The following is a 60,948-nucleotide window of genomic DNA, read 5'->3' on the forward strand; positions in this document are numbered from 1 at the left end:
TTTTAAATTTTTTAATTTAAATTAATCACAACCCAATAAATTTTAAAAATGCATTTCCTTAATCACATTAGTCGCCTTTCAAGTTCTCAATACCCACATGAGGCCAGGGACTACTATATTGGATGGCGCAGATATAAAACATCTCTGTCATCACAGAAAGTTCTATTGGACACTGCTGCTCTTATTCATACTCAGATTAGTTTTTTTCAAAGCTTCTTCACAGGCAATGGTATGGTAGTTCTACCAAGAAGCACATAACATCTTATCTGTTTTTCATCATGTTAGCAGCCATTGGTGATCACTGCCTAGACTCAGAAATTCAGGGTGACGAAATTCCAGCTCCATCACTCTTTTTACTTATTGCCCGGAATAACTCTATAAAAAGAAGCTGCTTCCCCTCTTTTACTCTTTAATTGTCCTAAACTAGTTTGCATAGGAAAGGCAAGGTAACTATCTAATCCTTTCCCCCGTTCTCAAAACAACTTGGCTCCCTAAATCTTTTTTTAAGAGAATTTCCTTTTTTATTTTTCAAAATTTTTATTTATGTATTTATTGGCCATATCAGGTCTTAGTTTCAGCATTCGGGATCTTCCGTTGCAGCACACGGGCTTCTCTCTAATCGTGTAATCTGTAATCTGCAGCGTAGACTCTAGTTGAGACAAACTGGCTTAGCTGCCCCACGACATGTGGAATCTTAGTTCCCCAACCAGGGATCAAACCAGTGTCCCCAGCATTGGAAGGTAAACTCTTAGCCATGGGACGACCAGGGAAGTCCCTTCCTAAATCCTCTAAAAGTGACCAATGAGGCATTTTATTCTGAGAATCATTATGAACCTGTGGGTCTAAACGTATTTGGTATGTTTGAATCAATTGATGTTCTTGGCTACAATTATTGGCCTTATATAAATAAGTTTTCATATTTTTGCCATCATATTTTTGGAATTAAATATTAGAAGTAAGACTTCTGAGTCAAAAAATAAATGTTCACGTAATCTGTCCACCATCTCATGCCTGACATGTGGCTACTCCGTTATTTGCTGACCTTTTATCTACAGTAAATGCAACTATAAGTTTAAAATAAGTAACAAACTGTTATGCCACTAGCTTCTTCAATCTCACATTGAGAACCACACAATTTTTGAAATGACTGAGCTGGCTGGATTCTGATATAAGAGTGGCTTAAACACTCATTAGTAATTGGGGTGATTAGTCATTGGAGTCTGGAGGGGTGTCCCATCATCATATTCAAGTTTTCCATAACCAGAAAGAAAAAAAAAAAACATTCAATGAGATGTAGAAGCTATCCCACCCAAATCTCTCACATCTCACCTGGAGAAACTAAGGCTCAGCAACAATCTGATTTTCCCAAGTTGTCCCAACAACTGCTATCTCAGTTGGGACTTCCATTCCCTGAAAATGAGAGGCACTTCTGATTTCTTTTTTTTTTTAATTGGAGGCTAATTACTTCACAATATTGTAGTGGTTTTTGCCATACAGATCAACTTCTGCACAGGATTCAACCTTTCCTTAAGGAGTAGCTGTTTCTTCCTGGTCAGGGGAAGTGGCCCACGGCCAGGACAGGAGGAATGACTAGTCCTGCCAGAGTCCTCTCTCTTCTCCTTTCCAGCCAAACATGCCAGTCTCCACTTCATCACTGCCAGCCCTGGATCCCTGTGAACCAGCTTCCAGATGCCTCTCGGCCTAGGAGAAGAACCAATCCCGGCTGTCACCACTCCCACCTTCCCCAGGGAAAGAGGAAGCCATCCCTGCTCCTGGAAAGACAGACATGATGACAGCTAGAAAGGATTTGCCTACCGAAGCTTGGAGCGCCTTCTCACAGATTGTGGAAGGAATGGATGCTCCTACTTCGCAGTCCAATCAGGGCTCAGCGAATCTAGCCAGTGACGAAATGAAAGACGTAGGGGAGTGCTGGCAGTTACCCACAAGATCCCTTATTCCATGCACAGTTCTCTGCCTGGGAACAAGCACCCCAAAGGGCTGGACCCTCTCACTGGTATCTGCTGGCTGGGATCAACACATGGAGATAAAAGCTTTCTCTCCAGGGGCTTCCCTGGTGGTCCAGTGGTTAAGAGTCCGCCTTGCAAAGCAGGGGACACTGGTTCAATCCCTGGTCCAGGAAGATTCCACACACCACAAAACAGCTAAGCCCGGGTGCCACAACTTTGAGTCTGTGCTCTAGAGCTCGGGTACCGCAACTGCTAAGGCCCATGCGCCTCAGAGCCCGTGCTCCGCAACAAGAGAAGCCACCACAATGAGAAGCCCGAGCACCACAAGGAAGAGTAGCCCCGCTTGCTGCAACTAGGGAAAGCCTGCTTGCAGCAATGAAAACCCTGCACAGCCAAAAACAACTAAGTAAGTAAAATTAAATAAAAGTTTTCTCTCCAAAAATATACCAAAGGTCCCTAGAGAGTAAAGTCACACAACCTGAAACCTTACATTCTGGAATTGTCAGGTGCATGAACCCTGAATCAAAACTCCCAACAGCCCCCTGAGATCAGCCCACTCTCTTCCTACTTACTGAGGTTCACGCCTAAGCTGCACCGTCCACCTATAGCTGCCTGAATGCCTTCCTGCTGAATTATCTCCAGAGAACACAGGTCACTCTTTCGTGTATCAGAGACCAGTGATTTACCCTGGGACTCCCAGACCCCTCAGGGATATTTACAAAGTTTTCAAAACGTGATAGTTTATATTTCTATTCATAGCTAACTCTGGGGGAAAAAAAATCAAGGTTGTGTGTAGGGAAAGAGGAGTTGAATACCTAAAAAACTGGCCATGGGAGAATGCATGAGGGTTCTCTCATGTTCCTGCAAGGCAGAGATTCAGAGCGCTTCCTTCTGCACATGGAATCATGCCATTTGCAGCAATATGGACAGACCTCGAGATTGTCATACTGATTGAAGTAAAACAGACAGAGAAAAAGAAATGTCCTATGATATAGAGTGTGGATTCTAAAAAGAAATGATCGCCAGTCCAGGTTTGATGCATAATACAGGATACTCGGGGCCGGAGCACTGGGATGACCCAGATGGGATGGGATAGGGGAGAGGTTCAGGATGATGAACACATGTACACCCGTGGCGGAGTCATCTCAATGTATGGCAAAACCAATACAATATTGTAAAGTAATTAGCCTCCAATTAAAATATATAAATTTTTATTTTAAAAAAAGCTAAAAAAAAATAAAAAGAAATGATACAAATGAACCTATTTACAAGACAGAAACAGACTCACAGACTTCGAGAATGAACTTATGGTTGCCAGGAGGAAGGATGGGGGAAGGGATAGTTAGGGAGTTTGGGATGGACATGTATACACTCTTATATTTAAAATGGAAAACCAACAAGGACCTACTGTGCGGTATAGGGAACTCTGCTCAATATTATGTAACAACCTAAATGGGAGAAGAATTTGAAAAAGCATAGATACACGTATATGTATAACTTAACTGACTCGCTTTGCTGTACATCTGAAACCGTCACAACATTGTTAATCAACTAGATGTCAATGTAAAAGTTAAAAAACATTTCACAAGACTTCCTTGGTGGTCCAGTGGCGAAGACTCCATGCTCCCAATGCAGGAGGGCCTGGTTCAATCCCTGGTCAGGGAACTAGGTCCCGTATGTCGCAGCTAGACTCCGCATGCCGCAATTACAGATCAGGCAAACCACAACTAAGACCCGATGCAGGCAGATAAATGAATTTATGTTTTTAATTTCATGAGGAGGATCAAGAGGGTGGCAGATAGGGGGAATATGTGTCAAAGGAAAAATCTCTCTGGAAGGTAAAAGTGAAAAAAGAGGGGGGTTGTGGGGGAAGAAGCACCTGATGCAAGACAAGCGCCTGAGACGAGAGCATCTGAGAAGAAAAGAAAACGACTGAGTGAAAAGCAATCCTCTACCTATGGGTCAGCAGCAACGCTAGGGGCGGGGGAAGTGGTGAAAATAGGCCAGCGGTCAGTGCTACCTGCTGGGAACCTACAATGATTTTTGGTGCAGAGCAGTTTTTGTTGCCACTATTGTTTTTATTGAGTTTGTTTGAGGGTTTTTTTTTGTTTTTTTTTTTTTTAAGAAAAAAGAGAAGGAGTCAATATATATTGAACACTTCTGTGCTAGGAACTGGGCCTGGCATATGATGTGTATTACTCCAACAGAATCACAAAAAGCAGATTTCAGTTCAACCAATGAGGGAAATGAAGTTGTTTAAAGATAAATAAAACACTTAACTGCAACACCTCCCCCCCCCCACCCCCATTCTTTCTAGAGTGTTCATCCTTGCAAACTGGTCCGGACAGTGCCTGTTAATGCCTGACATCCTGGGGTCACGATTAAAGAGCACCCCCTTATCACTCTGGTGTCTGGGTTTGGATATAAATTAAATAACCGCCCTAGGTTGCAGCTACATGGTTGCTCTGTCCAATCCTCCAGGGATTTCCACAGTGAGGGGCCAAAAACAGAGCCATCCTCAATGGCCTCTTGCCTGAGCATCCTCAAGACAAAGGAATTCCTGAGAAGAGAAGGAACCATGAGAAGAAAGTAGCAGAGAGACATGAGAAGAGTCTTACATTGAGAAATCGAAACACGCCTGACTTCTGGAACTTCCCTGAACATCACCGTGATTCACACATGAGCCTTTGGGAGCTCTGAGAAATGCAAAACCGCAGGTGTAATCCCGGCAGAAGCGGAGGTCACAGTGGCGGCTTTCAAGGGATGGCACACCTGGCAGGCTTAGGACACCCTTGAGGAGGAGGACGGGGGGACTTGAAGGAGCCCCATCGTCATGCAGCCATGCCCTGCCCCACCGTCCCTGCAGCCTGTGGCTGGACACCTTCAGGGTTTGGAGTCCTGGCTTTGGACAGCAGTGTTTAGACGGTTCATAAAAGCCCTGCCCCCACCTCCCACCCAGGCATGGTCTGCAGACCCTCACAGTGTCCAGGAAATTGACATCTGTGGGTTCAAGCAGGATATCAAGGCTGCTGGAGACATTCTATTTGTGCCTGCATCTGAATAATTTAACACTCCCTCCAAAATAGACTATCATTAGAATTTGTCAATTCCTGTGCAGACAGCCTCAAAAAAGAGAGAGAAGGGAAGAGAAAGTTCCCACATATGTTGCCTTAGAGTAGTGGAACAGGAGGCTGGGTTCTGCGTTGTTCTTTTTCCTAGAGTCACAGCCCGCTGCTCACTGGTGCGTCTGGCCCCCCGGGAGCTGCTTCCCTTATGTGTGTCCTTACCCCTAAACCCACGTCTACTGCTGCATCCACCAGATAGAGATGAAAGCCCAAGTTCTTACAGATTCACTGGTCTGTTCCCCCCAACCACCACTTCCTGTGTGTGTGTGTGTGTGTGTGTGTGTGTGTGTGTGTGTGCTCAGTCGTGTCTGTCTCTTCGTGACCCCATGGACTATAGCCCACCAGGCTCCTCTGTCCATGGGACTCTCCAGGGAAGAATACTGGAGTGGGTTGCCATTTCCTTCTTCAGGGGATTTTCCGAACCCAGGGATCAAACCCAGATCTCTTGTGTCTCCTGAAATGGCAGGCAGATTCTTTACCACTGTGCCATCTGGAAAGCCTGCCACTTATCTTATGTGGGGCATATTCAGGTCACTTCTATGACCCTCAGTTTCTTCATCTGAAAAACATGGCCTCCAGGACTTCCCTGGTGGTCCAGTGGCTAAGACTCCAAGCTCCAAATGCAGGGGGCCTGGGTTCGATCCCTGGTCAGGGAACTAGATCCCATATACTGCGACTAAGATACAGCCAAACAAATAAATAATTATTTTTTAAAATAACATGGCCTCCCTCATAGGGTTTTCACAGTATTAAATGAGCTAATTCCTCAAGGTCCGGGACACAACACAAGCCTGTCTTTAGTCTGCTGTTCCTTATCAGGCACTGACCTTAAATGAAACAATGCTAGTTTGCATGAGGTACCACAGACAGGCACAATTTCCAGCCCTGCATAATTCCACTTTCTTCCCATTGCTTAGCTTGACCATGCTCATGGGAAAACAAAAACAATCAAAATAAGACATTTGTGTATATACACACAATATATATATGTACCTATATACACATGGATTACATATGTAATACACACATATGTACACACGCATGCACACACATTCAGGCTCATCAGCTCAGCCTCCAGTCTGGATGCTCAAAGCAACTGAGCCCCAGTTCTGCTTGTTAGTTTGTTGAGCCCCTGGTTAGTGCCTAGTTATCCCCCATGAGGGCTGTTCCAAACCTTTTCCATAAACCCCACCCACTTCCAAAACCTTCCCTCTTACTTCACCCCATTCACTGAGTCCCACAGCCTTGTCTCCAAACGTTTCCACCCTCCTCCCATCCAGGCTCTCTGCACACCATCACGGCCTGAAGACCAGCCTCCCACTGTGCGCAGCCCCACCTGCCCCGTGGGGCCCCAGACTTGGCTCCATCCACCACCTCCTCCCCTGCATCTTCAAGGTCTTATTCTCACTTAGTTTTTATTCTGTAAAAATGCTCAAGCCCCGCACATCCTAAAAACACTTCTCCCTATGCTCTTTCTCACTAAGTCAATCTACATCGTCTCCTTCCTTCTTCCACCATCCTGAGAAATGTCTGGGTTCACTGGCCTGTATCCCCGCCTGCGTACTGGTTTCTTCAGCCCTGGAGCTGCACTTCTTGTTCTCAGGACTGTGCTGGCAGAGTCTCCTCCAGACTCACTGATTCTGTCCTAATTAAGGTTCAGAGGTCTCTCGTGGGTCCCCATCCTCCTGGATCCCCCCTTGGGCAGACCTCTCCTACTCTGGGATCCATGACACCAGCCCTCTCCTGGCTCTATCTCCTTCCTCCCTGAATGCCCTCTCTCTCATCACCCCTGCCATCTCTGTCTCATTCCATGTTCATTATCCTCCATCTCCTTTTTATTTTTCATATTCATTAATTTGGCTGCACTGGGACTTAGCCGCAGCACACAGGATCTTCTAGCTGTGGCATGCAGGATGTAGTTCCCTGACCAGGAATCGAACCGGGTCCCCTGCCTTGGGAGTGTGGAATCTTAGCTGCTGGACCACACCTCCTTTTTATATGGGAATATTCCCTAAGGCTCTCTCATGGCACTTTTCCCTTCTGTCTCTACTCTGTCTCCATGGAAGACTATACAACCTCTTCCCCCACATCACATTTCAGCCCTACCAAGCATATAACTCAGCCCTGACCTTGCCCCCTAAATTTGCCATCAGCTCATGAGTCTGCCCACTAAGATATCCACCAGCCTCTGAAATGCTCAAATGGAATTCAGGATTCCTCCAGCAGTACCCCATCTTCTTCCCAGTTGCCCTAATCCTGGAACTCCAGCAGCTGACTGCTCCCTCCGTCCTCAGCCCCACTCCCCACACCTCCTAGCCCTGCAGTCTGAGTATCATGTCATCACAGTCCCTCTTTCCCCCTCCCCACCACCACCCAGGTTCAGGCACTGGCCTCTCCCACCTGCCAACACAGCAACCACCGCGTGGCCTCAGGCCTGCAGCCCCTCATCTCCTGAGTACCATCCCCGCCCGCCCTGCTCCGCACTGTGGAGCCTTCCTTGAATGGCTATTGACATGCACTCCCCTGTGCTGAGCCGTCCAAGTGCCAGTCACTGAGCTAAGCATTCTCCCCACGTCATCCCATTCCACTCTCCTAAGACCCCTATGTGGGCACCATTTCTGCTTCCACTCTACAGCTGATGAAGTAGAGCCCAAGGGAAATCATGCTCGTGGCCACATAATTAGAGAAGAGTCTAACCAGCAAACGAGCCTAAAACCACTTACTGCCTCCAATGGCAGACCAGATCAGACCAAAACAATTCCCTCCAAAGAAACCTTGGTAGAACCAAGTATATAACACAGGGAATTCTACCCAGTGCTCTGGGGTGACCTGGTAAACAGGAAGGAAATCTAAAAAAGAGAAGATATTCGTATGTGCATGGCTGATTCACATTACTGAACAGGGGAAACTAACAACTTTATAAAGCAACTATTAGTGTGAGTCACTCAGCTGTGTCTGACTGTGTCTGACTCTTCATGACCCATGGACTGTAGGCTGCCCAGGCTCCTCTGTCCATGGGATTTTTCAGGCACGAACACTGGAGTGGGTTGCCATGCCCTCCTTCAGGGGATCTTCCTGACCAAAGGTTCGAACCTGAGTCTCCTGCATTGCAGGCAGATCCTTTACCATTGCCACCAGGGAAGCCCTATGCCATTGCCTTCTCCAATACTCTAATTTTAAAAAATAATAAATAAATGTTCCATGTCTAGGGAAAAAAAAAGAAGTCTTGGGTGGCTCCCTGCTGCCTACCAATTTCCCCAGCACCAGAGCCCCCAGGGCTCCCCAGCAGCCACGTAGCCATCACACTGGATGCTCCGTGTGTTGCTCCCTTTGGGTTCTGACCACCTCGTGGCCACATCTGTGCCCTCAGATCATGTTCCAGTTCTGGGCTTTTCCCAGACTTTGCTGGCTTCACCATCTCACTTGGTTGCTCCCTCCTGTCCCCGTGCCAGCTCCTGCAGACAAGGATTCCTCCTTCATTGGCACACCTGGCACTTTATACCTTGGCCACAGCCTTCATTTCCTCTGATCTTACGTGATGGTCATGTACACATTCATTTTCCCATTGCCCCTCGAGGGCAGATACCCTCAATGTACTTATTTCTGTATGTGGCACATACCTGACCCATTGCTGTTGTTTAGTCGCTAAGTGATGTCTGACTCTTTTGTGACCCCATGGACTGTAGCCCTCCAGGCTCCTCTGTCTATGGGATTTTCCAGGCAAGAGTACTGGAGTGGGATGCCACGTTCTCTTCCAGGGCATCTTCCCAACCCAGAGATCCAAGCCGAGTTTCCTGCCTTGGTGGACAGAGTTCTTCACCACTGGCCCAGGGCACATTAAATATTTGTTGAAATGACTTGATCCCAAGGATCTCCCATAGAAACTGTCACCATGATTATTTCACCCCTGTTTGTAAAGCAGTATGATGAGACTTGCATAAGGCAACGTCGGGATCTCGTACTCAACTAAGTGGAAGATGGGGGTGGGTTCCAGACCCTGGCCCACTAGCTGGTCCGCTCACTTGTTCTGGCTCCATGCATAAAGCTCACTGCTTACAAGCTGCCAAGTTAATTTTCAAGGAAAGAACAGAACAGCTTTCACATTCTGACACCTCCTCCTGCTCTGCCATCCCACCTTCTTGAGAACTGGCCTCTGAGGATGACTCATCGGTGGGAGAGGGTGAAAACAGCTCCCAGGAGGGGGCTGACAATCTCTGCTAGACGGAGAGCGGGGCTGGTGACAGCATGCGTCCCTGCCGGGTGGAGAGGCATTTTCTCCGCCATCTCAGGTTTGATTTGAGCCCTGGGGATAAGGCTAAGAAAGATAAGAGCATTCAGAAGTGCACTCACCTTCTTTTATCTCTGGAATATGCTCGAATACCTGGGGGATGCTTCTCTGTGCAAATAGCACCAAATGTCATTCTTCCCTCCCTCCACTCAAGTCTCCTTACAGTCCACAAAATGCAAGTCACTTTAATGCCTCTAATGAGAAAAAGACAAGAAAAGCTCAAAGAACTACTCCTGAATCTGCTTGGCTTGGCAGAGTTAACACAGAAATCCGGACTATATCTCACAAGGGAATTATATTCAATATCCTGGGATAAATCAGGATGGAAAAGAAGATTAAAAAAAGAAGAAGGTATGTATGTACATACATGAGTCATTTCGCAGTACAGCAAAAATTAACACAGCATTGTTCATCAAACATACCTCAATCAATCAGTAAAAAGAAATCCTGGTCACCACCGGGACTATTTTTGCACTCCAGTATTCAGGGATTAAAACCTGAACTCCGCCTACAAAGGCATCACACAGAGCCTGGCACAACTCTTATACCAAATGTCTCTCTCCTCCTTCCCCTCAACCCACCCCACCTCCCCACTGGCATCTCAGCTCCAGACACACAAACACCCTTCTGGGCTGTCCCTGGGTCTATTCTATTCATCTGTTATGCCTCTAGAGTATTTCTTCTCTTTCTGATTCAAAGGTTATTTGTTCCACAGAAAGAGCTTTTCTTTTCCAAAATCAGAACAGCGTGGACAGTCTGCTTTCTAAACACCTACTGAGCCTTTCTGCTGGAAGACGATGCTGGACGCTGCTGCCAGCATGCGGGTTTGGAGCACAGAACCCCTCTCTGGCAGCCTCAAACAGAGGGCGAGGCCGGACGAGTTTGCTCTGCATCAGGCACGCAAAAGGCGCAGCTGATCTCTTTTCAGCCTGGCCTCTGCCCATTATTAGAACATCCCAGAAATGCTTAAATTTACCTCCCACTCTCCCCACCCCATCTCATGCACACTCTTCTCTTTTCTGTAAAGATAAGGCTAAGCAGCCAGGGGAAAGAAGGATTGAGAACATCTCATGAGCATCTGCCATGCACTCAGCTCAGTGCATTTGGTCCTTACAAGGACCCTCCAAGGTAGGTATGGTTATTATCCCATTGTATGGAAGGAGGAACTGAGGCAGGCTCAGAGAGGTTAAGCTACTTGCCAAATATCACTCAGCTGGTGAGTGATGGAACTTAGCAGTTGAGCCCATCTTTCAGCTTTAAGACTGGTCTACAAGATTACCTCTGTGGTCTACAGAACAAATGACCAGACCGAACTGCTTGAGAACAATATTCACACTTTCAACATCTCTATATTCCTCACAACACCCACCAAAGAAAAGCCACTCTGTGTGTAATGAAAGAATCCACGTATGTGTGAACAATTTAACAAAATAAGAGATCTGCCCACTTCCTTCTTAAGGTGGTCTGTACCCTGATTTTTGATTAAGTTTTACAATAAAGCCAAGTGCAGAGAGACCCCAGAAAGCAAGGATTGTTAGCTTTTGAAACAGACATGGCAATCCCTGGCACATCACACGAAGAAATAGACTTGTGTTCCCTGGTGGCTGGGATGGTAAAGAACCCACCTGCCAATGCAGGAGACTAGGGTTTGATCTCTGGGTTGGGCCAATCCCCTGGAAAAGGGAATGGCAACCCCCCTCCAGTATTCTTGCCTGGGAAATCCCATGCAGAGAGGAGCCTGACGAGCCACAGTCCACAGGGTTGCAAAGAGTCAGACAGGACCGAGCAACTAGACAACAACATGCTTCCATTTCTACTTTCCTGACCCTGGTTAGGAAATTATATTCCTTCTTATGAAGGAAATGCTAATGGAAATAAGTTTTGATGTCCCTGTCTGTTATAGGATTGGAAAGGAACTCGGTGCAATGTCAATGATGGTGCTATTGGCGGAAATGGGTGCCAATCCCAGAAAACTACTCAGCCTCTGTGACCCTCAGTTTCCTGGACTTTCATGTGGGTTATGACAACATCCCCACTGCCTCACCAGGTTGGGATATCCAACTTCAAAAATTAGAGGGTGTAGCCAGTGTCGAGGCTGGGTGTCACTAAAGTGAACAACTGACCATCATCCAAGTTTTCCCAAAAGGGTGCTCTTAACTCAGTAAGGATAACTGTGGGGGGAGGATTTCCCTGGCAGTCTAAGGGTTAAGACTCCATGCTCCCCATCCAGGTTTGATCCCTGGTCAGGGAACAAACATCTTCCATGCTACATGGCACGGTCAAAAAAATAAAGAGACACAAATTTTTAAAAGGGCATAACTGTGGGAGGCAGAAGAATGACCTCCCAAAGCTGTCCACATCCTAATCCCTGGAATCTGTGGACACGCTACTTGACATAGCAAAAGGGACTCACAGGTGTGAATAAGTAAAGGATCTTATGATGCAGAGGTTATGCTGAGCTATGGGAGTGGACCCATTGTGATGACAAGGGTCCTCATAGAGAAGAGGAAAACAGGAGGGGGAAAGTCAGAGCGAAATCAGAGAACGCTAAGCTGCTGGATATGAAGGTGGAGAAGAGGGCACAAGCCTGGGGATGCAGACAGCTTCTAGAAACCAGAAAAGGCAAGGGATCAGGTTCTCTCCTCCAGCCTGCAGAAGAATGCAGCCCTGCAGGCACCTTGATTTTAGCCCAGGGAGACCCATTTCGAACTCCGACCTCTAGAACTGTAAGATAATTTATCACTGTTTAGCCGATAAGTTGTGTCCTACTCTTTTACAGCCCTCATGGACTGTATCCCACCAGGCTCCTCTCTCCACGGGATTTCCCAGGCAAGAATACTGGAGTAGGTTGTCGTTTCCTCCTCCCCGGGATCTTCCCAATCCAGGGCTCAAATCCATGTCTCCTGCATTGCAGGTGGATTCTTTACCACTGAGCCATGCAGGAAGCCCTTATAAGATAATACATGTGTGTCATTTTTACCCACTATGTGGCGATTTGTTACAGCAGCAAAAGAAACAAACCTAATATCCCTGCCCAAGGTCTGGCTGTCACCCCAAATCAGGCTTCATCAGGCCTGCAACACAAGTCTCTCTCCCATTCCCCATTGATTCCAGACAGCAACCAGAAGGCCTGACTGGTTTGCAAGGAGACATCTACCGGTAAGTCAGAATCCTCATCTTGGCATAACCAGCACCCCCTATCTTATTAGGCAGACCAGCATGGGAGACCCATCTGTATTTGTAAGGATGCTGAGAAGAACAGAACTGGAGGAGGCAGAGGTGGATGAGTCACCCTCTCTGGCCTCCAGCTCAGACCCTGGCACCTTGCCCCCACAGTAGGCACAGCCTTGCCAATACCTGGGTCTGCTGGCTAGAATGTCCTCTTTCTTGGGCAGTATTTGGAAGGCATTGCCAGCATCACCTTCTGAGAAGCTCGTTTTTCTGCACATACTTGACTGATCAACACCTCATAAGAGTGTTAAATGTGTTCTTTCTTTAGAATGGCAACAATTAAATATGTCATACACTAGAAGCTTGGAAGGACTGATGCTGAAGCCGGAGCTCCAATACTCTGGCCACCCGAGGCAAAGAACCGACTCATTGGAAAAGACCCTGATGCTGGGAAAGACTGAAGGCAGAAGGAGAAGAGGGTGACGGAGGATGAGATGGTTGGATGGCATCACCGACTCAATGGACATGAACTGGGGCAAACTCTGGGAAAAGGTGAGGGACAGGGAGGCCTGGCGTGCTGCAGTCCATCAGGTCGAAAAGAGTCGGACATGACTTGGCAACTGGGCAACAACAAATGCTAAAAGCATTTAGAACACAGCAAGCACTCAACAAATTTCAGGGATTTCCCTCATGGTCCGGTGGTTAAAGAATCTGCCCTGGAATGCAGGGACATGGGTTCAGTCCCTGGTTGGGGAACTAAGATCCCACACGCCATGGAGCAGCTAAGCCTGCCAGCCTAAACTACTGAACCCATGCGCTCTGGAGCCTGCGTGCCACAACTAAAGCATCCATGCACTGCAACGAAAGATCCCCCATGACGCAATGAAGATCCCACGCGCTGCAACTAGGTCCGGATGCACTCAAGTAAATAATAAATCTATTTAAGAAAACAAATTTCAATTACTATCAGTATTGTTATCATCATTGTTAATTTATTCAATCCAGTTATGTTCAAGTGCACTGGGACTGGGGGCTCTTTTCTCTCTTCGAGGAAACGTAAATTTCTCTCTCTGCTCTTTATCCCCTGGTGTTAAACTTCCAGCTTCCCAAGGGGAGCTTCACCTCTTGTGCTGACTGCCAGTGGTCATTATACAGAGGTCAGCTGGGATCGCTGTTGCATGATCTATAAGGTCCTTTTCAATAAATGGGAAAATGTATGTGCAACTGCAAGTACAGGGCCTGGCACAGAAGAGACACTCAACAGTGTCTGTATTCTCACTTATTAACTCTTGGTTATAGGTTGACTTATGTTCCCTCATAATTCATACATTGAACACCCACTGCCTCAGAATGTGACGGTATTTGGAGACAGGACCTTTAAAGAGGTGACCCAGGCGGCACTATGGTAAAGAGCCCGCCTGCCAATGCAGGAGACATAAGAGACGTGGGTTGGATCGCTGGGCCACGAAGATCCCCTGGAGGAGGGCATGGCAACCCACTTCAGTATTTTTGCCTGGAGAATCCCATGGACAGAGGAGTCCATGGGGTCGCAAAGAGTCAGACACAACTGAGAGATTGAGCAGGAAGTTCAATGAGGCCCTCAGGGTGGACCCTGACCCAATCTGACCAGTGTCCTTACAAGAGGAAGGGCTTCCCTGCTGGTCCAGCGGTTTAAAATCTGCCTGCCAGTGCAGGGGAAACAGATTTGATCCCTGGTGTCCAGGAAGATTGCACACACTGTGGGGCAACTAAGCCCATGTCCCACAACTGCTTAGCCTGAGTGTCCAGAGCCTGTGCTCCACAACAAGAGAAGCCCATGAACCACAACTGGAGAGCAGCCCCGGCTCTGCAGCTAGAGAATGCCTGCATACAGCAACGAAGACCCAACGCAGCCAAAACTAACATTTTTAAATGCTAAATAAATAAGTGTTTTAAAGAAAGAGGAGATTAGGACATGCAGATTCACCAGAGATACACACACAGAGGAAAAGCATGTAAGAAGACATCAACGGGCTACTGTCCCCAAGTCAAGGAGAGAGCCCTCAGGAGCAATGAATCAGCGGGCACCTCGATCTGGACTTCCAGCCTCCAGAATAGGGAGAAGATTTCCTGCCGTTCAAGCCTCCCCTGGGAAAGACCCTGATGCTGAGAAGGCCTGAAGGCAAAAGGAGAAGAGGGTGGCAGAGGATGAGATGGTTAGATGGTATCACCAATTTGATGGACATGAACTTGGGCAAACTCCAGAAGTTAGTGATGGATAGGGAGGCCTGGCGTGCTGCAGTCCATGGGGTTGCAAAGAGTCAGACGCGACTGAGTGACTGAACAACAACAACAAGCCTCTCCATCTGTGTATTTTGTTGTAGCAGCTCTGGCAAACTAATACCACTCCCTTTCAAGAACAAATAATGGCTGCATCCACTCCAGTATTCTTGCCTGGAGAATCCCAGGTTCAGAGGAGCCTAGCGGGCTGCCGTCTATGGGGTCGCACAGAATCGGACACGACTGAAGCGACTTAGCAGCAGCAGCAGCAATGGCTGTATCTCTGGACAGCAGGAAGCTGTTTTAAGTCTGACTTAAAAGAGGTCTCTGATCCCTGTTTGGGCCTGGGGGCCTCTGTTGTGTGAAGGAAGGGCGCATATTTTCCCAGCAGGACTTGGCGGCCGTGCCTGGCACTCATGAGAAGGCGTCTCACTTCCTGAAGAACGAGGTGTCATTATTTGCACAATCCCCCCCCAGAGCCCTTCATGAAGAGGAGAGCCGTGCATCGTGGCCTCACAGAGGAAACGCGGCGCTGGCACCTCGGATACGGAGAACTGTAAAATCGCAGATGACAGATTCGTGACTCCCCTGGGGGAATAAATAGCAAGAACAGATGGGACCCGAGGCTGGGAGGTTTCATGGAAATCTTAATAGCATTCTGATAATGTAATGAATGTGGTGAGAAGAGAAGAGCAAGCCAGTATCAGCAAGGCAAGACACAGTCTCGCCCACCCTGAGGATTACCCAGGAGGACCATTCTGTGAGGAGGACATGCAGAGATTGACCAGAGATAGCCACACAGAGGAAAACCATGTAAGAAGACATCAGCTGGGCTGCTGTCCACAAGTCAAGGAGAGAGCCCTCAGGAGAACCTGCAGGCACCTCCATCTGGCCTTCCAGCCTCCAGAACAGGGAGAAGAGGAGGCTGGAAGAGGAGCCACAGGGTGAGGAGAGCACCACAGGGCTACATGGACAACTATTTCCCAGGGAATTTAAAGAGTGCTCTCTGAACTGGCTTCCCAGGTGGCTCAGTGGTAAAGAACCCACCTGCTAATGCAGGAGACATGGGTTTGATCCCTGGTTCAGGAAGATCCCCAGGAGGAGGAAATGGCAACCCACTTCAGTATTCTTGCCTGGAGAATCCCACGGACAGAGAAGCCTGACAGGCTACAACCCATAGCGTCTCAGAGAGTCAGACAGGACTGAGTGACTGAGCACAGCTTTGAACTGGCAAAGCTAAATGCCTTATGTTGGGGTAACCTCCAGAGCGATGCTCCCCCCATTTGCCCCATGCACCGCTTCAGGGCATCTCCCTGGGCAGCAGTGGACCATGACCCAATCTGCTTAGTTGCCCCACAGGCCATCTTCTACATAGCCCTGGGTGACTTCCAGGTAAAAGAGTAATCTAGGAACAGTGAGGGGACACAGGCCACGTGTGCTCAGAGCTCAGGAGGGTCTCTCCTGGAGATGGCTTATCTAGTGAGTCCAGCCTGTTCCCAATTAATCTGTCCCTCTTCATCTCTAGAGACTCTCGGTGAAGACATGCCCAAGGTAAAGAGTCCTGGACAAGGAATCTGAAGGTGTGGATCACAACTCTACCATGTGCCAACCATGAGACACTGGATAAGTGACTCAGCTTCTCTGTAAAGTGGGAATAATACTTTCTACCTTGTGGGAATTTTTGGTAAAGAGCAAAGGAGGTCTACTCTTTAGAAATGGCCGGCATTGAACACACACAAACTCCCCTCCATTTGTGTCCCACAAATAGAACAATGTACACAGTGTTTATTGCATGGATCTTGGCTTTCTTGGGTATTCCTGGATAAACAAATGCAGGCTTCGAGGTTTGATGGCCCACAGGCACCGTCTCTTCCTCAAGCTTTTATTTAAACAGGTGTCTTGGAAAGTGCAGGACTGAGAATAGATGAAACGTTGGGGAAGATAAGCCCAGGTGCTCAGTATCTTAACTGGGGAGTCCAGTGTTGTTCAGTCACTCAAAAGAAGCAACTGGAAGCAGCAGAAAGGATGGAGAAGGAGTCAGACCTGGGGTGCCAGCTCTGCAGCAGAGAACAAGCAGGGAACTGGTGTCCAAATGGCTCACAAGGCAAAAGGAGCAGAATCATTACCCATCAGAAGAAAGCTGAGCAGTTAAAGAGGCTCCAGACAGGGCAGCCCTGCTTTCCCAGCTGAGTCCTCAGAGAGGATGTTTGGGGACCCCACTTGTGAGCACCATGACTTAAGTCGTAATGGGTGGCAGGGAGCATCTCTGATGAAACCTACTCTGAATCAGGCTTTGTGCTCATCTTAAATGCGTCCACAACACCCCTGGCCTTATACTCATGACATATATTTATAGTGAGTCCCCTACATATGAGCAAGTTCCGTTCCAAGAGCGCATTGGCAAGTCTAATTGGTTTGTAAGTCCAACAAAGTCAGCCTAGGTACCCAACTAATGCAATCAGCTATATAGTACTGTACTGAAAGAGGTTTATAATACTTTTCACAAAAATAATACATTAAAAAACAAACACACACAAAAAAGAAACATTTTTAATCTTATAGTGCAGGACCTTGAAAAGTAAAGTAGTACAGTACAACAGCCGGCATGCAGGGGCTGGCACGGAGTGAACGGGCCAGAAGAGTTACTGATGGAGGAGGGAGACAAGGTGGGAGAGGGCAGAGCTGAAGGGTCATCAACAATAGGAGACGGAGGGCAAGCGTGATTTCACTCACGACTGATCCTGATGGCTCAGGTTCTGGTTCTTTGCTGGAACCAGATGCACAGTTGCATTTTTGAAAGCGTGAAACTTGAAGGTTCGCGTGTAGAGGACTTAGTGTACCTGACACAGTGGGGGTTTGCAAATGGGGCCGTTTAGCACATATTGGGAATACAGTCTCTTGTAGTCAGGCTCCTGAACAAGCCATGTTGTTCAAAATAGTTTATAAATAGATTCTTTCTTGAGGTGGATGGAGAAGGAGAGGGCGTGGCAGAGAGGAAAAAAATTCCCTGACTGGTATGAGGACTTGTGAGTTTTAAGCAAATTGATGTTCTAATCTCATCTGTTTTCCTTTTTAAGCCAACTCTCTTTCCTTCTAGCTAGTGGGTGATCTGTTTGGTTTGCCCGGCTGTTGAGTCCACCTTCAGAAAGAAAATAAAAAATATAAAAAGGTAAAAGTGATCAGAGAATATGATAGACGTGAAAGACAAAGAAAGGAGATTCTAGCCAAGAATGGTGGGTGACTCTGGGAGGAAAATAAAAATGTCAGAAACAGAAACTTCAACTGAAGGTTTACTCTGTCAGGGTGTAAAACCTTGGCTGCACATCAGGATCACTGGACAGTTTCTTTAAGAAATTCAATTTTCCAGTGCCACCCTTAGAGTCTGGCTTAAGTATCCTTAAGGAGAGTTAGGATATTGCTTGTTTTGTTTTGTTTTAAATAAACTCCTCAGCTGATTCTAATACACAGCCAGGATTGAGAACCAAAGGACTGGATAAAAATTTGCCAAATATAAAGAAAATCTTCACTCTTAAAATTTATGTGCTGGGCTGTGCTAAGTCCCTTCAGTTATGTCCGACTCTGTGCAACCCTACAGACTGCAGCCTGCCAGGCTCCGCTGTCCATGGGTTTCTCCAGGCAAGAATGCTGGAGTAGGTTCCCATTTCCTCCTCCAGGGGTCTTCCCTGACGCAGGGATCAAACCCTCATCTCTTGTGTCTCCTGCATTGGCAGGCAGGTTCTTAACCATTAGCACCACCTGCAAAGCCCCCTCAAACCCATAGTGTTTACCAAATTTCAAGCAAAGTGCACCCCATTCTAACACGTTCTTAATTTCAAAGAGAAAATTTTAATATAAGTTATTAACATAAGAACAAAACTTAGTATTTTCATAGACAATTTCCCTGCCACTTTAAACTACAGGAGATAATTCGCCGGAATCTTAAGGGAGGGGCCATAGTGTAACTGCTCAGGCTCCAGAATCTAAAAGTCTTGACTAGGTTTCTCTGCCATTGACTGCCTGAATCATCTTGGGTAAATTGGGAAGATTAAATGAGATATTATATTTAAAGTAACCAAAGCCTAGCATATAATCCTCAGTGAGGGTTAGGTTTTTTCCTATTATTTTCTTATTTTAATAGCTTTGTTATTTTAAAATACAAAGCTTCATAGAGAGACTGAAAATAAACATTGGATAAATAAAGAAATATACCATGTTCTGCAATGCCACTTTTCACCAAATTAACTAGTAATGTAACTACATACATATAAATCTAATTGGTAGTGCAATTAAACTGTAATTCCTCTCCAAATTCCAACAGGATTTTTTTCTTAACTCAATATGATGAGAAAAACAACTTTTGTTTTTCAGAGCTTTTGCCCGGTATCTTACAATATAATAACCCTGTCCAGAGTCTGGACAGTTAGAAAAGGATTGAGTTTAGGATTCCCTCTGTAAGTTCCTGCTTTGCTTTTTCCAGGGTCCCTTTTAAGACAACTAATTAGAGTTAAGCACATGGAAATTAGTGACCTTCATCCATACACACACACACACACACACACACACACACAATGGAATATTACTCGGCCATAAAAAAAGAAGAAATGTGAATCAATTGAACTAAGGTGGATGGAACTAGAGCATGCTGTACAGGGTGAAGAAAGTCAGAAAGAGAAAAACAAATAACATATATTAACGCATATATATGGAATCTAGAAAAATGATACTGATTAACCTATTTGCAGATGTAGTGATAGACCCATGGACATAACCAGGGAAGGAGAGGGTGGGACCAATGAAGAGAGTGGCACTGATGTATATACACTACCATCTATAAAACAGACAGCTAGTGGGAAGCTGCTCCATAACATAAGGAACCCAGCCTGATGCTCTGTGATGACCTAGAGGGGTGGGTTGGGAAGGGAAGGCTCAAGAGGGAGGAGATATACGCATAGCTATGACTGACTCGCATTCCTATATGGCAGACACCAACACAACACTGTAAATCAACTATCCTCCAATTTTTAAAACATTAATAAAAATAAAATAACCACACAGAGTTAAGCCCATGAAAAATCAGCAACTTCTGGCCCAACCACCTTTTAAGTAACAGGTGCTTACTACACTGTCCTCAGTCTCCCGCTGGACCATGACCTGGGACAGAAGACCGCCCCTGCCCCCACCACAACTGTGCCCACTCGCTTCCTTGGAGCAGGTGTATTGAAACTGCACCTTCAATCAAAACCCACCCCTGAAACCCAAAGCTGGTGTTCCGGGACAACCTAAAGGGGTGGGGTGGGGAGGGACGTGGGAGTGAGGTTGAAGGGGAAGGGGACATATGTATACCTGTGGCTGATTTATGTTGCTGTACGGCAGGAGCCATCACAATATTGTAATTATCCTTCAATTAAAAGTAAAATTTTAGAAAATTTAATAAAACCACCCCTGAAGTTCCCCTTCCCCAAAGTGGAAACTCAGATGCTGAAGGAGCCACTTGCCAATCCTATGCAGATGGTTTGTACCCCCTTATTCAGCAGGTCAGAGTTTGCATATTCTTAACTCAATACACCAGCTCTGGCTTCTCAACACATTTGGCAACATAACTCAGTAATTCACCTGGAAGAATAAATGGGTGAAAATACCCAAGTGAAAGTCACTCAGCCAACTCTTTGTGACCCCATGGACTGTAGCTCACCAGGCTCCTCTGTCCATGGAATTCTCCAGGCAAGGGTACTGGAGTGGGTTGCCATTCCCTTCTCCAGGAGATCTTCCCGACCCAGGGATCAAACTCTGATCTCCTGCACTGCAGGCAGATTCTTTACCATCTGAGCCAAATACCAAAGGAACATTTTCAAAGTAAGATTGAAGAGGGATTTGTACTTCTAGACATTAAAGCAGAACATAAAAGTATAATAATTACAAGAGTTTGAGACAGAGAGATCAAATAGAGCAAAATATACAAGTGGGTTTTCAACTCAGTGGGGAAAGGAGTATTCACTAAGTGGTACTGAAAGACTGATCAACAACAGTTAAAATGAACTAAAATAGACTTGGGCTTCCCTGGTGGCTCAGTGGTAAATAATCCACCTGCCAATGCAGCAGGTTTGATCCCTGGGTTGGGAAGATTCTCTGGAGAAGGAACTGGCAACCCATTCCAGTATTCTTGCCTGGGAAATTATACAGATAGAGGATCCTGGTGAGCTACAGTCCATGGGGTCACAAAGAGTCGGACACGACTGAGTGACTGAACAACAACGAAATAGAGATTAATTCCCTACCTCCCACCATAAGATCATAATAAAGTGAAAATGATTAATAGCTCACATATAAAATTAAAATGGTAAAAACAGTCCAAATTTACAGGGTAAGGAAATTTTAGGGTAAGGAAAAACTTAAGCATGAAAAGAATGGAATTTTAACTGAAAACACTAGCAATATGAATACATAAAAATTAGATTGCTACACGGCAAGAAGACCATATAAGTACAAAATTAAAGGCAAATAGATTGGGAACATGATTACAGTAATTATGAGTCACTGATTTAGTAACCTCAATACACAGAGCTTTTACTAACAAATATGGAAAACACTAACACTCAATTTTAAATGGACAAAGGACATGGAAAGACAATGCTTAAAAAAAAGGAAATACAATTAGTCAATAAGCAAAGTGCTCAATCATGTTAGCAATCAAATACAAGAAAAGTAACATCTTGTCTCAATGAACAAATTGACCATGTTTTTATTTTTTTCACAATTAAACATCAAGGATGCATTGAGGGGCATTCATACATTGCTGGTTGTAGGGTAAATTAGCACCATGTTCTGAAAAGTAACTTGGCAGTATGAGTAACTTTATAATATATAAGTTTTACTATTTTCCAAATCTTATTCAATAGCCAATACTATCAAGCTAATCAGAAAAAAATTAGTAAGCATAAAGAAACCAGTGACCTGGATGACAAACTTGAATAGTTCCTAATTTCACCAATAGATTTTGGTAATTTCAAATTCCCTTGCAAACATGAGTCTTGGAATAAGTCACATTCTGTGTTATTAATATAATAGTTTACAACAACCAGAGCCAGAGTGGGGGTATTTGTCATCTGCTAAATTCAAGCAACTCAGCAAGTGACCCCGACCTAAACAGGAGAACAAATGGATTGCTCACTAGAACTTTGTACTCAGACTAGACCTCAGGCACATTTTATCCTTTTCCCTCATCCACTTTAACCACTGAATCTTTCCCTGAGATTAAGAAAAGATTTATCATTTAAAAATATATATATATATATAGCTCACCACTGGGAAACTCTTATTCCCCTAGAAATGCCAACCGTTTGCTCCTTGCAAAGATATACTCAGTAGCAGCATTTTATTTTTGTTCTTTGGACCCCGCCTTATCCTAAAAAGTGGAGCATCCTGGGTGAGCTCCCCACAGAGGATCCCATCTGCTGCCGGCCAGACAGAGGCTGGGGATTAGGAGTAAGCGCTGGGAGCCCCAAGCAGATCAGCCAGCATGCCCACACCCCTGTGCCCTGCCTCCACACGGGGAGAGCTGATTAGCCAGTGCATGAAATGTGCCAGGCTCCAAGCAGAGTTGAAGGGAAGCAGGAAGGAGCTAGAAAGAGGGGCCGGAAGAGGAGGAAGGCAGCTGATCGATTCTGTCCATTCAAACTGGAACGTTGAGTGACTCAGAGGCACAACAATAATTATGGTAACAGGGAGATGTCCCTTCTGGCATTGCTCTGGTCTATACCGGCCCCTCTAATGCCGGCGGTTCCCAGGTATGCTGCTTTCTTGGGGCAAGGCTCAGCTCACCTTAGCTTCTTGCAGCACTGAGGAGCATCTCAGAGAGGGGCAACTGGGTCCCAGCTCACACCCTCCAGCTGACCATGCATCCATCCAGCCACTATTTCAAGTATTGGGCTGACCAAAAAGTTCATCCGGGTTTTTCTGCAGCATCTTATGGGGAGACCCGGATGAACTCTTTGGCCAACCCAATAGATTTCCCCCTGCTGTGATTTAGCTACTGTTTAGGCAGGCCTGGGGCGCCTGCTCCTCCCCTAAGCTTTATGCTTCCTCCCAAGGAGCCTTCAGTACCTTCCAAAGCCCCAGTGAATGGATGAGAAAAAGGTCCTTTTCTTCCCTTGGCACTGTACCACCATCCATGTTTCCCTGCTGGTATGGGCTACTCTATTAAGCCTCCTACCTGCCAAAATTTCCAGACTCAAAGGAGGCACTCCGCGTCTTCACTGCTCTAAACTCCAGGGGACACATCAAGCCCTCCAAGCTCAATACACTCCAGCAGAACCACAGAGGGATGGAGTGTCTGCAGGTATAACATGCCCCATGGCCCTCTTTGCAAGCATCTCCAGTCTGCATAAGGGACTCTCTCAAGGTCCCTTCACTTGACTTCATGGGGAGCAAACAGTCCTTCACCTCAAGCAAGTACTTTCTACAGGTGAAGATTCCAGAGATGATACCTTCTTTTCCATCTCTATACCTATGTAGACCTGGAGGCTTAGAGTTGAGGGCGCCAAGGCCAGATTTGATACCTCTTGGGAATTCATGAGGGACCCCAGTTATTTGTGTGTGCATGTTCAGTCACATCCAGTTCTTTGCAACCCAATGGACTGTAGCCCACCAGGTTCCTCTGTCCATGGGATTTCCCAGGCAAGAATACTGGAGCAGGTTGCCATTTCCTCCTCCAGGGGATCTTCCCAACCCGGGGACTGGACCTGTGTCTCCTGTGTCTCCTGTATTAGCAGGTGGATTCTTGACCACTGAGCCATCCAGGAAGCCCCCAGGTTATTTGTGGCTCAGTGTAAAAAGCAGAGTGCCTAAAACTTCATATTTTCAGATTTGCCCTCTGAATGCTTATTCTGGGATGATAGAAAATTTCCATAAATAAGGCTGAGCGCTGAAGAATTGGTGCTTTCAAATTGTAGTGCTGGAGAAGACTTTTGAGAATCCCTTGGACAGCTGGGAGATTAAACCAATCAATCTTAAGGGAAATCAACCCTGAATACTCATTGGAAGGACTGATCCTGAAGCTCTAATACTTTGGCCACCTGATATGAACTCATTGGAAAAAAAAAAAAAAAAAAAAACCCTGATGCTGGGAAAGATTGAAGGCAAAAGGAGAAGAGGGAAGCAAAGGATGAGAGGGTTGGATGACACCACCGATTCAATGGACACAAGTTTGAGCAACCTCTGGGAGATGGTGAGGGGCAAGGAGGCCTGGCGTGCTGCAGTCCATGGGTCAGACATGACTTAGCAACTGAACAACAGAAAATTTCCACTCAACTTCCTGTTATATAAATAAGTTGCTGTGACGGCTCAAATTATTATTCCCAACTCTTCTCCCCAGTGGAATACAATTATAATCCACACTCTTAGTCAAATAATGCTGCAGTGTTTTCCACTGTGAGAGATGTGTACTTTCTCACTTTGTTGATGTTGGGTTTGGCGATGTGGTTTGCTTTGGCCAGTGAAATGTCAGCAACAGGATATGCACAGGGGCCTTCAATTTACTTTTACAGTTAGGCATCTCTCATGTCCTCTTACCATTTGCCATGAGAAGGACACATCCTTAGCAGCTGCCTGTAACATCCAAGGAGCTGGATGAGAGACACACAGAGCAGATCTGTACCTGATCTGCAACATGAAGGAGAGCCTCTCTATTTGACTGACAAACTCATGAGTGAGATAAATAAAGTTCATTGTGTCAGTCACTGAGAGATCAGGGAATGTTTGTTATGCAGCATTATTATTCTCAGGCAGTAATAGCTGACTGATACACTTGGTATCTGCCCAACATTATGCTGAGCACTATAGTGCGTCCATGCTCAGCTACTCAGTTGTGTCCAACTCTGCAACCCCATGGACTGTAACCACCAGGCTCCTCTGTCTATGGGATTTCCTCAGCAAGAATACTGCCATTTCCTACTCCAGGGGATCTTCCCAACTCAGACATCAAACCCCCATCCTGAGTCTCCTGCAGTCGCAGACAGATTCTTTACCACTGAGCCACCTGGGAAGTCTTGAGCCCTGTAGTACCTCATTTAATTTCTTTCTCTTCACAACTGTATGAGACAGAACCCTATTAATATTATCTTTATCCTATAGATAAGAAAATTGAGGCACAGAGCATTTAAGCACAATTAGTAAGTGAAGGAGACAAGCTTCAAATCCAGTCATCCGATCACAGTGGGAACATGAAACAGGAAGAGGAAAGTGCAGCTCTATGCTCTCCAGGGTCTGTATTCTGGGACTGACTTTGGACTCAGAGCTGCAAGGCTCTCAGCATAAGATTGACTAGATCCCAAAAGCCAAGGCAACTTTTCCAGCTCTGTCAGTGCGTGCAGAGAAAATGAGACAGGCTTCCCTTCCAGAATGCATGACCCATCCCTGAACTTTGAGGAGGGGAAGTCCCATGGGGAATTCTAACCAAGGAACAATCCTGCCTTTGTGAAGAGCAGTCATCCAACTGCTGGGATTGTTCTGCATGGGATTGCACTGCACATCTCATTCTCTACCTTTTTAGAAATTCTCTCTAAGCAAATATCTCTGGCTTTTTCTTTTAAAAATGATTACACAATTGCCAGCTGCTAGGCTTATACAAGTAACCTGATAATAGCAAAGCAATATGCTGTCCAGTGTTCAAACACCACCACACAACAACAAATCAGGCTGGAGTGCCAGTTCTCGTTCACAGCCTGCAAACAGAAGCAGCACAAGTCAAAGCCACCCACTCTCCCCATTTCAGGGGAACAGAGTAGCAAGACGTTTGGTCCCAAGATGGATTTTTTTGTCTCTTCCAATTTTCAGGATGTTCTGCGTGCAGGGAGAATGTGAAGTCACGTTCTTTGGCAGAATAACTCATCAGTGTGATTCAATGACACACTCCCTTTTTTAACCAAAGTTAGTACCCCTGATGGCCAGCATTGGGGCTTACAGGTCTTCAAGTTACAGACAAGCCAGCAATTCAGAGGACAAGGATCGAGTCTTCCTTGGGCACCACTAACCCCGATGCCTAGCATGGTGGGCAGTCAATCAGTATTTGTTGAATATAGATGTAAAGCGGATTTCAGGGATGGAGGGGAAGCTACCTTTGAATTTTTCATATTCTAATTCTTAAAATGCAAGAATAGGGAAAGCATGGGACTTCCCTGGTGGTCCAGCAGTTAAGAATCTGCCTTGCAACACAGGGGGCAGAGGTTCAATCCCTGGTCAGGGAACTAATATCCCTCATGCTATGGAATAGCTAAAGACCCCACGCCACAGCTAGAGTTTCGGGTGCTGCAAATGAAAGATCCCGCGTGACACAAGGAAGACCCTGTGAACCACAACTAAGACCCAATTCAGCCAAATAAATAAATATTTTTTAAAAAGAGTAGACTCAGAACCCCTTAGAAAAGAAGGAAAGATGAAGACATAGCCAGACTTTAATGTCTTTGATACACATCAACAAAACTAATACTTTATAATCTTTATTTTTTTTAATTTTATTTTATTTTTAAACTTTACATAATTGTATTAGTTTTGCCAAATATCAAAATGAATCCGCCACAGGTATACATGTGTTCCCCATCCTGAACCCTCCTCCCTCCTCCCTCCCCATTCCATCCCTCTGGGTCGTCCCAGTGCACCAGCCCCAAGCATCCAGTATCGTGCATCGAACCTGGACTGGCAACTCGTTTCATACATGATATTTTACATGTTTCAATGCCATTCTCCCAAATCTTCCCACCCTCTCCCTCTCTCACAGAGTCCATAAGACTGTTCTATACATCAGTGTCTCTTTTGCTGTCTCGTACACAGGGTTATTGTTACCATCTTTCTAAATTCCATATATATGCATTAGTATACTGTATTGGTGTTTTTCTTTCTGGCTTACTTCACTCTGTATAATAGGCTCCAGTTTCATCCACCTCATTAGAACTGATTCAAATGTATTCTTTTTAATGGCTGAGTAATACTCCATTGTGTATATGTACCACAGCTTTCTTATCCATTCATCTGCAAGAGAAGTCAGCTCAGTATCTGTGGCAGACACCGGGGTTTCCATGACCATTAACCAATTCCCCTTCTTTTGGTAACAAATCCTCAATTTGCCTTTGAGGAACTCCTCTTCCCTCACACCATGTGGGACTCAAAGAGTGGTCTCCAGGACAGGGATGTGACCCCAGTGGGGCCAGCCAGATTTTCTTGATCCCAGAAAGGGAATCATGAGCTGGGCACCCAAAGTCAAAAGTGGTGGGGGACTCAAGACCCTTGGAAGTGTTTCCAAATAGACCATCTATTAGCAAAGGAGCCAGCTAGACTTTTCCCAGACATACTGGAGATTTCCCCAGAACACAACATGGAATTTACATCAGGACTCCAGCACTCCATTCCATTGTTTCGCTCTTTCAGCTAAGCCCCTTCTCCTGAAACCTTCATTAAACACTAGCACAGAGCAGAAGAGAGAACTCCAGGCTGGAAACAGGGGCTCTGATCATAAATCTGCCACAGGAAATAATGTTACCTCCCCTAAAGGGGGCTCAGTCTCTCTCTCCATAGTATTAAGGGGTCAGGATTTAGTGATCACAAAGGAGCCTTGTGTGCTGGCTCAATAAAAACTGACCCCTGAAAGCCCCAGTTCTTGGCAACACAAAACTCACATTGTCAGGGACAGTGAGGCTTGGAGTTTAAAGCAGTTAATCCCCAGGCTGGATGACTCGGACAAAGAGGATTAACCCTCAGATGAGAGAGCCATCATCCAAATATAGAGCAATCTCATGCACACACATTAGAAACAGAAAGCACCCCCACCTTCTCTTGCAAATTCCTGTTCTCTAGCCCTCTGATGAGCTGATTATTAACCCTTCAGCATCCCAAGGCCAAGGTGGTAGACCCTCTCCATGTTCCTCCATCACCCTTCTCAATTCTCCAATCCAGGGTTACAGAATTGCTCCTTTGAAATGCACAGGTTGGTTTAAGGTATTCCAAGTTTAGGACTTCCCTGGTGGTCCAGTGGTTAAGAATCCACCTGACAATGGAGGGAACACATAGGTGTAATCCCCGGTCTAGGAAGATGCCACATGCTGGGGAGCAACTAAGCCCATGAGCCCCAACTACTGAAGGCCCTGAGTGGTACAGCCCGTGCTCTGCGACAAGAGAAGCCACTGAAATGACAGGCTCTGCAACTAGAGAGCAGACCCTCGCTCACCACAACCAGAGCAAGCTCTCATGCAGGAATGAAGACACAGCGCAGACAAAAGCTAATTAAGTATTTTTTTAAAGGTACTCCAAGTTTGCTAAGTAACTAACCATTGAGCACTTCGTCTGCCAGGGACTGGTAGACACCAGAGCTTTAGGGCTTTAAGATGATACAGCGCTGGTTCCCAGGGAGCTTTCGGTCCAGAGGGAAAACACCTATTGAGTGCCATGTGGTCTGCAAAGCACTATCTCCTCAATAAATGCACCCCAATAACCGCTGAAAGGAGATATTACTATGACCATTTTACAGATGAGGAAACTGAGGCTCTGAAAAGTTAAACTACTTGTCCAAGGTTATATAACCTATAAGTATCCAACCAAGCCTCTTGGCTTTAACATGCTATGGCGCACAGAATGGGAAACGACAAGAATGAACCCTAAGGTAAAGTACAGACTGAGAGATCGTGATGGGTCAGTGTAGGTTTATCAGTGGTAACAAATGTACCACTTTGGTGGGGATCCTATAACAGTAGAGACTATGCATGTTTGGGAGCAGAGGGATGAGAAATCTCTGTATCTTCCTCTCAATTTTCCTGTCAACTTATAACTGCTCTAAAAAATGAAATATGTTTCAAAATAATAGCATCATTTGTAAATGAAAATAATCCCATTGACAGTTGCATCAGAAAGAATAAATACCTAGGAATAAATTTAACCAAGAAGGTGAAAGACCTGTATCCTGAAAACCACACGATATTAACAAAAGAAACTGAAGAAAACACAAATAAATGGAAAGAAACGCTGTGCTCACAGATTAGAAAAATCAGTATTCAATGTCTGTACTGACCAAAGCAATCTGTAACTTCAATGCAATCCCTATCAAAATTCCAACAGAATTTTTCAAAGAAATAGAACAAACAATCCTAAAATTTGTATGAAACCACACCAAAAAATTCAAAAAGCCAAAGTAATCTTGAGAGAAGAACAAAGATGAAGGCATCTTCCTATACCACGAAACTATAGTATTGTCAGTATATTTTTGGTGTTGGCAAAAACATCAGATGCATAGATCAATGGAACAGAATAAAGAGCCCAGAGATAAACCTATGCAGAAATGGTCCATTGATTTACAACAAAAGAGTCAAGAATATACACTGCGGAAAGGAAAATCTCTTAATAAATGACATCAGGAAAATTGGACAGCCACATAGAAAAGAAACTTGGCCACTACCTTACACCATGCTTTTTTCCAAAGAAAACCACCAATAGTCACATGAAAAGATGCTCAATATCACTAATCATGAGGGAAATGCAAATCAAAACTACAATGAGCTATCACCTCATACCTGTTAGAATGGCTGTTATGAAAAAGATAAGAAAGAACAAGTGTTGATGAGGATTGTGGAGAAAAGAGATCCTTTGTACACTGTTGGTGAGAACATAAATTGGCACAGCCACTATGGAAAATGTGCTATAGGTTCTTCAAAATCTGAAAAATAGAATTACCATAATGATCCAGCAGTTCCACTTCTAGGGATTTATTTGAAGGAAATGAAAACACTAACTCAAAAAGATATATGTACCCCCCATGTTCATCGCAGCATTATTTACAATAGTCAAGATATAAAAGCAACCTAATGTCCATCAACAGATGAATGGATAAAGAATAGAATATTATTCCGCCATAAGAAAAGAATGAAACTATGCCATTTGTGACAACCTTAATGGCATTATGCTAAGTGAAGTAAGTCAAAAAAAGAAAAATACTGTAAGCTCTCTCTTATACGTAGAATCTACTAAACAAATAAACAAGCATGCTCTTAGATACAGAGAACAGTCCTCCTTCCTTTCAAGGACAGAAGGAATTGGAGAAATGGGGTGAAGGGAATCAAAAGGTAAAGAGAAAAATAGATAAATACATATGGTGCCTTATTGAGCAACACCAGAAAATAGACTACCATTGTTTGGTAATTTGTTAACAAAAAACAAATTTTAAAAAACTCTTTCAAAGAAGAAAAAGGACCTCAAGTTGAGTATAAACGGCATAGATATCAAAACTAAACAGTGGCAACAAAGCCATATTTTAATTTGTTGGAGTTTTTTTTGCAAAGCTTGAAGTCACCTTTTTTTTTTCGCACACTGCATCATACAGCAAACTCCCACTGGCTGTCTGTTTTACACGCGGCTTGGGATGCGTCTCAGGGCTGCCCTCTCAACTCCCCCCACCCTCCCCTCCCCCTGCGGCCCACAAGCCTGCTCTAAGCGTGTGTCTCCTCCACTGCTGCCCTGCAAACAGGCTCAGCAGTGCTATCTGTCTAGGTTCCATATGTGTGTGTTAGTACACGATACGTGTCTCTTACTTTTTTACACTCATTTTTAATTGGAGGATAATTTCTTTACAACGTTGTTTTGGTTTCTGCCATACACCAACATGAATCAGCCACAGGCATGCATATGTGCCCTTCTTGAACCTCCCTCCCTCTTCCCACCCCCTCCCACCCCTCTAGGTTGTCACAGAGCACCAGCTTTGAGCTCCCTGCATCATACGACGAATTCCCACCAGCTATCGATTTTATCAATTTTTATCAATTTTGTAAAGAATATGCCTGCAATGTGGGAGACCCGGGTTCGATTCCTGGGTCGGGAAGATCCCCTGGAGAAGGAAATGGCAACCCACTCCAGTATTCTTGCCTGGAAAATCCCATGGACAGAGGAGCCTGACGGGCTACAGTCCACAGGGTTGCAAAGAGTTGGACACCACTTAGTGACTCAACCACCACCACCATCGATTTTACCTATGGTAAAATTTAAATTCTAAAGAGCATCTGCTCAATAATATATCTAGATGAACTACTCCATAATTCAGCACATATTACCTATCATTCTAAATATGATAAACAGTTTAGAAGGTGGAAAAAACCTATTCCTATTAAAAAGGTTTTCCCAAGGCCCCACTCAGAACTTTTCATCAGTATCTCAGTAGCTAGAATTAGAGTCATCTCTAGCTGAAAAGAAATCTGAAGAGAAAACATTTTCAGCTGAGTATATTACCCTTTCCTCTCTAGGGGAAAAAAGAAAAAAAAAAAAGTGAGGTTCTCATGGTAATGAAGAAAAGGATAAAAAATACTGAAGAGGCAGCCAACAGTATTTTCCACTTAAAAAATTATTTTGTCACAATGAAACAGAAACTGGCTTAAGCAATAAGGAAGCAGAAAGTCCAGAAGGAAGGATTCCAGAACGAGCTGATTCACTAAAACCATGACATATCATTCCGGAGCCCAGGTTCCTTCCACATCTCTGCTCTGCCATCTCTCACGCTGGTTTCAGCCTCAAGCGGTAGCCAGATGGCTGCCCCAATTTCAGGTGTAAAATGTACATGTGACAACGTCCAGAGAAAGAAAAAGGACTGTGTTTTCTGTGGGGTTTTTTTTCCACTTTAGGAACAAAAAAACCTTTCCCAGATGCTGCTTTGTTAACTTATCCTCATTTCTCATTAGCCAAACTGAGTCACACTTTTGAGCCAATCACCAGCAAAGTGAATGGGGTTATCACTCTTTTCCCGAGGTGAATCCTCCGTGTTCCCCGAGGTGAATCCTCCGTGTGGAATGTGAGCTCCCCAGCTCCACCAGTGTTCACTGTAATATTCTGATAGCTTTCACCAGGGGAAAGTGGCAAATGAACTGTGGCCAATCCAGAAGTCCACCACTTCATACTAGAATAATAGATCAGTGGGATCCTAGAAGATAAAAACTACGAAATAGAAATACAACTGTGAAGTGTACTTTTGAGCAAGAATCAAATTTTTAATGTGCTACATTTGGGCCCCAACCACCTTCTACAACCTCAGAACACCAGCCTTTGAGAACACACTGGCCAGTAAGCATCTGGTCACACCTTTCATCAAGCCCTTTGAATTTCTACACTATAGCATGAGGGGCCAAAAGACCAAATCTACCTGTTAAGTACTTCAAGTTTCAGTGGATGGTCCTAGCTACAATCTAGGATACAGATGATCAACATACCTGGAGAAGTCAGCCTTATCTGAGGCATATATGCTCCGTGGTCGTCAGGCACACGTCACCAAAGATGGAGTTTTTTTCCTAGAAGCTTTCCTCACTCACCCAGCACTGTTCTCAGTAAGACGCTCAACCACATTGCATAATACACAGAGATCCAACACTCTTAATTATTTAGGTAATTTATGTGGCAAGAACTTCCCCAGTTTTCAGTATAAACAATTATTATTATTTTTAATGATATCAAATGTTACAAGATATCCTCATCATTTTATGAAAGTCAGAAACAATGTGGGAAGAAAGGGAAAATATTGAACTTTAGTCTCTTCAGAGTGCATAGGCTCAGGGAAGAGTCATCAGAGGAAATGCTGGCTATTTAACCCCGTGCCCTTTCCTGCATTTAAGAACCTCCTAGTTGCTTATATCCTAAATATAAAAGCGTACCTGTGCCAACCCCGTTTCCCATTCCACCCTCCCCCAACCCCCTCCCCCTGGGAACCCTCAGTCTGTTCTCTGCCCATGATTCTGTTTCTGTTTCATCTGTGTCACAGTTAGATTCCACATGTAACTGACATCATATGGTATTTGTCTTTCTTTTTCTGACTTCCTAAAGAGCCTCTTGAGGATGAAAGAGGAGAGTGAAAAAGCTGGCTTAAAACTCAACATTCAAAAAACTAAGATCATGGCATCCAGTCCCATCACTTCGCGGCCAATAGATGGGGAAAAAGTAGAAACAGTGACAGATTTTATTTTCCTAGGCTCCAAAATCACGGCACATGGCGACTGCAGCCATGAAATTAAAAGATACTTGTTCTTTGGAAGAAACGCTATGACAAACCTAGACCGTATTTAAAATCAGAGACATCCCTTTGCCGACAAAGGTCCATATAGTCAAAGCTATGGTTTTTCCAGTAGTCACGTATGGATGTGAGAGCTGGACCATAAAGAAGGCTGAGTGCCAAAGAATTGATGCTTTCAAATTGGGTGCTGGCGAAGACTCTTGAGAGTCCCTTGGACAGCAAGGAGATTAAACCAGTCAATCCTAAAGGAACTCAACCCTGAATATTCATTGGAAGGACTGATCCTAAAGCTGAAGCTCCAATACTTAGACCACCTCATGCGAAGAGTTGACTCACTGGAAAAGACCCTGATGCTGGGAAAGATTGAAGGCAAAAAGAGAAGGGGGGCAACAGAGGATAAGATGATTGGATGGCATTATTGACTCAATGGACATGAGTTTGAGCAAACTCCAGGAGATAGTGAAGGACATGGAAGCCTGGCTTGCTGCAGTCCATGGGGTGGCAAAGAGTCAGATACCACTTAGTGACTGAACCACGACAACAACTTAGTATGATAATCTCTAGTTACATCCATGTTGCTGCAAATGGCATTATTTCATTCTTTTTAATGGGTGAGTACTATTCTATTGTGTACACACACACACATATGCACAGACATACATAAGATATATACCACATCTTCTCTATCCATTCATCTGTCCAGGGACATTTAAATTGTCCCTGTCCAGTTGCTTCTATGTCTTGGCTATTATGAATAGTGTTGCTATGAACATAGGGGTGCATATATTTTTTTTGAATTGCAGTTTTGTTGGATATATGCCCAGGAGTGGGGTTGCTGAATCATACGGTGATTCTGCTTATCTAAAATTATTGGACTTTTTAAATACTGTGCAGTATAACTATTTTCAGTTCAGTTCAGTCACTCAGTCGTGTCCAACTCTTTGAGACCCCATGAATCGCAGCACGCCAGGCCTCCCTCTCCATCACCAACTCCCGGAGTTCACCCAGACTCACGTCCATTGAGTCGGTGATGTCATCCAGCCATCTCATCCTCTGTCGTCCCCTTCTCCTCCTGCCCCCAATCCATCCCAGCATCAGAGTCTTTTCCAATGAGTCAACTCTTCGCATGAGGTGGCCAAAGTATTGGAGTTTCAGCCTCAGCATCAGTCCTTCCAAAGAAATCCCAGGGGTGATCTCCTTTAGAATGGACTGGTTGGATCTCCTTGCAGTCCAAGGGACTCTCAAGAGTCTTCTCCAACACCACAGTTCAAAAGCATCAATTCTTCAGCACTTAGCTTTCTTTACAGTCCAACTCTCACATCCATACATGACCACTGGAAAAACCATAGCTTTGACTAGATGGACCTTTGTTGGCAAAGTAATGTCTCTGCTTTTGAATATGCTATCTAGGTTGGTCATAACTTTCCTTCCAAGGAATAAGCGTCTTTTAATTTCATGGCTGCAGTCACCATCTGTAGTGATTTTGGAGCCCCCAAAAGTAAAATCGGACAGTTTCCACTGTTTCCCCATCTATTTGCCATGAAGTGATGGGACCAGATGCCATGATCTTCGTTTTCTGAATGTTGAGCTTTAAGCCAACTTTTTCACTCTCCTCTTTCACTTTTATCAAGAGGCTTTTTAGTTCCTTTTCACTTTCTGCCATAAGGGTGGTGTCATCTGCATATCTGAGGTTATTGATATTTCTCCTGGCAATCTTGATTCCAGCTTGTGCTTCTTCCAGCCCAGCATTTCTCATGATGTACTCTGCATAGAAGTTAAATAAGCAGGGTGACAATATACAGCCTTGACATACTCCTTTTCCTATTTGGAACCAGTCTGTTATTTCATGTCCAGTTCTAACTGTTGCTTCCTGACCTGCATATAGGTTTCTCAAGAGGCAGGTCAGGTGGTCTGGTATTCCCATCTCTTTCAGAATTTTCCACAGTTTATTGTGATCCACACAGTCAAAGGCTTTGGCATAGTCAATAAAGCAGAAATAGATGTTTTTCTGGAACTCTCTTGCTTTTTCCATGATCCAGAGGATGTTGGCAATTTGATTTCTGGTTCCTCTGCCTTTTCTAAATCCAGCTTGGACATCTGGAAGTTCACGGTTCATGTATTGCTGAAGCCTGGCTTGGAGAATTTTGAGCATTACTTTACTAGCATATGAGATGAGTACAGTTGTGCGGTAATTTGAGCATTCTTTGGCATCGCCTTTCTTTGGGATTAGAATGAAAACTGACCTTTCCAGTCCTGTGGCCACTGCTGAGTTTTCCAAATTTGCTGGCATATTGAGTGCAGCACTTTCACAGCATCATCTTCCAGGATTTGAAATAACTCAACTGGAATTCCATCACCTCCACTAGCTTTGTTCATAGTGATGCTTTCTAAGGCCCAATAAGTTTAAATATTAAAATAGATGTTACTAAATAAGAATACAATAAATTTTAAAATTAAAACAAAAGAAGCTCACATGAAACAGGCACCCCAGCAGTCAGCCCAGAGGTAGCTTTTTCATCTTTATGTTACCAAGAAATGCTCTTCTTGATCCTCTGTGATGTGTTCCCATAAGCTTATGAGGAATTACTAATTAAAATTTCAGGCTTTGTATTGGTGAAAGTAGGCTAACTGCTATAACAAACTCCAAAAATGTCAGTAGTTTAACATAGGCAGAGCTTATTTCTGGCACGAGACAGCGCCAAGCAGGGCCAGCCAGTGGATGGGAAAAGAGCTTGGAGGTGGGCGTATGGAAGTTCACTGGCCGGCCCTGGAAGTGGTACCCATCACACCCATTCTCATCACATCAACAGACCTGTCACGTGGCCACACTCACTTGAAAAAGAGGCTGGGAGATGGAGTCTGTGTGCCCAGGAAGAGTAGGAAGCAGGTTTAATAAAGAGATTGCTGGTCCTCTTGGTCCCCTTGCAGCTCTCCCCTCTACTCTAAAGCCAGAAAACAGAACTTTCTGCTCTGTTTGTTCTGGGCAACTATGGTCTAGGACTTCTTTATAGTTCTTAAATATTTTCATGCTATCTTGGATCTTTCTGTACACTGAAGATCTCCCAGACATCAATCACAGTTTCCACTGCTGTTGTTTCTCTAATTGGATGGATGTCTGTGATGGAAACTATATCAGGCTTATGATCCACAGAGTTCACACACGGCCAGGCCTTGTGGATGAAGCAAAGGACAGTAATTATCTCGACATTCAAAGGACCATTTCAAGGAGCCCAGACAACAGTCAGCTTTTCTGAGTATGTTAGTGGATTTTGAGGGGTTTTCCTCCTCTGCACTCCTAATAACATTTAAACTCCCAAGAGGAACTAACAAAACATTGTTAACCAATTATACTCCAACAGAAGTTAAAACAGAAAAACCCCAAGAGGTTCCAGTGCATGTCCATGCCACCTTCCACCATCCCCTTTGCCCGTCCTCAACTGCCAGCCAAAACCACCTCACCATACCAGTTTGCTTATTGTTCCCAAATCAACTGAACACTCTCAGGTCTAGCTACTTCTCAAACTATCTCCTCTATCAGGAATACCATTCTCCTCCCCAGCGCCCTCCTGGAAAACTCCTACTCATCCTTCAAGGCCCAGTTAAGCAATGCCCCTTCACCCTGTCCAGTAGTTTTTCTGGCCCTCAGTCTTCTCTCCTTATGCAGCAATAATCATTGCTTATAGTCCATGCTCCCACAAACATTCACTCAGTTTGTATCTCTGTGCCATCATCCTCTCACCTTGTAGTCTCATAATTAGTGAGCTTCCCAACAGCAGAGCCTAGGCACTGCAGCCCTTATAAGACCTTGTAGGAAAATAGCTTTAGAGGCTGGGAATCCAGTTGGATCCAGTTCCTGGTTTAAGCCCATTAGGAAGTAACCAGATATTTGAAAACTCCCTTTAGGAACCTGTGGGTTGTAGCAACAGGAGCAGGAGAGGCTGGAGACAAGGTTATGGATTGAGGCTCATTGCTGCACCCAACCAGCCTTCAGGGACTTGATGGGGAGGGAACACAGCACACAGCAAAGAGCATGTTCTGAGGTTAAGCAGCCTTGCATTTGAATCCATTCTCCCCTTCAACCAATGCTAACATTACTTTGCCGACAAAGGTCTGTATAGTCAAAGCTATGGTTTTTCCAATAATCATGTATGGATGTGATAATTGGACCATAAAGAAGGCTGAGTGCCAAAGAATTGATGCTTTTGAACTGTGGTGTTGGAGAAGACTCTTTAGAGTCTCTTGGACAGTACGGAGATCAAACACATCAATCCTAATGGAAATCAACCTTGAATTTTCACTGGGAGGACTGATGCTGAAACTGAACTTCCAATACTTTGGCCACCTAATGTGAAGAGACAACTTATTGGAAAAGACCTCGATGCTGGGAAAGATTGAAGGCAGGAGGAGAAGGGGACAACAAAGGATGAGATGGTTGGATGGCATCGCCGACTCAATGGACATGAGTTTGAGCAAACTCCAGGAGCTGGTGATGGACAGGGAAGCCTAGTGTGCTCCAGTCCATGGGGTCACAAAGAGTCAGACACTACTGAGGGATTGAACAACAACAATAACCTTTGGGAAACTTATTTAACTTCTCTGAACCTCAGTTTACTCCATGACAAAATGGAGACAATAAACTCCCACTTCACAGAGATTGGAAGAATGAAATGAAATGAAATCATATATACATCATAATCATCATTATTGTCACATGATCAAACTACAAGCTCCTAGAGGAACCACGTCTAATGCATCCATGTGGGTCCTCAGTACAAAGCTAACTTTGCTGTAAGATGAAACCTCTGCTGTCTCTATTTCTTTATCTGTAAGAAAATAAAACAGACTTATAAGCTGCCTATTTGAGGGTTATTGTGAGGACACTGCTGTTGGAATATGAGGTGCCGAGCAAATGCTGAAGGTGATTCTTATCACACCAGCATGACTTTCCCCTCTGTTTCCCAAATGGGCAAGTCCTAAGCATTTCCTCGTCTCCCCAGTGTGAGAGCAGAGGGAGCAGATGAGAGCTCTGAGCAGGCTGCAGGGAATCTGGGGGTGTACACAGGAAATCTGGAGGTGACAGGCTCAATCTGCAGCAGCTGCTGCTGTAAATGGACCTCAACTAGTCATTGGACCGAGGATGCAGCATCTAATAGTATCTGCCATCAGTGACTCTACAGAGTAGGTAAAACCATCATCATTCCCATTTTACTGATTGGAAAACTGAGGCCCAGCATTGCTAAATGACTCACCTAAGATCTCAACTGAGTAAGAAGCAAGGTCAGGCAGGGAACCCAGGAGAGACTGACTTCAGGACTCTTTGTTTTCTCTACCCTCTCTAAGAAGTTCAAGAATCTAGGAATAATTGGAAGGTCAAGCCAGCCAGAAGAGACCTTACATGCCTGGAGAAAATGGGCTGAGAGTCCCAGGACATCCACCTGGCAGTGACACGGATGAATCTGAGAAACCTGATGGGAATAACCCCGCCTGTGAGAGCTCTACCTGGTCCCCCACACTGGGTCACTGTGGAAACAGGAGACCCCCAACCCCATGATGTGAGGCAGGGAGCCTGGCACAGCTTCTCTGCCAGAGATGCACTGGGACCCCCAAATGAAGACAAAGTCACCCATCGTGGGGAGTGAGAGGAGAGCTCAGCTCAGCATCCCATCCTGTTTCCATGCTGCTCTGACTGTTTCTCTTTTTTTGTCTTTTTTAACATCTATTTTTATTTATTTATTTGACTGCACCAGGCCTTAGTTGCCACATACAGGATTTTTTTAGTTGCGGCTTGTGGGATCTAGTTTTCTGACCAAGGATCAAACCCCGGGCTCCTGGCAGTAGGAGCTCGGACTCCTAGCCACTGCACCACCAGGGAAGCCTCTGCTCTGACCCTTTCTAATCGACCTCTTCACCACTCCACGTGGGCTGATCCTCTTACTGCTTTCATTTTTTAACTTTTTGATTTATACTGGAGAATAACCAATGGACAGTGTTGTAATAGTTTCAGGTGGACAGCACAGGGTCCCAGCCATAGGTATACGTGTATCCATCCTCCCCCAAACTCCCCTCCCATCCAGGCTGCCACGTAACATCGAGCGAGAGTTCCCTGTGCTACCACTTTAGTTTTGAAGCTACCACCTTTACTCTGCTTTCCCAGATCTTCCCTTTCCTTCAAGCTTAATTTTTATGCTTTGTTGAAAAATACTCAAAGCAGCTGCCTGTAACCCACAGACATTTAAGCAACTGTGGGCGGGCTGCCTTCATCAGTCGTCCTGGTTGGGGGCGCGCAGGAGTGGAACTGAGTCCCTTCAGCCCTCCAGTGCCAAGGTCAGGAGCTCCTGACATGGCCATGACCTCTTTAGCCCTGTCCGAGGGGCGCCCGGGACTCTGGTCTGGCGCAGGCCTCTCCCCGCCAAGCTGTTTCTGCTCCTTCAGAGCCGCCCACGTGCCAGCTGGGCTCCGATCCGCACCATCTGCTGCCCCCGATCAGGCGAGAGGCCACAGTCAGACCCTGCGCCTGGCAGGAGAGCAGGGGCCGCGGGCAGACCAGGAGCTCCGCTCACTGGGCCTGTGCTTGGGTCACCGGCAGGGGAAACCCCCAGAGGATTTCTCAGAGGAAGCTGCAGGGGAGCCATCCAGGCTCTCAACTGCCTGGGGGAACCATCCGTCATGTTGCAGAGGGTTTCTCAGGGTGAAGGGCACCCATGCCTCGTTTCCCGTGCTCTCTTTTTTTTTCTTAATTTTTCTAATTGAGGTACAGGCAGTGTACAAGATTACATAAATTTCAGGAGCACAACACAGTGATCCACAATTTTTAAAGCTTATGCTCCATTGACAGTTATTATAAAGTATTGGCTATATTCCCTGTGCTGCACAATACATTCCCTTGTAGCTTGTTTATTTTATGCCCTGTAGTTTGTACCTCTTAATCTCCTACCCCTCTCTGGCCCCTTCCCACTTCCCTCTCCCGACTGGTGACCACTCGTTTGTTCTCTGTATCTGTGAGTCTGTTTCTTTTCTGTTATATTCACTAGCTGGATTCTTTTTTAGATTCCACATATAAATGACACCATACAGAGTCAATAAGTCAATAAGCCAGAGACAATAAGTCTCTGGCTGACTTATTTCTCCAAGCATAATACCCTCCAAGTCCACCCATGTTGTTGCAAATGGCAAAATCGCATTTGTTCCTGAGGCTGAGTAGTATTCCATTGTATGTATGTACCACAGCTTCCTTATCCAGTCATCGCTGATGGACACTTGGGTTGCTTCCATACCTTGTAAATAACGCTGCTGTGATCGTGGTCTCTCTTGCTCTCCACTGTCTGATAAACTTAGTTTCTGCAGGCCTGACTTGGGCTCTGGTCCTCTCTCTAGTGTTCCCTGACTGTAGGACCTTAAGCAAGTCATTTCCTTCTCTAGACTCAGCTCCTGTCTTTGCCTAGTGGGGAGTTTAGATTCCTACAGATCCTTCAGCTCTGAAACACTAAGATCCTCTAGTCCAAGTAAGTCCTTCCATTGTCCTGAACTTGTTCTGGGCCCAAAAAGGAAACTGCCTATGAAAAGTGAAAGTGAAAGTCACTCAGTCGTGTCCGACTCTTCCGGACTGGATGGAACTGTAGCCCCTCAGGCTCCTCTGTCCAGGGACTTCTCCAGGCAAGAATAACAGAGTGAGTTGCCATTCCCTTTACCAGGGCATCGTCCAGACCCAGGTATCAAACCTGGGCCTCCTGCATTGCAGGTAGATTCTTTACTGTCTGAGCCACCACGGAAGCCAAAGGAACCTGCCAATGAAATACTTATTAAAACAAATTTGTACATTTGGAGGTATTGATGGACAGACATGTGTTCATTGGCAGGTTTCAGTAATGGGGAGCCATGAAAACACATGTGTGAAGTACACACATCTCCCTCAAGCTTACGTGACTTTTAGGCGCCAGAGCTCCTGCCAACACATGCATCATCTGGGTTTGATGTATTAAGCAGTTAATGGTCCCCAGCTCCCAGCTTGAACAGTCAACTGCTAGACCCAGACATCTGTGATGCAAGAAGGCCCCAGAAGTCTGGCCAAATTACCTTCTCCTGCATCTACATAGAACGGGAAGAGAAAGAAATGAGGTTGTTCCACCGCTTGTCCAAGAGTACCTTCATCTGTGATTTCCTCGCTCTGGACCTCAGGTTTCCCATCTATAAAGTGGGAATGGAAGAGAAGACATGGCCTATATGTTCTAGCTCCTAAAAGAGTTCAATTTAATTCTATTTCTGAGGGGTTACAGAGTCACTGGGCTTCCCTGGTGGCTCAGACGATAAAGAATCTGTCTGCAATATGGGAGACCGGGGTTCGATCCCTGTGTCAGGAAGATCCCCTGGAGAAGGGAATGGCAATCCACTCCATATTCTTGCCTGGAAAATCCCATGGATTGAGGAGCCTAGCAGGCTACAGTCCATGGAATCGCAGAGTCGGACACGACTGAGCAATAACACACACACACACACACACAGAGTCTCTGGTTAGGGGAGAATTTTCAGTTGCCTTTTGGGGAAAAGAAAAAAGTTAATGCTACTCTCCCCACTGCTTCCCTGGACAGAAGCAAGCTCTAAAGACTGAAGGAAACAGGAAGGGCATGGAGCAGGAGCTTCCATAGAAACAGAGAAATGTGATAGGACCATGTCTGTGTGGGCCACTGAAGGAGGGAATCCATGGTGCAGGTTTTCAGTGGGCCAGGAGACACAGTGGGTGAACTGTAATCCATGGGCAGGACAGCAAGGGAGCTTTGATCTTTGCTCCGGAAGCATCTGAGAGCCCCAAGATAAACCTGATGCTCCTTGATCCAGAGGAGGCCAAAATGGCAGCAAAGGCAGGGAGGTGGGACAGAGAGAAACCATCGCTGCTCTGGTTGTATGTTAGTCACTCCGTCGTGTCCGACTCTTTGCAACTCCATGGACTGTAGCCTGCCAGGCTCCTCTGTCCATGGGATCCTCCAGACAAGAATACTGGAGTGGGTTACCATGCCTTCCTGCAGGAGATCCTCCCGACCCCAACTCAGGGACTGAACCCACATCTTTCATGTTTCCTACATTGGCAGATGGAGTCCTTACCACGAGCGCCACCTGGGAAACCCTTAGCTGCTGAGTACTTACTAGATGCTGCAAACACAGCACTGTATCTCACATCGTCACGTCTTGTCCAGGTCAAAGAGGAAAAACCAAGGAGCCTCAGCGAACAGAGCAGCCACAACAGCATTTACTCATTCATGAATCAAATAGACTCGTATTGTGTGCCTGCTATGTACCTGGAGCAGGGAAAACAGCAGATTTTCCAGTAGAAAACATCATGGGGCAGATTTTATGGGAGCAAAACCCAGAGGCATCTGATGGAGAGTTTCTGCACCTCCATAATCCAAATGACTCAAAAACTTTGATCAAGGAATTCTAACAAAGTATGAGACAAGGCAGAGCTGAGCTGGGGGGTTGGCCTGTTGCAGAGAAAGGAAGGTTGGTTTCCCTTTGAGGCACCTCAGAAATCTCTAGCTCATAAGTCTGATTATTATCCACCTGTCTCATTTTGAACACCATGGGCCTCATGCAAATAATCCCATCAGCACTGGCAACTATAAATGACAGGTTCTAAACTCTCTCTACACTTAGAATTTCCAATTCTTTCATTAGATGTAGTGATCCTTTGGGAAGCCCCGATGGATCAGCAGGTAAGGAATCCACCTGCAATGCAGGAGCCACAGAAGACATGGGTTTGATCCCTGGGTCAGGAAGATTCCGTGGAGGAGGAAATGGCAACCCACTCCGGTACTCTTGCCTGGAGAATCCCATGGACAGATGAGCCTGGAGGGCTGCCGTCCATGAGGTCACAAAGAGTCGGACACAACTGATGACTAAGTGTGCACTCGGTAATTCTTTAATTAGTATTTAGACCAACATAGTGCCAAGAACAGGAGCATGAAAGAAACTGCAGACCCCTTGGGTGTTATTACTACTCCCATCATCACCGTCATAACCACCACCATCACCACCATCATTTTATAACTGAAGGAACCAGGGCTCAGGGAAATTAAATAACTTGCTATGGTTTACACAGCTAGAAAGTAAGGAAGATTGAGTCCAAACCAAGTTTTGTTTGATCCCAAATCCCACCGCTCCATCCAATCTCCAACATGGTCAAGCTTGGTATCCACACCTACAAACGGAGGCCAACTTGACATCCCTTTCTCATATTTCCTTCTCAGCTTTAGTTCTTTTTTTCCCACTGTTGTCCCTTTCCTCCTCTCTCTCTCTCTCTCTCTCACACACACACACACACACACAGAGGAAGCCATTTGCCATTGCAGTAACTACATTTTTTCCTCACTCCCACCCCCTCTAATATCACTGCAAACAAAACTCACACTCACACATATTCAGTCACACCACGGGGAGGACATGGTCAGCACCTGGAGTCTGAGATTGAAGTCATTCCAATTAAAGTCACGCCAATTAAACACCATAACTGTTCCTCCCCTGTTCCTATAAGACTATTGCTGATTTCTCTCCTTTTATAAACAGGAACAGATTACACAAGATGCTGTAGATGTGGGATTTTTCAAGCAAGCTGGTGACACTCTTTCACTTGGCACAAAATCGATTTAAATAAACATCTTCCTTTTGCAAGATTCTTTCCTGCTTCTGCTTAATCTTAAATTAAGAGGAGTACAATAATAACCCAAGAACATCACACCTCTGAATTTCAACCTCCTCTCCCGCAGGATTTTGTCTCCTTTTTTGAAAGTATGAGCTATTTTTTGGTTTCCACTTGTTTCTCCTTCTTACTTGTCATCACACATTGTTTTCTATAAGACATAAGCAATTGGAGCCTTCACATTTAAAGTCTGTTTTTAGTCCGTGGGATCCACAATAAGGCTCTCATGAGACCTTGAAAAGAAAAAGAATAAGTTCAGGGAGTTACACTTCAAGACCCACTGAAACAAAGGTCCGCAGTCAGCTCCAGTGATTGAACGACTCCAGTCACTCATTCAGTACTCACTGAGCACAGACTACATGCCAAGCAATGTGCAGGGCACTGGTGCTGCAGCAGGGGCTGGGCTCACGGAAGGGACAAACTGAGAATGCGAGCGATACTCAAGCTCGTATCTCCTTCTAGGACCTCTTCCTTCAACTCTAGACCCACACGTGTAACTATCAAATTAACATCTCCCATTGGGTGTTCACTTAAACCCCACTGCTCTTCCTTCTCCATTTCACTACAAGGCCACTCTTTCTAGCTGCTCAGGTCAAAATATGTAGAGTCATCCTTGAATCCCTAGAGCAATATATCCGTCATCTGATGACCGTTCACCATCTCCACCAACTACCCTGGTCCAAACCTCCATCATCTCTTGCCTGGATCATTGCAGTAGCCTCCTGACTTTACCTCCCTGTTTTCACCCTTAACCCCAAAAGTCTATTCTAAGGTCTAAAGCTCAGGTAATCACTGTAAAGCTTAAATCAGATAATGTCAGCGAGTGCTCAAAATTCTCCACTGGCTTCCCATCACGCTCAGAGTAAAAGCCACAGTCTACACAAGGCCCTAGATAACCTTGTATTACCCAGCTCTCAGCGATTTGTCTGATCTCACCTTCTCCATCGTCACCCTCTCTACATGAATGCCCTTTCTGTTCCCAGGATACACCAGGACACTCTTCCCTCGGGGCCCTCACACTTGTCACTTTCCCTGCCTAGAAGGGTCCTTCCCCAAATATCCATCTGGCTGACTCCCTTCCTTCATGTCACCCTGACCACTCCCACCCCTTCCTTCACCCTGCTCCTCATCCACTCAACCAGGCACTCCTCATCCTGCTCTCCCTACGTGATGTCCCTCATCACATAATGCACATTTACTTATGTACACACCATCTCCCAGCTAGGATGAGCGCATCATGAGGATGGACCTTGCTGCCTTGACTGGTGCACGTGTGTGTGTGTGTGCTCAGTGGCTCAGTCATGTCTGTCTCTTTGTGACCCCATAGACTGTAGCCCGCCAGGCTCCTCTATCCATGGGATTTTCTAGGCACAGAATACTGGAATGGGTTGCCGTTTCCTCCTCCAGGGGATCTTCCCAACCCAGGGATTGAACCTGCGTCTCTTGTGCATCCTGCATTGGCAGGCAGATTCTTTACCACTGTGCCAACCTGGGAGCCCATGCCTGGCATGGAAGAAACACTCAGTAAATATGTGGTGGATGAATGGCTATCTAAAGATTCATATGTCTGAAGCTGATCAGCCATGGAAACAGAGAACAACAGAGAAAAAGAAAAGGGCAAGTTTCAGGCATTGTCCATTCAAGCAGAACTTGGGAAAAAAGGAGCCTTAGTCAAGGGGACTTTAAATATTAATGTCCCTATGGTAGACTGAATGCAAAGACAGTCCAGTTCCCCTCCTCCCTCCATATCCATGCTCTTTGCAGTGTGCCTTTGTAGCTCCTCCCATCAAGCAGTGTACTCCAGGGTCTTCCCTGGTGGTTCAGCAGCTAAGACTCTGTGCTCCCAATGCAGGGGGCCCAGGTTCCATCCCTGGTCAGGCAACTAGACCCTACATGCCACAACAAAAGGTCAAAGATCCCACATGCTGTATCTAAGACCTGGTACAGCCAAATGAGTAAATAATTTTTTAAAGTATATTCTAGTCCCTACACCTTCACTCTGGGCTGGCCTTGTGACTTGAAGAGAAAGTGTCAGTCACTCAGTCATGTCCAACCCTTTGCAACCCCATGGACTGCAGTCCGCCAGGCTCCTCTGTCCATGGGACTCTCCAAGCAAGCATACTGGAGTGGGTATCCATTCCCTTCTCCAGGGGATCTTCCTGACCCAGGGATCGAACCCTGGTCTCCTGCATTGCAGGCAGACTCTTTACACCTTCACTCTGGCTGGCCTTGTGACTTACTTTTGTCAATAGACAAAGATGAAACAATGGTGTGCCAAGTATAAGCTTAGACCTCAAGAGGTCAGGCAAGTTTCCACTCCCCCTTGGATTCCAGGGATACTATGTGAACATGTTGGGCTAGCCTGTTGGAAAATGTGGTACTACCCGGAGCAGAGCCAAGTTCCCCCAGGTAAGGCCACCCTCAAGCAGCCATCTCTCAGCCACTCCAACAGCAGACAAAAATCACATGAACAAACCCAGCTGAGATGAATCAAGCCCACTCAGACCTAAAGAACTGCCTGGCCAGCCCGTAAACACGTGAGAAAATGAGAAATCGTTGCTGTCTTAAGCCGCTAAATTGTGGGGAGATTTGTCCTATAGTCCCCTTGGTAAGGTCAGCCCTAATGTATGTGATCAGCCCCCAGGGGAGGCATCTCAGCTGCTCTGCTCTGGATGTGTGCTCATCAGGAAAGCTTCTCCTTGTGATGTGGTTGTCACCAAGGGGATCAGCAAGAAGAAGACACTCTGCCATGCCACACAGGGTCCCAGCCACTGCAAATTCAGTCTGGGGTGAGCAAGGTCACTGCGATGTAGCCCAGAGGGACAGAGTGGCTTTCTGAGGCAGCAAGACCTCAGATGGAGAAAAATCCACAGAGGTGAAAGTCACCTTCTAAAGGGGTGACTTGGGGGCCACCCAGCCAGCCACCCAGCCAGGACCCAACCTTGTCAAATCCTGTTTCATAGAAACTTTGACCAGCTTCTCAGGCATCCAACCCCATTTCTATCCATGAAACACACTGCAACAGTCCCGCAGCACTAGGGTCAGCCCCGGGGGGGAAGCTCTCAAATCCCCAAAACCATGCTCTTTATTTTTTTTAATTGGGTCCAGTTGATTTCAAGTGTACAGCAAAGTGATTCTATCAGACACATATACTATATAAATACGTATATATATTCTTTTGCAGATTCTTTTGCATTATAGGTTATTACAAGATACTGAATGCAGTTCCCTGTGCTATGTAGTAGGTCCTTGTTGTTTATCTATTTTATATGCAATAGTGTGTGTATGTGCTCAGTTGCTCAGTCGTGTCCGCCTCTTTGCAGCCCCATGGACTGCAGCACACCAGGCTCCTTTGCCCATGGGATTCTCCAGGCAAGAATACTGGAGCGGGGTGCTGTGCCCTCCTCCAAGGGATCTTCCCAACTCAGGGATAAAACCCGCGTCTCCTGCATCTCCTGCCTTGCAGACAGATTCTTTACCATTAGCGCCACCTGGGAAGCCCAATGTGTGTATTTTAATCCCAAACTCCTAATCTATCTGTCCTCCCTCCCCTCACACTCTTCTCTTTGGTAACAATAAGTCTGCCAAAACCATGCTCTTTAGAGCAGCAGTCCCCAGTCTTTTGGGCACCAGGGACCAGTTTCATGGAAGACAATTTTTGCATGGACCAGACAGGGGAGATAGTTTCAGGATGATTCGAGCGCATTACATTCATTGCGCACTTTATTCCTATTACTATTACATCAGCTCCATCTCAGATCATCAGGCATTAGATCCCAGAGGTAGGGGACCCCTGCTGTAAAGGAATAATGACCCAGAGGGGTGGAGCAGCAAATTGTGATCTTCGTTGTATTCAGCCTACAAGATGGAAGTCTCAAATAAGTGCACCATATAATATCATGTACATGCATCCCATGGTACACCAACAGTTAGTGTATTTCCAGTTGATTCTAACATCTTTCCATAGCCATAGAAACTACTTTCATCCTCCAAGAATACAGACTAAAAACTAGCAGGGACAATACCTGCAGGACTATTCAGTAAAGGTGGCCCTTTCTTTCATTGCGGAGGAAAGGTTCAAAAGAAGCCCTAAAACAGTCCTTGATCTGGATGAAAGATTGCTGAACACTGTTTTGCACTGAGCTTCTCATCACCTTGGAAAGATTTATGCCTCTGCTGGTTGCATTTGCTCAGGCTGAGTGACCTAGGAACCTATGTCTCCCAACCAGCCTTCTTCTAAACATCGAGTGTAAGATGTCAGCCAATTCTTTCCACAAGTACTCAGGATATTAATCTTCTCAACAAATAGAAATCATGAGAGGCAATACCCCAGTGACCCTGCTGGCTTACCCCTCCGACCTCAAATCCTACTGCTGCTCCCCTCGCTCACTCACCCGCAGCCTCACTGAACTTCTTTCTGGGTTTTCGTATGAACACACCTCCCTCCTGCTTCAGGGTTTTGCAGGTGCTGCTACACTGCCCAGAATGCTCTTCCTCAGACATCTGCCTGGCCCACTCCTCACTTCCCCAGGGGTCCAGTCAAATGTCACTCATCAGCAAAGCCTTCCCTGACCAAGCTATATTAAACAATAACAATCCTCACCCCACCCTCTGGCAAGACTCCCCATTCCTCTTACTCTGCTTTATGTCTCTCCACTATAATGCATCATTATCTTGTTATTTATTTGTCCACTATCTTACATACACACACACACACACACACACACACAAGGTAAGCTCCTTGAGGGACTTTATTTAATTCAATTCCGTATCCCTACACATAGAGCAATTCCTGACACATAGTAGGTACTCAATGAATGAACTGCCATTTCTTAAGCACCTACTTTGTGTCAAGCAACTTATATATGATGATCATTTCCCAATAAACATATTTTTAAGCACTTATGATGTAATTATATTATAAGAATTCCACTGTTATCTCCATTTTACAGCTCAGGAACCCAAAGCTCAAAGCGAGGCTAAGAAACCTGCACAAGACACTTACCTAGGTCTGTTTGAGTATCAAAACCCACAGTCCTTGACGTGTGCCAATCTGCTTTTTAAATACCTCAGTGATGGTTTAGGTTACAAGACGCACATAAGATGCATCTCTGGCAACATGTAGAGCACAAGAGTTCTTCATTCTACCATTTTTTTATCACCCACCATAGATTTTGTCCAGGAAAAAAAAATCCGTCAGATTGGATTTCTATTTCCCAGAGCACATTGGTTGGAATAGCTTTAGATTTCCTTTATTCCATCCATTTAGAGACATCCAAGTTCAGAGCTTTCCTTTTGATCTGAGCTGAGACAAGCACAGACAGGTCAGGGACCCAAAGGAGATGAAGGCAGAAGTTCATCTGCTCTGAGAATCCCTCAGAACTATCCAGAATCCTTGCCTTTGTGATGTACTGCTCCCAAACCTTCCTGGTTCTAGAACTTGGGGAAACGATCCATTTAAAAAAACAAAAAGACTGACCTCCTGCGCTGGACACTCTTTTCTCTTGGTTGTCATCCTGTGTCTGTGTCTACTGGTATCTGGTCACATACTGCAAACGCCAACCCTGCTGTAACTTACAGAGCTCTGCACATACAGTAACCTTGATGCTGATAATGGGGAGACTGATGGGGGTTACTCACAGACCAAAGGACCAAGAGAGGGACCCCGTTTCTACTGAAATTAATGTAACATCTCACCTAGGAGCGCTTAGTTTTAAAAAAAAAAAGTCACTGCTACATTAATTCCTCTCTTCCTGCTCCCACCACTCTTTCCACATCTACATTGCTGAACTTATCACACCTCATTATTACAGGTGTTTCTTCTCCACCAGATGTGAGCTCTGGGGAAATTGACTTTGTTTTCATCCTCTCTGCGCCCCTCAGGGTTAATCCAGCCTCTGACACATAACTAGGTGCTCGACCAGTATTTGCTGACTCAAGAAAGATGCAGAGCAAGCCTGTACTGTGCTTGCTGCACCCACTGGAGCAAGCAGGGTAAGTGACCTCTTCTGGAAAGGGCAAGAAGCAGAAACTGAAGAGACCAGGGTAGACCAGAAGGATCACTGAGCTGGCTAGGAAGTCTTAATTCTCCCTTATAAGTATCTATTTCCCATCCTTCACCTGCCACTCCCTGAACCTCAAAACCACCCACATTTGATTCTGAACAAGCTTTTTAAAAAATGAGCACGCACCCCACCCCACCCCACCCTACCGGTCTGCTCTTACCAGAGCCCCAGACACCGAGGTTAAGTTACCTTTAAAAGGAGCTAGTCTGCATCTGTGATTTCTGGTTTAAGGATCATGTTTCAGCAGCCGGGCTGAACCCTGGACAGCAGATATATCTTAACACCCGTCTGCGGAGGAAACGGCAGTGCCTCGCTCCTCTCTGGCTAAACGCACCCGCTCACCCATCCCTGCAGAACAAATCATGTTCTTTTCCTTGCGCTAAAATCCATCTATAAACAAATCCTCTCCGCGTCCCTAAGAAACGGCTCCCACACCCGCGGAGGGCGCCCTCCACACACACAAATACACACTCACAAACCCCAACCCAGAGGTACCAGGTGAAAGCCTGGTTTCGATCTGTCCTTTAAGAACAAACCAACAACAACATCATTCACCACACACACACACACACACACACACACACACACACATTCATCTAATTGCAAAGAACCGAAACTAAAAGGGGTGACTAGGAAGCTTATGGAAAGGGAGTTATCAACGTCAATAGCCTAAGTTGCAAAACTATGTATGGCGCTAACAGTTCAAACAGGATTTAAAAACAGCCCTTGGGGATGCCCGCTTCAAAGAGGCGCGCAACCCCGCGCAGCAGGCAAGTGCTTGCTTTTCTGCGCCAGCTTTCCAAGACTCTCCCCTGTCTTTTGTGCCATTTACTATAAACAACATTCAGAGGTACCAGCGTGTACGTTTCAGCCCAGGCAGGCGAGCCTGAGAGCCCCCAGGGTCGCGCGGGCTCCGCGCCCCCGGCCGGGTCTGCACGCACCGGAGCGAGCAATGCCGTCCCCTACCTGGGTGGGAAATCCGCACGCGGCCGCCTCCGGGTGCGGGCGGAGCGGGGTCCGTCCGGGTGGCCCGGCCGGCTGCTCGGGAGAACGCGGCGCTGGGGCGATCCCGGCGGAGGCAGGAGTCCGCGGGTGTCACACCTGCATCACGGCGCCCGCGCCGCCGCAGCGCGCAGCGCGCCCCCGCCCCCGCCACACCGAGCACCCAGGGCGGGAGGCTCCTGGGTCCTCTACTCAGCGGTATCAGATCCTAACCCGCTTTCTTCCCGGCCTGGGCATTAAAGGTATTGGCGGCGGCCACCTCTTCTCGCTTCTAAATCCCCTTCTGATTCAAGACGGAGTGTTTGGGATAGCTTGATGGGCAGGGGACCCAGCTGGGGACCCAGGCTCTCTGGATTTGCAGACCAATACACGCTAAACTTCTTATTCCTCGAGTTTCGAGTTTCATCCCCTACTGATGACTGGCATCTCTTTCGCACTCTCCACCGCGCCCGGCACCAGGGGGCGCTATGCACTCCACACTCTCTTTCACCAGCCCCAAACTAAGACACTTTGGAGGGCCCGACTTGAATTCCTGGGAAGGTGAATCCTCGGATAGTGCGTGCCTCCTTGGTCGTGTGGACTCTTTGCGACCCCATGGGTACAGCTCGCCAGGTTTCGCTGTGCATGGAATTTTCCAGGCAAGAATACTGGAATGGGTTGCCATTTTCTATTCCAGGGGATCTTCCCGACCAGGGATCAAACCTGTGTCTCCTGCATTGGGAGGCGGATTCTTTACCATGGGATCACCATGGAAGTCCATCAATGCTTATATCTGGTACCTAAACTTCTTCTTGCCTGACGACTCTGGTTAAGACCTCTCAGACAACATTGCATTAAAGTGGTACTGAGGCTGCTATATTTACAATGGATAATCAACAAGGGCCTACTGTGTAGCACAGGGAACTCTACTCAATGCTATGTGGCAGCCTCCATAGGAAGGGGGCTTGGAGGAGAATGGATCCATGCTTATGTATGGCTGAGTCCCTTTGCTGTCCACCTGAAACTATCACAAAATTGTTAACTGCCTATCAGTTCAGTTCAGTAGCTCAGTCGTGTCCGACTCTGCGACCCCATGAATGGCAGCACGCCAGGCCTCCCTGTCCATCACCAACTCCCGGAATTCACCCAGACTCACGTCCATCGAGTCAGTGATGCCATCCAGCCATCTCATCCTCTGCCGTCCCCTTCTCCTCCTGCCCCCAATCCCTCCCAGCATCAGAGTCTTTTCCAATGAGTCAACTCTTCACATGAGGTGGCCAAAGTACTGGAGTTTCAGCTTTAGCATCATTCGTTCCAAAGAAATCCCAGGGCTGATCTCCTTTAGAATGGATTGGTTAGATCTCTATACTCCAATATAAAATTAAAGGTTTTTTAAAAATAAAGTGGTGGTACTGGGTATTTGGTTTTATTCATATTCAGGGGGACAGTCTTCATACTATTACATATTTTAATTATAAAAGTGATAATGAAGAGCCTTATCTTATTCTTAATTTCATAAAAATTCACACACAAAAAAGCATATTTTACCCTTAGGTATGATGTTAGCCATTGTTAAAAACTCTATCAGATGAAAGAACTTTTCATAATAAATATGTAGAATTTTGTCAAAAGTTTTTTGCTTCCATTGAGATATCCATAGTTTTACTCATTTATTCAACTCATATGGGTAATTCCATTCATTGACTTTTGAATGTTAAACCACCTTTATATTCCTCAAATAAACTCCATGATATCATATTTTATATATAACTGGATTTGATTTGATATTTTAATATTTTTATATAAAAATATTCTATGTTCATGAGGGATATTAACTTAGAATTCTGCTTTTATAATGTCCCTGTCAAGCTTTTATAGCAAGGTTGTGCTGGCCTCATAAACAAGCCGAAAAGTTTTTCTCATTTCTTTTATCGGAACAGTTTGTGTAGATTGTGTATTTTTTCTTAAACATCAGTGAAACAGAAAGTCATCAGTGAAACTATTAGAGCCTAAAGTTTTTATTGTGAGAAGGTTTTTTATTACAAGTTCAATTATTTTATTAGCCATGTGATACTCAGATTTTCTATTTCTTCTTTCAGCTTTGTTAAACTATTACTTTTCAAGAACTTTATCCATTTCACTTAAGTTTTTAAAATTATTAGCTGCAGTGATGTCTCATTTCTCATTCCTGATTTTGGTGAGTTGATGGTTTTCTTTTCTTTTGTGCTACTCCTTGCCTGTCTTCAAATAGAAACTTAGATTATTGAGTTTTAATAGCCTATAAACTTCCCTGAAAACACTGATTTGGTTACATCTAACCAATTTTAATATGTTCCATATACATTTTTGTTCAGTTTAAACTATTATCTAATGTAGACTGTGATTTCCTTGATCCATAGGATTATTTGAAGTATAATTTTCAAACTTTTACGAATTTGTTTTCTGTCCCATTTTTCATTGTCTGTTTATCATCTTCCTACTTTCTTCTTCTTCATTAATCAATGTCTTTAACTAAATTATTATATATACTCTATTCACTTTAGTTCTCCCTTTTAGTATTTTTATCTTAGTTAGATGCTCTATTTCTATAGTGCAACTCTAACTGCAGTCCCCTCATCACTTCCCTGGTGACTCAGACGGTAAAGAATCTGCCAGCAATGCGGGAGGCCTAGGTTCAATCCCTAGGTTGGGAAGATCCCCTGGAGGAGGGCATGGCAACCCACTCCAGTATTCTTGCCTGGAGAATACCCATGGACAGAGGAGCCTGGTGGGCTACAGCCCACGGGGTCACAAAGTGTCAAACACACTGAGCAACTAAGCACAACAAAGCACATCACGTATCACTTCCCAAAATGTGCAAAACGCTAAGCTCAACTCCATTTATTTTTTTTTAACTTTGTGCTAAAATATATACTTTAAAATTTTTTAAATATTTTTTTAAATTTACAATGACATAACTTCAAGTGTAAAGATTAGCAAACAGACTTAAATTTTTTTTGCTTTTCAGTTAGGCCAGCTGCTTTGTCCAAGAAATTTTTCTGAGCTATTCATTTCCCAGGCAGAAACAGAAACAGATCCAATGGTCTCTCTCTCTCTCTCTCTCTCTCTCTCTCTTCATATATATTTCAAATAACCCCTCTCAGATTACATGAGTGAATTTCATTATATCACCTGACCCTTAGATGTCAGTCTGATGCATTGTAATACCTGCTTTAGAGAATTCCCCGATGGTCCAGTGGTTAGGACTGCATGCTTTCTTTTCCAAATGGGCGGGTTCACTGCCGAGGGTGCAGACTGGGGAACTAAGATCCCACAAGCTGTGGCGTCGCAAAAAAAAAAAAAAAACCTCGCTATAAAATGGGGTTGACAGGTCTTAGCATACACCATCCCCATCATGGGGAGACAGATGACAGATGTGACTGAAGAAATTTCATATATAAATATGTATATGTTTCCCTGATGGCTCAGTGGGTAAAGAATTCACCTGCCACCTACAGTGCAGGAGACGCAGATTCAGTCTCTGGGTTAGGAAGAGCCCCTGGGAAGGGCATGGCAGCCCACTCTAGTATTCTTGCCTGGAGAATCCCATGGACTGAGGAGCTGGTGGGCTCCAGTCAATGGGGTCACACAGTCAAACATGACTGAAGCAACTTAGCATGTGTATATATATATATATATATATATATATATATATATACACACACACCAAACCCCACAACCCACAAAACATTGTTATTACTGTTCTTTTACAGCCAATGTTTTTCTATATATTATCATATATTTACCCAGTTCTTCATTCCTTCCCATGTATTTATTGGAGGTTCCTTTACCTCAGTCTGAATAGGTCTTTTTAGTATTTTTGTAGGGAAGAGACTAATTTTCTAGACTGCTAGAGACTAATTATTTCAGATTTTTTTCAATTAAAAGTGTCTTTATTTGACCTTTATTTTTGAAGGTCCCTTTTCACTATATATAGCATTTGTAGATGGAAGTTTTTTTCTTTCATCATTTTTAAGATGTCATTCTATTGTCTTCTTGATGTGTGCTGTATGTTCAGTCTAAAACTCTATTAGTCTAATTTTCACTTCTCTGAAAGTAATCTTTTAAAATTTTGCTTCTTCTAATATTTTCTTTCATAAGTTTATTCTGTTCCTATGTATGATTTTCTTGGGCCAATACTTTGGTCACCTGATACAAAGAACCGACTCATTGGAAAAGACTCTGATGCTGGAAAAGATTGAAGGCGGGAGGAGAAGGGGACAACAGAGGAAAAGATGGTTGGATGGCATCACCGACTGGATGGACATGAGTTTGAGCAAGCTCCAGGAGTTGGTGGAAGACAGGGAAACCTGGCAAGCTGCAGTCCATGGCTCGCAGAGTCGGACACAACTGAGTGACTGAACAACATCATGATTTTCTTTATTTTTTTCTGATACTGAGCATCTTGAATTTGTGGGTTAATGTTGTTTACTAGCTTTAGAAAATTCTCAGACTATCTTTTCAAATGTTTCTGCCCTGTTTTCTCTCTCCTATACTCTTAGATTGAGAGAGCACATACATTACACATAATTAAATGGTTTTGCTATTATCCCTCATGTCTTATGCTCCATTCTTTCTATTCCCTTTTCATCTTCTTTGTACTTTAGCTTGAGAGTTTTCTACTGACCTGTCTTTAGGTTAACTAAATTTGCTTTCTGCTGTGCAGAAAGCTGAGCACCGAAGAATTGATGCTTTTGAACTGTGGTGTTGGAGAAGACTCTTGAGAGTCCCTTGGACTGCAAGGAGCTCCAACCAGTCCATCCTAAAGGAGATCAGTCCTGGGTGTTCACTGGAAGGACTGATGCTGAAGCTGAAACTCCAATACTTTGGCCACCTCATGCGAAGAGTTGACTCATTGGAAAAAATCCTGATGCTGGGAGGGATTGGGGGCAGGAGGAGAAGGGGACGACAGAGGATGAGATGGCTGGATGGCATCACCAACTCGATGGATGTGAGTCTGGGTGAATTCCGGGAGTTGGTGATGGACAGGGAGGACTGGCGTGCTGCAATTCATGGGGTTGCGAAGAGTCGGACACGACTGAGTGACTGAACTGAACTGATGACCAATTTGCTATTAAATTGGTCCATCCAATGAGTTTTTAAGCCTAGATATTACATTTTTTCCAATGGCTACTTGATTAATTGACATAGACTTTGCTCCATCTTTCTATGTTCTTTAACACATTTATAATAAAATGTACTAACTTCAATATAGGAATAATTTAGTCTAGTTTATTATCTTTTCTGTTGACTATTAGTAAAATTTTTCTTGTCTCTTTGCATGTATCCCTTTTTTTAAATTTGTATGTCAGATATTGTGTGTAAAGGAAGTATTGAAAACTGAAATTATTGTTGCTTCTTAGAGATCATTTACCTTGCCCTCTGTTATACAGATAAGATGAGGGGTTACTCACCTCAATCCATTCAAAAATAAGCTTCCAAGGAACTGGATATTAGCTCTACTTAGGCTAATTTCACCTATGGTTTCATATGTTTTAAAGATGACAGCGGTCATGTGTTTATTGCAGGACATTGCCTCAGGGAGGATTTTACTCATCAGCACTATGCGACTGCAAAATATCTCACTCTGCCTTTCCAATTCAACACCGAGCTTCTTATACCACTCCCCCACTCAGCATTCAGCAAAGATCCCGCCAGGCAAACTGTACATTTGGGGTTTCTGTACATTTTAAACAGACATAAAGCTATATGGTGTTCTAAAGCTCTGCTGGTTTGTCTTCCCCTAGTAAAGCCCCTTCACCAGCTCATGCTTGGACTCAGCAAATCTCCAGAAGGAAGGAAAGAGTAAAATCAGCTCACCTAGCAAGAGATCATTGGAAGGACTGATACTGAAGCTGAAGCTCCAAAACTTTGGCCACCTGATGCAAAGAGCTGATTCACTGGAAAAGACCCTGATGCTAGGAAAGATTGAGGGCAGCCAGGTGACAGAGGATGAGATAGTTGGATGGCATCAACTCAGTGGATATGAGTCTGAGCAAACTCCAGGAGACAGTGAAGGTCAGGGAAGCCTGACATGCTACAGTCCATGGAGCCACAAATAGTCAGATAAGACTTCGCAACTGAACAACAGAAAGAGCTTTTTCTTTTTTGGAATGTTATTTCATTTAGTCCTTTTTGTTTCCACTATTCTCAGATATCTTTTAAAATATGATTTCTGGGACTTCCTTGGTGGTCCAGTGGTTAAAAATTCGTCTTCCAGTGCAGGGATTGGGAACTAAGATCCCACATTCCATGGGACAACTAAGCCCAAAAGCTGCGACTACTGAGGCCACACGTTCTGGAGCCGGTGCATCACAAATAACCTGCATGCCTCAGTGAAAGATCCTACGTGCCTCAATGAAACCAAAGAAATTAATAAATGTTTTTAAATAATAATAAAAAATAAAATATGATTCCTATAATTAATTCTTTTTTTCTAGTTGATGCAGAAGATTAATGACATGCCACCTATTAAATATTACTGGAAAGCAGAAATTGATTTACTAACTCTTTAACTCTCACAACTGTTTTATGAGGTAGGTACATTTTTCAGACAAGTTGTGTAACTTGCCAAAGATCACTTAATAGTAAGTAACGACGCCAGGAGATGAACCTATGCTATCTCATCCTAAAACCAGGAGTGACAATGACCACGATGATATACTGCTTCTAATAAATGGAAATCTTTTTCAATAGGTAAAGAAATGCTAATTCTGACTTCTAACTGAAAATCTGAAGGGAAGATCATTTTTAAAATTTTCTTTTGAGATTCGTTTTGAGTCAGATATGTAACTTACTTTAAATTCAAGGCACATCTCTCACCAAAATGTTTCTGTAGAAACTAAATTACCTTTTCTTATCCCTCAAGCCTCAAGAGATAAACCTCACTTAATCAAAAGCATTTTGGGTCCTATTTTCTTCAGGAAACAGGGGGACAACTGTCAATTTTCTATGTCCTCCTCCCACAGAATTCTACTGTTAATTACAACAGTTCACTTCAGGAATACAAATGCATCTAAGGGAACACTTTCATTTTATGTTTTCGCTTTGGGAAAGTAAGTACAGTGGACTCCTAAACTGCTTGCTTAGAACAGCAAAGGTTAAGGTAATTAGAGTAAAAATGGGGAAATCCACAATCAATTTGCGTTTTGGAAGGGCCAACGAATACCAAATGAGAGCTGCCAATGGTTTGTGGCTGCAAAGGGTGAGCCACAACTGAAGCTACAATATGGAAACCAGCACATTTTGAAAAGCACTTGTATTCACTCTTTTTTTTCACTTAATTTTTTAAATTTCTATTTTATGTTGGAGTATAGAGAGTCCCTTGGACTGCAAGGAGATCCAACCAGTCCATCCTAAAAGGGATCAGTCCTGAGTGTTCATTGGAAGGACTGATGCTGAAACTGAAACTCCAATACTTTGGCCACTTGATGAACTGACTCATTTGAAAAGACCCTGATGCTGGGAAAGACTGAAGGCAGGAAGAGAAGGGAACAACAAAGGAGGAGATGGCTGGATGGCATCACCGACCCGATGGACATGAGTTTGAGCAGCTCCAGGAGTTGGTGATGGACAGGGAGGCCTGGAGTGCTGCAGTCCATGGGGTCCCAAAGAGTTGGACACAACTGAGCGACTGAACTGAACTGAAATGATAGTTGATTAACAATGTTTTGTTAATTTCAGGTATGCAGCAAAGTGATCCAGTTATACATAGTGTTAGTCGCTCAGTCATGTCCAACTTTTTGTGACCCCGAGGACTGTAGCCTGCCAGTGTCCTCTGTCCATGGGATTCTCCAGGCAAGAATACTGGAGTGGGTTGCCGTATACACATACATGTACCTTTTCTTTTTCAAGTCTTTTTTACCACTTAGGTTATTACAGAATATTGAGCAGAGTTCCCTGTGCTATGCAGTAGGTCTTGTTGGTTATTTATTTTAAATATAGTAGTGTGTACATGTCAATCGCAACCTCCCAATCTATGCCCTTCCTCCCCCACACTTTCCCCTGCTAAACATACATTCTTTCTCTAAGTCTGTTTCTGGTAGGTATATACAATGGTATGGGATATTACCCAGCCATTAGAAAGAATGAAATAATGCCATTTGCAGCAACATGGATGGACCTGGAGATGACCATACTAAGTGAAGTAAATCTTACAAATGAATATCATATGATATCACTTATAAGCAGAATCTTTAAAAAGTGATATGAATGAACTTATTTACAAAACCAGTTTACTCTTTCTGGGCCTTTACCTAAGAGTAATGTGATAATGATAAAGTCTCTTCTGGCTGTAGCTTTGTCAGTAGAAAAACTTAAGAGGCAAAGAATCAGAATCTCTTCCACTTGCTCTACAGTCAGGGAGGAATTCCAGACTTGACCATGGCAAAATTCAGTGTGTGAACTTACTGAGAAAGATTTAATTGTTGGCTCTTAGGAAGGAAAGTATCACCTGATACTGCAGAAAAACCAAACAATTCCATTTTAAAGAAAGCAGTTGTCTGCTTGAAAGCAGAATTTTAAAACTAAATCTAAAAGAGGAAAAAAGGAACCCACAAAATCCCATCACAGGATTTTAAATATTTCCATTACCTTCTGCTGCTTCCCAGTCAACCAAAGAAGACAGTGATTTCCATGCACTGGACGCGTCTGGCAGACTTGCTGGTTCATTTCCTGGGTTTTATCACTCTGTAAATTTTGATGGTTCAATTATATTACCATCAAATGATGTTAAGACGCCATTCTTCCTGTATTTAAAAAAAAAAAAGCCTTTAACATTACCTGCCAGAATAACAATCGACTTAACAGCTGCTTTTATCACATACTTACAATTTGAAAGCCATTCTATATGTATTTTTGCTAATTTTCCCCAAACACTGCAAGTTATGCACTTTATTTTCATGTGCTAAATTTTTAAAAACTTAGAGTGGTCAGGTAATACCTTGAAGGCCACACAACTAATAAACTAGAGGGTTAAGAGTCTAATTACAGTAATAAATTCCAAAGCCTGGATTCCTCCATAAAATCACTCTCCTATAGGAATAATTTTAGTTTCAACCTAGCTGTCCTGTCTTATTCCTCCTCATGCCTGTCCCCACACCTCCCATTCTACCCAAATCGGTCTGCTCCCTTGAATATTTTGTATTTGTTTTCTCTTCTGTATCATTACACACACAGCTCCTCATACTAATATAGTTTCTAATCCTCAACCCTATAAAAACCTAATTTATCTTTCAAGTACCTGCTGAGATTCCACTTCTTTCAATGAACCTGCCCAGACAACCTTACTTCCTCCCCTAGCTTCACATAGTAATCTCTCCCTTCCAGGTATTTATATAGCATATATTCTCTGTACTATTTGTTCATTCATTCATTCAACAGATCTTTATTCACTTCAAGCTCTAGAAACACAGAGATGCACGTGTATACCTGTGGCGGATTCATTTCGATATTTGGCAAAACCAATACAATATTGTAAAGTTTAAAAATAAAATTTTAAAATAAATAAAAATAAGAAAAAAAAAGAAACACAGAGATGACTACAAGTGAAACCCAGTAACAGATGTATAAAGATAAAATGTGTTGTTAAATATATTAATATATGTGTATGCATATATATATATATATACTGGAGAAGGCAATGGCACCCCACTCCAGTACTCTTGCCTGGAAAATCCCATGGATGGAGGAGCCTGGGGGGCTGCAGTCCATGGGGTTGCTAGAGTTGGACACGACTGAGCGACTTCACTTTCACTTTTCATTTTCATGCATTGGAGAAGGAAATGGCAACCCACTCCAGTATTCCTGCCTGGAGAATCTCAGGGACGGGGAAGCCTGGTGGGCTGCCGTCTATGGGGTCGCACAGAGTCGGACACGACTGAAACGACTTAGCAGCAGCAGCAGCATGCATATATACACTGTATTCAACCATATTAATAATAGGCAAATATTATTGAGTACCTACTATGTGCCAAGCACTATTCCAGGCCACTTAGATGTTCTAAGGTGTTTATCTGGCACATTCATCTCTCATTGATCAAAGGTTGGAGCGCTGAATGTAAATTTCATATTTGCACATTTGTTTATGCAGAAGCATCAGCTGGTGCTCCAGTTGGTTTAGCTGCCTCACAGAGGCTTCACAAAAGAACTGATGATTCTGCAACTGAATCACTCATTGGTCCTCAAGTTGGACGAGCAGGTTCCCAGAAGAATCCCATATCTAGTATCAGAAAAGCCCTGGGGCAGAAAGTAAAAAATACACTGTGTAGCTGAGGCAAGGTGCCAAAACACTTGAGTAGAGCTGACTCTTGCATCCAAGGCTGGATGGAAGGTAGACTGAGAGGATAT

At 44.7% G+C, this 60,948-nt stretch overlaps 1 long non-coding RNA gene across 1 annotated transcript; it reads right to left on the reverse strand.

The window, feature by feature from the left end:
- Positions 1 to 9,337: 9,337 nt before the first annotated feature.
- LOC129634083 (uncharacterized) lies at positions 9,338 to 59,327 on the reverse strand. Its single transcript, XR_008705404.1, has 3 exons — positions 59,194 to 59,327; positions 53,770 to 53,879; positions 9,338 to 9,574 (listed from the first exon to the last, which is right to left on the reverse strand). It is a non-coding gene; the product is annotated as an uncharacterized LOC129634083 (long non-coding RNA).
- Between the last annotated feature and the right edge of the window lie 1,621 nt (positions 59,328 to 60,948).

This window comes from Bubalus kerabau, chromosome 19 (assembly GCF_029407905.1).
Source record: "Bubalus kerabau isolate K-KA32 ecotype Philippines breed swamp buffalo chromosome 19, PCC_UOA_SB_1v2, whole genome shotgun sequence".
Taxonomy (NCBI): domain Eukaryota; kingdom Metazoa; phylum Chordata; class Mammalia; order Artiodactyla; family Bovidae; genus Bubalus; species Bubalus kerabau.